We start from the raw sequence: 72089 nt of genomic DNA, 5'->3' as shown, positions 1-72089 counted from the left end.
ATAAGCTGCATGGTTGAAAACCTATGAAAAAAGTAGCAGTTTATAGTCCAGAAAATACGGTACTTAAAATCCCAGTTCAAGGGCTAAACCCTGGGTAATAAGATTAAACGGGCTAATGATAAAAGCACAAACTGATTACTCGGTGCATTAAATCAATAGGTTCCATGAAGATGTCCATGATCTCTGCTTTTTGCTCCGTAAGCTTCTCTTTCCTGCGTCATTGCTCCGAGTCTCCTAACTTTCCTCTGCTATGAAGTCGGCTACAGCTCTGAGCAAGTTTTACTGTCTGCGCCGTGAAATGATACAGGTCTGGGTTTCTAGGTTTTCTACTTCCAAGACGTTCATAGTGTGATGGGATTATGGCTGTATACAAGTATTTGTAGATGAACCTGTGCACACTCCGGCTGTTAAATCATCAGGAATATTTTCCAGTCTGGTTCTGATGTTCCTTCAGTTTATTCTGAAATTTGTGGGTTGTTTCTGGTATTCAAGTCTTGGGGATAGATTCAGCTGGATTTTCAAAGTTTCAGTTCAAAACTTGTCAAATATCACCCCCCAGGCTTCGTGGGTGTTTCGTGGTTCTTTCCTTCTTCTGTTGCTGGCTTTGGTTTTAGTTTTGGAAAAGTTTCATCCCCCGTCTCCAAATCCTCATGGTCATAAGATTTATTTTTTCTATGAATTGATTCACTATAATGTGATTAAAACACCTGTGACAGTTTGTTGCATCCTCAGCCTCCAGGTATTTCCTGGTTTTGAGGAGAAGTCTGGGATTGGACCCCATAAATCTGCAATTCTTCAGATTTCTTTCCATGTAAATATTTTTTGTGAACTCCGTCCTAAAAAATTGTGATCCTTTCTTAAAACTTCAGTGTTTTCCCATCCAAGACCAAGTCTTCATGGGTCTTTTCTTAGAGTCTGTAGTTGCTCTTACTTCTAAGTGCAAACTGTTTCTCCTCTTAGTTAAATTAAGTTTTTCCTTCCTCACGTTTTTTCAAATTCTCAACTCAAGTTTCTCGTTTTGTCTTTCGTCAATGACGATTTTTGGTAATTCTTTCCCTGCGTTTTTCTGCGAGTCTTGAAGTTTGTAGAACGATATCCATTTTCTCCTTTGACCTTCCAGCTGCCACGTACAGTCGTTGACTGAGGAGTTCCTCCTTTCAGATGACTTCACTTTCTTCCACTAATTTTCCAAGAAATTAAGAGATGTTTCTCTCAAGTGCAGAAAATATGTTTCTGTTTTTGGAGCCGTTTGAGTAACATTGAAATGCCGATTGATTGATCGATCAGGTGAGTGTCGAGATGATTAATTGTTCAGCTCTGAATTCAAAAGAAAAATTAACCAGTTCTGGACGTACGGAAGTTTGAGGACTTTAGATGATGTACCATAAAGAATGCTATTGCAGTAGTCGAGTCTGGAAGTGATTAAACCATGGATATGAGAGATGAACTGTTAGACGGGTTTTCTTGTGCATCTTTCAGGAGGTCAGAGGTCAGGAGTATACCCAGTACTCGAGTTGTAAAAAAAAAAAAAAAAAAATCAGGGGGGCGATGGTGGATTTTATCATATGGGGGACAGATAATTTGTGCTGATTACAAATAATATAATATATTACAAATAATAGCACTGACCAAAACACCTGCAGAAATACTGCAGGAATGACATAGCAGCAGTTAAATGCAGCCTTCTGTAAGCTTTAAATATCCACTGGGCTTACATCAAATACATCAAAACACAACAATAAAAAACACTTTTCTGAACTTATCAATATGACTCTGTCCTTCACAGGATAAGTAAAATGGATCACTGCAAAAACTCAAAATCTTAACAAGAATATTTGTCTTATTTCTAGTTAAAATGTCTCATTTTAGTAAAAAAATCTCATTACACTTAAAACAAGACTCATCACTGGAAAAAACAACAGTTTTCACCTGTTTCAAGTAGATTTTCACTTGAAATAAGTAGAAAAATCTGCCAGTGGAACAAGATTTTTTTGCTTGTAATGAGAAGATAAATCTTGTCCCACTGGCAGATTTTCTACTTATTTCAAGTGAAAATTTACTTGAAACAGGTGAAAATTGTCAAATAAGTTATTTTTCTGGTGATGACTCTAAATGTTGAAATAGCAGTAAAACCACATTCATTGATGAAATGACATAAGGGATGGAAAGGGGGGGATGGCAGTTTTACAGGGAGGATGATTTTGACTGTTTTTATTTCAGGGGGGGGATGCCATCCCCCCTCAACTCCAGTACTGAGTAAACCAGAGGGCAGAGTGTGATGTTTTGTTCTAGATTTTATACTTTTTCCCCCTCATTTGTCTTCATAGTCGTCTTACAGATGATGATCCTGTGATGCCAGTGGAGAAAGCTGAGCTCAGGGTCCAACAAACAGTCCTGGTTAAAAAAGAGAAGAGTACGACCAGTTCAGTGCTGAATACAATAACATGAGAACATACTTTAGCAAACTCCAAAAGGAGGAGATAAGAGTTAAAAAAGGTCACAAACAATGATGCACACATTTTCTTCTTGCTCACTTTAGTCTCCGTCTGTTGGTTGAAGACAAAAATTAAAAGATAAAGTGCTGAAGGAAACAAAGTCTCATGCAAGAGCATCGTTTATTTTTGGTACTTATGAAACTGAGATGAAGGCTGAGTAACAGAGCGAGAGCTTGCAGGTTCAATTAAGGTCACGGATATGTCAAAAAGTAGAAGCAACACTGGATGCATTGCATTAAGTATTAGTATGGCATCAGATTTAGATTTTGTCAAAGGGTTGGAGCCAAATTTAAAAAGAAAACTCCTGCACACCTTGTTTTTCACCGTACTCTTGTTTATTAGGCCAACGTTTCGGTCATAGACCTTTTTCAAGGCATCTAAACATGAACACTCATGAACACTCAAAACACTTGATTCCTTGAAAAAGGTCTATGACCGAAACGTTGGCCTAATAAACACGAGTATGGTGAAAAGAAGGTGGGCAGGAGTTTTTTTTAATTTGGCTGCAGCTTTCCAACTCTGACGCACCTTTCTGCAAATCCGGTGTGCAAAAAGTTTTCCACTTCAGTCAATTAAAGGGTTAAAATCCTGCAAGTTATTCAGTATTTGGTAGTTCTGAGCAGACCTGAAGTGGTTAAAGGGATTTATGTTGGAAAAAGACAAACAAGATATTGATCTGTTATGATTTATAGCAGTTTTTTGTGAATATTTCTGGTTTGAAGTCCCCAAGAGATCACAAAAAGTGTGAAATAGAGTGTAAAATAGACCTTTTTAAGAGTAAATGACATAAGCAGTACTGGAGTTGAGGGGGGATAAGGGGGGGTGAGGGGAGATGGCATCCCCCCTGGAATAAAAACAGTCAAAATCATCCCCCCTGTAAAACTGCCATCCCCCCTTTCCATCCTTTATGTCATTTCATGACATTAATGTGGTTTTACTGCTATTTCAACATTTAGTCATTACCAGAAAAATGTGACAATTTTCACCTGTTTCAGGTAAATTTTCACTTGGAAAATCTGCCAGTGGGACAAGATTTATCTTCTTATTATAGCAAAAAAAATCTTGTTCCACTGGCAGATTTTTCTACTTATTTTAAGTGAAAATCTACTTGAAACAGGTGAAAATTGTTGTTTTTTCCAGGGATGAGTCTTGTTTTAAGTGTAATGAGATTTTTTTTTTACTAAAATGAGACATTTTAACTAGAAATAAGACAAATATTCTTGTTAAGATTGTGAGTTTTTGCAGTGATCCATTTTACTTATCCTGTGAAGGACAGAGTCATATTGATAAGTTCAGAAAACTGTTTTTATTGTTGTGTTTTGATGTATTTGATGTAAGCCCAGTGGATATTTAAAGCTTACAGAAGGCTGCATTTAACTGCTGCTATGTCATTCCTGCAGTATTTCTGCAGGTGTTTTGGTCACTGCTATTATTTGTAATATATTATATTATTTGTAATTAGCACAAATTATCTGTCCCCATATGATCAAATCCACCATCCCCCCCTGATTTATTTTTTTACAACTCAAGTACTGGACATAAGATTGTTTTTTTTTTTTTTTTAAGAAAAAAAAGACAGGAATTCATGGCATAAGCTGTAACAACCATGAAGATCTCCAGACCAAGGAAAAGAAAAAATATCAAAATGTTCAAAAATGGCCTGAGGGGGGTAATAAATGAGCGTAGTAAAGGCATTATGTGGCGCTACCTCTTCTGACCACATGGGGGCAGCAAATCACAGCTCAGTTCGTAGGTTGGTATCTGGCTGAAGACGTAACAAAATGCATCTCTCAAAGTGATGTTAGAACGTAGACCAGGGTTATTCAACTAGATCAGTGTTTCCCAACCCTGGTCCTCGAGACCCACTGTCCTGCATGTTTTAGATGTTCCCCTGCTTCAGCACACCGTGATACAAGTACCTGTGTCATCAACAGAATTGTGCAGACCTTGATGACAAGTAGGGTCGCCACCCGTCCCGTAAAATACGGAATTGTCCTTTATTTGAGAAAAAAATGTTGCGTCCCGTATCTAACTAATACGGGACACGATTTGTACCGTATTTTCCTTAACTTTTACACCATATTCTAGTTGAATTATTGAAATAAATTAACTTTTACACCATATTCTAGTTGAATTATTGAAATAAATTAACTTTTACACCATATTCTAGTTGAATTATTGAAATAAGTTAACTTTTACACCATATTCTAGTTGAATTATTGAAATAAATTAACTTTTACACCATATTCTAGTTGAATTATTGAAATAAATTAACTTTTACACCATATTCTAGTTGAATTATTGAAATAAGTTAACTTTTACACCATATTCTAGTTGAATTATTGAAATAAATTAACTTTTACACCATATTCTAGTTGAATTATTGAAATAAATTAACTTTTACACCATATTCTAGTTGAATTATTGAAATAAATTAACTTTTACACCATATTCTAGTTGAATTATTGAAATAAATTAACTTTTACACCATATTCTAGTTGAATTATTGAAATAAGTTAACTTTTACACCATATTCTAGTTGAATTATTGAAATAAATTAACTTTTACACCATATTCTAGTTGAATTATTGAAATAAATTAACTTTTACACCATATTCTAGTTGAATTATTGAAATAAGTTAACTTTTACACCATATTCTAGTTGAATTATTGAAATAAATTAACTTTTACACCATATTCTAGTTGAATTATTGAAATAAATTAACTTTTACACCATATTCTAGTTGAATTATTGAAATAAGTTAACTTTTACACCATATTCTAGTTGAATTATTGAAATAAATTAACTTTTACACCATGTTCTAGTTGAATTATTGAAATAAATTAACTTTTACACCATATTCTTCACCTGTATCTATATTCTACATCTGGGCTGATATGGACATACGTAGCATAGGAGGATATTTCAGTTGCTAGTATAGTTATCTGTCTGTGCAGTCATGCAAGTTCAATGCTATTAAAGCACTTTAAACTTTAAATCAAAGCATTTTGTTTTTTCATATAAAATAAACACATTTTTATTCAGTTTAGAAGTTTTGGGGCTTTTTTTTTGGCTCCTGCGCTGCTGAAATCAGGGCGTCCCTTATTTCTATTTCTGAAAGGTGGCAACCCTAATGACAAGCTAATTAGGACCATTAATTAGAATCAGGTGTGTTGGTGCAGGGAAACATCTAAAACATGCAGGATAGGGGTGCCTCGAGGACCAGGGTTGGGAAACACTGCACTAGAGTATTCACAGGGCCGCACTGCGTGCGCACACAGATGTGTTGACCCAGGTATATACAACCTTCATCAGACCAGTGCTGGAATACGCCTCACCTGTCTGGGCCGGCCTCCCAAAGCACTTGATCCAGGAACTGGAATGTCTGCAGAGAAGGTGCTGCCGCATCATAGGGATACCAACTAACTCCTTCCCCACTCTGGGGGTGAGGAGAGAGGAGGCACCTTAAGGGAATTCCATCGGCTACTGAGAGAAGGGACCAGCCCAATGATCCAGAGCCTGTCTGCAAGTACAAGTCGCTACACACTACGCAATGGGAGAACACCAGAGGTGGAAAAAGTACAAAAATATTGTAATTAAGTAAAAGTACAAATTTTCTGCTTGAAAATTACTTAAGTAAAAAGTACCCATTAAGAAAATTACTTAAGTAAAAGTATAAAAGTACCTCAAATTAAATATAATAAAGTACGAAAAGTACATGGTGTAAAATGTACTTAAGTACAAAAGTAAAAAGTAAAAAGTACAAAGTACAAAATTCAAAGTACAAAATTATTTTCAAAAGGATTGCAAAGAAATGAAGAATCCAAGAATTTGCTTACAACTCTAAATAATGGTGATATTATTACATTTTCATTTAATGTAAGACTTTAATTTGTAGCGAGTAACGACGTGTCCAATTTTATATAAAGCGGATTAAAAGTACGATTTTTTTCCTTGAAAATGTAACGAAGTAAAAGTAAAAGTACAGAAAAATGAAAGTATCAATAAAAGTACAAATTCTCAAAAATCTTACTTAAGTACAATAACGAAGTACTTGTACTTTGTTACTTTACACCACTGGAGAACACTAACACAACCTGTGAGTCACACAAAAAGGCACCAGATGTCGTTCCTCTCGAGAGCGTACAAGCTTTATCAGAAGTAAAATGAACTTTTTTAGCATTGTCTTACAGTTGATATTTATTTTTTTATTTTTTTTTTCCTCAATAGAGCGGTCCTCTTGTGTTAAAATGTAAGAAACATCATTATTCATATTGTTATGCAATGATGTATCTCAAATAAACTTGAAACTTGAAACAAAGCACGCACGCGGAAAATTTGGGGGTTTTCAAAATGTATTTTGCACTCAAAGACGAAGATTTATGTATATATAATACATTTGTGCACAGGGATGAGCAGGAGAATATATCTGTCTAGTTTACATAATAATTATGTATTAATTGTCTCCAGATTTAGTCATTGTGAATGTTAAATATAATATTCAGATAAAGAAATATTATTTTAAATGCAAGTTCATTTTGAAACCATGCATTGTGCAAACTTAATGAAGTTGATATTGACCTACTTTTAATAAAACACGCCATAATGACAAAGCACCACTTTCCACCAAGATTTCCTTATTTGAATATTATATTAAGCATTGAGCACAAGCATTTCAGTCCATAGTAGCCAGTTTGATGTTATAAATAAGCAACCAAAATATTAACCATAAGCTCCTTTATTAATGACACATCTGTGCATTATATCAGCAAAACAAAACAATTGCATGAAATTATAGGAGGTTTAGAAGTTCATCTGAAATGCAAAATCCTCATTTAGAGATTCAAATGAAAAAAATGTCAGGCCAATCCTAGAAGCCTAATGATGTAAACAAGTCCTCTATAAACGGAGGTTAATAACAAAAACTCCTGGCGGGCTGCAAGTTGAATATCCCTGATGTAGACTGTCCCCACTCATCAGCTCAGTATCGTCAGTGTCTCTTGACAACACAGCAGATTTAAATGTAAGAGTGGTATTGATACATTAGTTGACTTTAATAATACAACAAAAAATTATAATATATTGTTCAGACATTTATAGAGAAACCTTTGGCCTTAACTAGGACTCAAACCTGGTCACAGATGTTCCTGCAAGGCCAGACTCCTCTCTGTCTACAGACTGAGGATGGAGAGCAGTACTCGAGTTGTAAAAAAAAATCAGGGGGGATGGTGGATTTTATCATATGGGGACAGATAATTTGTGCTGATTACAAATAATATAATATATTACAAATAATAGCAGTGACCAAAACACCTGCAGAAATACTGCAGGAATGACATAGCAGCAGTTAAATGCAGCCTTCTGTAAGCTTTAAATATCCACTGGGCTTACATCAAATACATCAAAACACAACAATAAAAAACACTTTTCTGAACTTATCAATATGACTCTGTCCTTCACAGGATAAGTAAAATGGATCACTGCAAAAACTCAAAATCTTAACAAGAATATTTGTCTTATTTCTAGTTAAAATGTCTCATTTTAGTAAAAAAATCTCATTACACTTAAAACAAGACTCATCACTGGAAAAAACAACAATTTTCACCTGTTTCAAGTAGAAAATCTGCCAGTGGAACAAGATTTTTTTTGCTTGTAATGAGAAGATAAATCTTGTCCCACTGGCAGATTTTTCTACTTATTTCAAGTGAAAATTTACTTGAAACAGGTGAAAATTGTCAAATAAGTTATTTTTCTAGTGATGACTAAATGTTGAAATAGCAGTAAAACCACATTCATTGATGAAATGACATAAGGGATGGAAAGGGGGGATGGCAGTTTTACAGGGGGGATTATTTGGACCATTTTTATTTCAGGGGGGATGCCATCCCCCCTCATCCCCCCTCAACTCCAGTACTGATGGAGAGTGTCAGACACTGAAAACCTCCTGCAAAAGGTCTTTGACCTTCAAGCTGAGTAATCCTTTACACTGGGTCCAAAGATGACAAAAGATAGGTTGATTTTAAGAGAGAGAGAAATAGACTAATCCATCCAAGCCAATCCATGTAGGCTCTGTGTTTTTGACACATAATGTAGCCAAATCTTGGTGAAATTGAATCCATCTCTTGCACGTCCTCAGAAAAATACTTGCAGCGTGCGAAGCTGGAATGAATCACGAGGTAACGTGGGCATGAATGTGGAGGATTATAAAACAAGTAGATACTGAAAAAAAAAATGGCCAAAATGTTACATAGTGTTTTTCATCGTAACATGTAGTAACTATGTATTAAACCGATGTTTTTTTAAACAATGTATTCAAATACATTACTTTTCTCACAAACTTTGATATCGTACCCAAACAAAACATATTACATACAGGATTGTCTCAGAAAATTAGAATATTGTGATAAAGTTCTTTATTTTCTGTAATGCAATCAAAAAGCCTTTTATTATTTTAATATTGCTGATTATGGCTTACAGTTTAAGATTAAGATTCCCAGAATATTCTAATTTTTTGAGATAGGATATTTGAGTTTTGTTAAGCTGTAAGCCATGATCAGCAATATTAAAATAATAAAAGGCTTGCAATATTTCAGTTGATTTGTAATGAATCCAGAATGTATGATATTTTAGTTTTTGTAATTGCATTACAGAAAATCACAATATTCAAATTTTCTGAGACAGTCCTGTATATGAAACTGAACATGGACACTTATTGGCCTTTTTTTAGAGGGTTGCAACTACTTTTAAACAGTTCAGTCCTTTCTTCTCACACTCAAAGTCCTTCCGATTGATGAGAGAGAAATATCACTTTAGTCTTAACAGATGCCCTACAAAGTTCATTTTACCACCTTCACATTTGGAAATAAGTTGTGATGGCTTTTTCTTTTATTAATCACGTTGGTTTGATGAATTAAAATGTACAGAAATACCAGAGTTCCTGCTCTTACGAACTAGAAGCTGCAGGGAAACATTAATTGTAGTTTCGTTGCAGTTGCAATCCATGGCCACTAGAGGGCAGTCGTATCAACAGAAGATCGACATGTGGCGCATTTCTCTTAAATTGTTATAAATAATAATAAAAATAAAAAAAACACGTCACATTAGATTTGCTCTGGGGTGAAACTGATGTAAAAGGTTACTTTTTTTATTAACAAAGAACAGAATGTTATTCACCAGAAGACATTTATAACTTCCTCTTTTATATCTGAACCCGCAACAAAGTTTAAATAGCGCAAAAAAAAGACATAAAAATACGGAAATACTGGTTGCAGAAAAGTACAAAACAAATCAACTAAAATTTTTCCAAAAGTTAAAACATTTGTAGCACAACATTAAACTTATGAAAGACAACTGTGATTTAATTTAAGTGTTTCATTAATAAACGTAGCTGTTCACATGCAGGTAACAAGGTGTTTAAAGGTATTGTGACATCATTTTTAACATGCTTTTAACACTATTAAAAGTCTTGGCCAACATCCCTCAAATGTGTCTAAAAGAGTGTAACAAGAAAATATTCACTCTAGTACTCTATTCCTGGCTTTTTATTACAGTGTTTTTTTGCGCCGTGAAAAATGCTTCCTTTCCCCCCTTTCCTGTCAATCATTGCTCCGCTCCTCCTCCAAACCTCCTCCTCCTCCAGCCATACGCTCACAGCGGCGTCGGAGAGAGCCGGGAGCGACAGGCGAAGCATGCACGGAAAAGCAGCACGGCGAACCACAGCAAACAATCATAAAAATAAAGGCATGCAAGCAGCACTGTCCCCTTATCTTAAGTCCAGTCAGTGGCCGCGGGTGTTCTTAGCAGTTTTCCTCCGGTGATTAGAACAAAAGAGGCTCTGATCAGCTCCGTGTTAAGCCTGATTTATGGTTCCGCGTTAAATCGACGCAGAGCCTACGCCGTAGGGTTCAGCGTACGGTGCGCGTCGCCGCGTACCCCTACGCCGTAGGGTCTGCGTCGGTGTAACGCGGAACCATAAATCAGCCTTTATGGTGCGCTGGAGAGGAGAGGAGACAGGGAGCTGGGTGGAGGGGGCGGTGATTTAGCGGGCCGTTACGTAACGGCCCGCCACCAAACCACATGCGCCGTTTTTGCACAGTTATGCGGAAAATCCCAGAAAGCACACAATACACTGAATGTTAAAAGTTCGTTGTTTTTTGGGTGTAATTGATGTCAAGACACCCAACAAAACACAAAAAATCAAGAAAAATTTGTTTTTCATGTCACAATCCCTTTAACATTTAAACTTTTTCTATATTGAAAAATTAATTAAACAGCCGTAAGAGCAAATAAACCCTGAAAGAAAAGAAAACAACTTATCATACACATATTTATTGGTAGATATGGTAAATGAAAGTGTAATAATAATACCATTAATGTGATTCTACTGCGTATAAGACATTTAATGGTTTCATATTTAGTGATTGAACATTTTTAATTAAATACTTTCCCATTAGCACAATATTGGAAAACACAATTAGTGGTCATGACACATTCAATTAGCTACCCTTAAAAGTTTTTAGTCTTGCTTTTAGCAGAGAAAAGAGTCTGATGATGAGGCAAAGGATAAAAGCTGGTTTATTTTACTTGAGACTTACATGAGACAAAACTGCAGTTTATGTGGAGTCATTTCTGTTCAAGTTAGAACTGGTTTTGAACTGTTTTTTTTTTCCACTTTAGAATGAATAAATATTTTCCTAACATTTAACACACAAATATAACCGACATACCCATGAAAAAGCATTAAATAATGAATACGATGAAAGGCAGTAAAATGCTCTTGCTCTTGTTTAATATATTGGTGCAACCATAAAATACTATTTACAGCTTTTTTAAATGATGCCTGTTATTAATTCTTTTTTTTATAAATAAAATACAATTAACTTCAATACTACTATTTCGTTTAAAAGATAAATGTCTTTAGTAGAAAAACAGTTAAAATATTCATTGAAAGTGTTCTGCCGGTGTACTGTCATGTTTACTTATTTATTTGTTTTTTATGTGTGTCGTACTATTTTATTTATACCATGGTTGCCTGTAAGGCGAGCCACTGATTTTGTTTGTTGTCGGCGGGTGTCTTTCATGTACAAACCACAAACCTGCTTGTATTTTACATCAAATTCTTCTTATAAACAAGAACAGCAACAAAGCTGATGGATAAATGAGGTTCATTAATACATACAATGACTTCAAAGTAAGTAGTCTACATAGCAACAGTTTTAAACCATCAAGTATACATCAAAAAAATTATAGAGCTGATTTTCCTTAAAAAATAACCAGAAAGTGGAGCTTTTTTGGTCTTTTTTCTTTTTTCTTGGGCTTTTAATTTGTTCAAAACTGTCAAGGAGCCACAATTTAAAACAACCAAGACAGAACTGATGACATCTTGATCAAAAAGTTATTTTATGTCTTTAATTTCTTTCTATACGACATGCTTCATTTCTCTGAATATGCATCTGTCCAGTGGCGTCTGGAGCCAAAGTCAAAGTAAACTTCAGAGAACAATGATGAGGATCACGGCTGATCGCCGTAGGGTTTGAAACTTCATCAAAGAAACGGTTTAAAATCAGTTTTTCAGCTTTCCTTATCATCTCTACATGGCTTTCTTTCTTTCTTTCTTTCACGTTTTTATTGACGGGAATCACATGTCCGTGGCACGTGCAACGTAACCAGACTGGATTTATCTTCTCCTGAAATAAGAAAAGTGTCAAAACGTGTCGTTGCACAACATTTGCTCAGCTCTGCCAACTCTTCTGATCCGACCAAAGGATAAAATATTTCATAAAACATCAAACGAGACACAAGATCTGCAATTTCTGACATGTTACAGGCAGTACTCGAGTTGAGGGGGGATGAGGGAGGATGGCATCCCCCCCTGAAATAAAAACGGTCCAAATCATCCCCCCTGTAAAACTGCCATCCTGCCTTTCCATCTCTTATGTCATTTCATCAATGAATGTGGTTTTACTGCTATTTTAACATTTAGAGTCATCACCAGAAAAATAACACCAGAAAAATAACTTATTTGACCATTTTTCACGTTTCAAGTAAATTTTCACTTGAAATAAGTAGGAAAATCTGCCAGTGGGACAAGATTTATCTTGTTATTACAAGCAAAAAAATCTTGTTCCACTGGCAGATTTTTCTGCTTATTTCAAGTGGAAATCTACTTGAAACAGGTGAAAATTGTTGTTTTTTCCAGTGATGAGTCTTGTTTTAAGTGTAATGAGATTTCTTTACTAAAATGAGACATTTTAACTAGAAATAAGACAAATATTCTTGTTAAGATTTTGAGTTTTTGCAGTGATCCATTTTACTTATCCTGTGAAGGACAGAGTCATATTGATAAGTTCAGAAAAGTGTTTTTTATTGTTGTGTTTTGATGTATTTGATGTAAGCCCAGTGGATATTTAAAGCTTACAGAAGGCTGCATTTAACTGCTGCTATGTCATTCCTGCAGTATTTCTGCAGGTGTTTTGGTCAGTGCTATTATTTGTAATATATTATATTATTTGTAATCAGCACAAATTATCTGTCCCCATATGATAAAATCCACCATCCCCCCTGATTGTTTTTTTTTTACAACTCGAGTACTGCTTACAGGGATCCTGTTAAGTGAAGTATGAACAACATGCTTAAATAAAGGTGTAGCTGGTTGACGTTTGGACAGTTAGGAGTCGCTGACCAGAGATGAACGTTTAAGTGATGCATCCTGCTGTCCCTCCGTCTGCTCTCATCCTCCTCTTCTCCGGTGAGTAAGACCAGATGAGTCCACCGCGCTCCATTCTGGCATCTTTTCATCTCTCTCTTATTTATTTTTTTTTTTGGCTCTCTTCCTCCAGGCTTTGTCATCACCTCCTCCTCTGCCTCAAATAGGCCGGAGGAAGAGGAGGATGGTCTCCATCCATCTCCATCCGTCTCCTGCAGCTCTGCTCTCTGGGAAGAGGTCAGACGAGCTGGAGCAGGACGTCCTGGACGGTGTCCACGCCGTGGCTGGACCTCCTCAGAGCTCCGTCAGCGTCCAGCTGCGCCGCCAGGAGGAACAACTTCCTGTCCTCCGTCAGGGCGTCCAGGGACAAGGCTTCATGCAGCTCTGACACGCTCACGGCGTTCGGCTTGTCCTGCCAGGAGAAGAAGACAGTTTAACGGACAAGAACTTACAGGACTGTCTCAGAAAATTAGAATATTGTGATAAAGTTCTTTATTTTCTGTAATGCAATTAAAAAAACTAAAATGTCATACATTCTGGATTCATTACAAATCAACTGAAATATTGCAAGCCTTTTATTATTTTAGTATTGCCGATTATGGTTTACAGTTTAAGATTCCCAGAATATTCAAATTTTTTGAGATAGGATATTTGAGTTTTCTTAAACTGTAAGCCATGATCAGCAATATTAAAATAATAAAAGGCTCGCAATATTTCAGTTGATTTGTAATGAATCCAGAATGTATGACATTTTTGCATTACAGAAAATAAAGGACTTTATCACAATATTCTAATTTTCTGAGACAGTCCTGTAGTCTTTCAGAGCAAATATTTCACAACTTCAACTTATATTCTACTTTATTATTTTTATATGTTAATATTGGAAAAGAGTTTCAGGAGATGGCTATTTTATACTTCATCTGTCCCTGAGGTTGGATTAAACATTTCCTCTATATCTACATGAAGTAAGATGTTTATTTTTCATTTACATTCAAAATACAAAAAATGAAGATTTAGTTATGTGTAAGATTTCAAAAGTATCCACTTCTCTTTTCTAAAAAGTGATTATAGGGATTCAAAATGGTAGTGTGCAATCAAATACAGACGCCAAAAATATAAAACTTCACAGGAAAAATGCTGTTATTTTATTCAATATCACAAAGTTTGGAAGTAAAATCCAGACTATCTAAACTATTTTGCTAAAAATGAGTATTAGGGCCAAATTAAGACAAAAAAAAAGGAAATTACGAGAATGAAGTCATAATAATATGAGAATAAAGTCGTAAAATTACGAGAATAAAGCACATCGTAAAAAATATTACGATTTTATTCTCATAATATTACGACTTTATTCTCAAAATGTTATGACTTTATTCTCGTAATTTTACGACTTTATTCTCATTATATTATGACTATATATTATGTGTCGTAATTTTTTTTGTCTTTGTTTGGCCCTAATACGCCATTGTTTATATATATATATATATATATATATATATATATATATATATATATATATATACATACATACACACACACACACACACACACACACACACACACACACACACACACACACACACACACACACACACACACACACACACACACACACACACACACACACACACACACACACATATATATATATACATACATATACGGAACGACGGAGTATTAGGTGAATTAAGTCATAATAATATGAGAATAAAGTCGTGAAATTACGAGAATAAAGCACATCGTAAAAAATATTACGATTTTATTCTCATAATATTAAGACTTTATTCTCATAAATTACGACTTTATTCTCATAATATTACGACTTTATATTATGACTCGTAATTTTTTTTTGTCTTTGTTTGGTCCTAATACTCCATCGTTTTATATACATATATATATATATATATATATATATATATATATAAAGAAAGGTATATGTGTGATTTCCATCGAATCAAATGCAATAAAAACCATCAGAGCTCATCTTAATGGAGAGAGAAAATAACACAGCCGTCCTGCACAAACTGTTCAACCTAAGAACAGATGTCCGCCTCGCTTCTTTAAACCACGTCTTTTCCATCGTGTGGGCTGCGTCATGTCCTTCATACTGGAACGGATTGCAGAGGAAGAGAATAATGTGTTGGTGGGAAAACGCTTGTATCACCGTTCAAACACAACTCCTTCTCCCAAACATGAAATTGCTTTGTTTAATTATGTTCGGACTGAAGTCTTAACACTTGCTCATTCAGCCATGTCTTAACTGCCCATATCTGCAGCTTCCTAAAAGCATTAAACTTTTTTATGCATCATTTCAAAGCTTGGCAGGACCACCTTTCACAATAAAAGCATATTTAACTTTAATTCAACTTTTGGAAGTATGGTAGATATACTGTAAAAAAAGACATTGGCCGGGTTTCCCAGATCAGTTAAGTAGTTCTTAACAGCGAAAGACTTCTTTCAAACCTTCTTAAGGAGCCTGTGAAAGAAAATCGCGTTTCCCAGAGTCGCTCTTAGCTTAAGTATCTCTTTCATTAAGAAGGAAATGAAAGATGCTGCTGACCCAGTCTTTACAACCATCTTAGTGAACAAAGACTCACAGATCCAGCCGCGTCAGGCAAATCAATATCACACCAAGCAATGAGATATTAAAACAATGCACCCCGCACAAATTTTGATCTATTTTATACTTTAGATTTATATTGTTTAGCATTTATTGGTGACAGCAAAGGGGGGGAAAAAAAGAAAAATAAGGAATAACAAGTGTGTTCCTGTATATGCTTTATGCATTACGCACAAATAAAACGATCATCATGAATATCATTTATTTGATGATTTGGCTGCTATACAGCATGTTCTCGCTGCAAATCAACCGCGTCACCGTGCGCGAAGCAGAACTGTTTTTATGAACGCATTGGTGCGTCAGCACTTCAATCCCCTGGACGTGTGTCGGACCGCGCTGTCCAGGCAGCCGGGACACCGATCCTCCTGCGCCGCGCCCGAGCGCATCTATGTGATGACAGGGAAGCAGCAGCTGATCAACGGGATCCTTTGATGAATCGTTCATTACAGTCTCAAATATAATCAATGGTGTCGGTTTATAGAATCTTTTTGCCCAGAAGAAAAAAGAGCGAAGACAACGACCCATAACTATTTTCTTCTCTTGAAAAAACCCACCTGCGGGATGCAGCAGCATCAGAAGAGCAGGAATACGTGCGTGGCGGGGATGATCTCTGCAATCTGAAGCCCTCTATAATTGTAAAAAGAATTTCACTTATCACGGGTTCTTTTTGGAACATAACCCCTGCGAAAAACCAGGGATTGCTGTAATTCCACGTTGCGATTTGCGAAACTCGCCTTCTCTTGGCTCATGTTTTTGAACGCACACACACGCCCACCCCGTTTACTCCCGGTTTCTGCGTGTGGGGAAAAAAAGCCTCACTGTAGCCAGAAATAACGGAGTAACGCACCGTTTGGATGAAAAAGGGTCATTGAATTATATTTATCATCTTAATTTTTCATTATAACGCACAGGCAGCAGGGAATTAGTGCGTTAGGTAGCAGTGCTGCGTGTGAAAATGCGCTGATAGTGATCGGTGATCGATTTGCCTTTGGCCATTGGCCGGGTTTCCCAGATCCAACCTCTCTTAAGGATTTAAGAGAGGTTCAAAGAAGGTTTGAACTAAGAGAGAACCCTAAGATATGGGTGTTTCCCAGATGACTTCTTAACACCGTTCTTTAGTTTCGCTCTTTCAGACGCTCTTTGGAGCAGCTGTCCGGTTCTGAAACCAAATCAATCGATGCCAGGCAAATCGATCACGATCACTATCAGCGCATTTTCACACGCAGCACTGCTACCTAACGCACTAATTCCCTGCTGCCTGTGCGTTATAATGAAAAATTAAGATGATAAATATAATTCAATGACCCTTTTTCATCCAAACGGTGCGTTACTCCGTTATTTCTGGCTACAGTGAGGCTTTTTTTCCCCACACGCAGAGACCGGGAGGAAACGTGGTGGGCGTGTGTGTGCGTTCAAAAACATGAGCCAAGAGAAGGCGAGTTTCGCAAATCGCAACGTGGAATTACAGCAATCCCTGGTTTTTCGCAGGGGTTATGTTCCAAAAAGAACCCGTGATAAGTGAAATTCTTTTTACAATTATAGAGGGCTTCAGATTGCAGAGATCATCCCCGCCACGCACGTATTCCTGCTCTTCTGATGCTGCTGCATCCCGCAGGTGGGTTTTTTCAAGAGAAGAAAATAGTTATGGGTCGTTGTCTTCGCTCTTTTTTCTTCTGGGCAAAAAGATTCTTTAATATAAACCGACACCATTGATTATATTTGAGACTGTAATGAACGATTCATCAAAGGATCCCGTTCATCAGCTGCTGCTTCCCTGTCATCACATAGATGTGCTCGGGCGCGGCGCAGGAGGATCGGTGTCCCGGCTGCCTGGACAGCGCGGTCCGACAGCACGTCCAGGGGACTGAAGTGCTGACGCACGAATGCGTTCATAAAAACAGTTCTGCTTCGCGCACGGTGACGCGGTTGATTTGCAGCGAGAACATGCTGTATAGCAGCCAAATCATCAAATAAATGATATTCATGATGATCGTTTTATTTGTGCGTAATGCATAAAGCATATACAGGAACACACTTGTTATTCCTTATTTTTCTTTTTTTTCCCCCTTTGCTGTCACCAATAAATGCTAAACAATATAAATCTAAAGTATAAAATAGATCAAAATTTGTGCGGGGTGCATTGTTTTAATATCTCATTGCTTGGTGTGATATTGATTTGCCTGACGCGGCTGGATCTGTGAGTCTTTGTTCACTAAGATCGTTGTAAAGACTGGGTCAGCAGCATCTTTCATTTCCTTCTTAATGAAAGAGATACTTAAGCTAAGAGCGACTCTGGGAAACGCGATTTTCTTTCACAGGCTCCTTAAGAAGGTTTGAAAGAAGTCTTTCGCTGTTAAGAACTACTTAACTGATCTGGGAAACCCGGCCATTGTGCGTATGATTTCTGGCTTGCACCTGCTCCGCAGTGTTGCAGATCATTTGTGTAATTTGATTGGATTTGAAATGTTATTGTTCATCTCATGAGCAACCCACAGCCGTTGGAGGATGAAAAACTGCTCTGTTCCAACATTAGATGTGATAAATATTAATTGTATTCCTCCCTCCAGCAGTTATGCGTAACCCAACATGAGCGGCGCAGCAGCACGATGGCAACGAACACACGGTGGATACAGTTGATGGTACCTCCCAATTAAAACAATAACTACCCAACATGATCACTGAAATAAGTTGAAAGTGACAGAAGTTAATAATAGTAATAATACTAATACTAAATAATAATTAAGGCCCTGTCCCAATCCCCCCACTACCCCTACTTTTCAGCACTACCCCTAAATTTTGCGCGTTACCGTGAGGGTAGTGGTGTCCCAATTCCTCTTTCCACCTAGGGGGAGTGGAGAAAAGTAGTGTAAAGGATATGAATCTGTCCCTACGAACCGAGGGATTTCTGATGCTCACTAGCTGATCTAGGGCCAGAAAAATTTCCCAGAATGCTTTTCGTCGTCATTTGCGGACTGAATAAAAAAAAACAAAAAAACATGGCGGACATTTCTTATTTTTTAGTGAATAAAATCAATATTTTGAGTTAGTTTCTGCATAAAAATGCGTTTTGATTACATTTCTAGCAAGAAATATATATTTTACTTTCATAATATTCACTCAGTGAAGGTACATAATCACTCGTTTGCCCGTTGTGGCGAAGTCTTTTTCAGACCTCGCCAGAATAAAGGCTTATTTATGGTTCCGCGTTACACCAACGCAGAGCCTACGGCGTAGGTTACGCAGCGACGCGCGCCGTACGCCGTACCCTACGCCGTAGGCTCTGCGTCGATTTAACGCAGAACCATAAATCAGCTCCGGAGCCGGCAGGCATCATCATCCCGAAATTTTCGGAGCAAATTTCTTAACAGGCGTAGCTACAACTGTTAGATTTCATCTATTAAACCAACATTTATTTTCCTAAATGATTTATTTCAGCCAGCGGTAAATCTCCACAGAGCTGCAGGTTTCTCCCCGGGACGACGGCGCAGGTTGACCTGGCGATCACGTCTGTACGTGATCTGCTGCTGCTGCTCCCCGGCGGGTTTTCTCATCGCCAAAAACATCACATCTTAACAGGCGTTATTTGGATAAACTGAGCCCAGGTTGGGGATCTTAACGATTACTTTTACGCCTGAAAAAATATTAAAACTTAATAAAGTGGGATATTAACAGCGCTACAGCGGAAATTAAAACAGCTTTTGGCTCTCAGCTTCCTGATTTTAGGGGTGGTGCTGAAAGTAGGAGTAGTGGGAGTATTGGGACAGGGCCCTAAAATCTGTGGCTTCTTTTTTAGGGGAAGTGGTAGTGAGGGAGGGCTAGTGGTAGAAAGTAGGGGGTGTATTGGGATTGGCCCTTAATGATTCTGTTGAACCACAATTCAAAATAATGACTGTCAATAGTCCAATAGTGGATGTTGCATGGAGTTGCTTGGTCGGTGCTGCAGCAGGAACGCCAGTCCGGCCTTTTTAAAGTGCGCAGAAGGTGCTTTTATGTGGTTTTGCAGACGTGGACAGCGATCCATGGGAAAGAGGTCATCTTGAAGGCAGCCTGCGTCTGAAGTCCTGATGTATTGATACTAATGACCTTTGGCGAGCGCTGATTCTGCCTCACAGATGGCAACGCGCCGAGCAAGCTTAACGCAAGACTTCCCTCATGCACACTCAAGTTTTCAGTTTCAGTACTGTAGTACTTAACTGTTTCCCAAAACACTTTTCCTGTGTTGTTATATAAGCTTTTGACAGTTATTTTGATCTGAGGGATCAGGGATCGAGGGTACGTAGCATTCTCTCCTTTTAGGAACTGAAATTCTTTCAGATTCCTTGAACCATTTAACGAGATTATCCTCCGTTGGAGGACAAATATGCAACTCCCTGCCAATGTTTCGTCGAGGATCATTGCTTTGAAACGTTTCAATGATTTTCTAACATATTAGTTGGTTAACAGGAGATCTTTTGTCCATTTCTGCTCCCCAGAAACTTTAATTTGTACCAAATCCTCATCCTCATGTGCTGCACATTTAGGTTTTTGATGCATTTTTCTTTTATATAATTTCATTCATTTTATTCTTTATTTCATTCAGAAAATAAAACAAACAATTCAATACAAAGACAAAGTCAAATGTTCATAAATTGTGAATGAAAAGGGAGCAGAAAGAAGAAGAATCTTATCTAATCTGCCCCTTTTTCCAAGAAATAAATTCCCAAATAACATAAATAAAAAAAAACAACAACTAAGTAAATAAAAAACTAAAATAAAATTACCGCCGTCTATGGGTATGTCAATCAAACTTAACTAACATATTTCATTATATTTCCTTAAGATACTGGCTTTAATTGTTCTTTTGAATGTAATGTTTGATTTGGATGTTTGGTTTCTTTATTCAGATTGTTCCATAAACTGATTCCTTTCACAGAAACACAACGTTCCATCAATTTAGTCCTGAATCTTGTTTTTTAAATATCTCTGTTCCTTTTAAGTTATACTTTTCTCTTTTTTCAAATCTTTTCTGAATGTTGATTGGTAAAGTTTTTTTATGAGCTTTAAACATAATTTGCAGAATACTATAGTCTACTAATTCATGAAATTTCAACAATTTTAACTGAAGGAATAATGGATTTGTTGGATCTCTATATCGTTTTCTAATAATTATTATTATGGCTCTTTTTATTCCTCCAGGTAGTTTTACATGACGTACAATCTATTGATTGGTCAGAAAAAACTCAATTTCCTGCACAAATGAATGGAAATGGAGGAAACAACGGAAAGTGCAGCTGATGGTGTACTTTGCCTAAGCCAGGGGTTGGCAACCCAAAATGTTGAAAGAGCCGCATTGGACCCAAAACTGGAGCCGCAAAAAGTGAAAAGTCTTGTATAAGCCTTAGAATGAAGGCAACACATGCTGCATGTTTCTATATTACCGGTAGTTATAACTGGGGGAAGATTTTTTTTCCTCATTATGCACTTCGAGAATAAAGTAGAAATGTCAAGATTAATGTTGAAGTACCTTCTTGAGAAAAAAGTCGAAATGTCGAGAAAAAAGTCGAAATGTCGAGAAAAAAGCCAAAATGTCAAGATTAAAAAAGGAAAAAGGAAGAAAAAGAGAAAAAAAGAAGATAAAAAAAAAGGAAAAGGAAAAAAAAGAGAAAAAAAGAAGGAAAAAAAGAAAAAAGGAAGAAAAAAAGGAAAAAAATAAAGAGAAAAGAGAGGAAAAAAAGGAAAAAAGAAAGAGAGAAAAAAAAAGAAAGAAAAGAAAGTGAAACATTTTTGAAAAAGCTCCAGGTAGCCACTAGTGCGGCTCTAGAGCCGCGGGTTGCCGACCCCCGGCCTAAGCGGACGAGCGTGTTACCTGCTTGTTTCCCAGGACGACCACGGGCAGCCGTGGCTCCAGCTTCAGGAGGCGGTGCAGCTCGGCCTTGGCCATCGGCAGGCGCGTCCGGTCCGAAGAGTCCACCACGTACACCAGGACGTGCGTCCTCCTCAGGTAGTCCAGCCAGTAGCGCCGCAGATCCTCACCGCCACCGACTGCAGAGGCAAAAAAGTGAAGGTTTTCACGGACGCGTCATCTAGTAATGGGCGATATTTTACTGTTCACGATTTACCGTCAAAGAAATTCCCCACGGTAAGAATTTATCATCTCGCGGTAAAAACGATACATTCCCGTTGATGACGTTTTTGTGTAAAGCTGATTTATGGTTCTGAAAAATGTGCAAATTAAAATGTGCAAATTCTGCACATTTTATTTATATTAGAAGAGGTCATCACTGATTGGATTTTATTTTCAGTGAACTTTTATTTATTTGTCCTGTTTCTTTATTTATCAGGTTGTATTTTTTTCTACTTTGTGATTTTATAAGCTAGGAAAACTTGAAGGACAATGGTACTTTTGCTGTTTGCACTGTTATCCCACTGTTTAAGCCATACAGTTTGAATAAATGTTGAATCTGTTCTTACATTTCAAACTTGTTTCATTTGAGTCATTCCAGTTTTGCAGTACAGGTGTACTAATTTAATTGGTTTTTATTAATTCAATGTAATTGGTGTAGTTTAGTAGCATTTAGTATCTTTTAGAGCAGTGTTTTGGCTCCAAAGACTGAATGTGGTGATAGATTTATAGTTACAAAGATGGAGTTGAATTGGTATTTTTTTTTATCGTCATTTTTATCGTTATCGGGATAAATGCCAGAAATTATCGTGATAAATGTTTTAGTCCATACCGCCCATCCCTAGCGTCATCCTAGTTTAAAATGAAGCTGCTTGGAATAAACAAGATGATCAGATGATGTAAACCGTTGCTAAAGCAGCAGCAGACTCTGGGGTTTCAGTCTCTGCAGAGAAAACTGGTTCTGAATCAACGCAGCAGTTGTTCAGTGGGGGATTTTCATAATTACATGGGGCTTTTAACTAGAAAGGACCAAGATTTAGCTTAGCTGAAATGCTCCAAGCACTCAGTTTACTGAAAACATCACACTTGTTCATGTAAGAGTGGCCGAAGCAGCTTTCGTAGAAAAGGAAGATGCTATTTTGATTCTCACAAACCGCTGCTGAGGAACAGTCTTTCCTCAATAGCACATCAGACACTGACAGAAGAAAGCTGCCACAGTGAAATACGCTCCTTTTAAACAAATCGGCCTCGGGTTCATTTAATATTTGTGCCATATCCGATGAGAACGAGCGTAGAGAGAGAGATAAAAAGAACCAGGATGGTGCTTTGCATCCTTAATGTCCACATTCCCTCCTTGGCAAATTGGTCTGATTAACTTTCTTCCGCCTCGCTGCCTCCAGACACATGTCCATGATTAAAATATAGCAATGCAGCTCATTGGATTTTTATCATCAAACGTCTGTAAATCTGTGTTTTCCTCATCAATGAGCATCAACATAAAAGCGCTGGCCTGACTTTGTTCTGCTTCACTTTTATTCAAAGGCATTTTTCTTTCTTTTTTGTGTGCAAAAGGAGGATATTTATCACTTTGAGCCTTCAGGAATGTCTCAAAACCTGCAGCCACTCATTCATCACCTTTTAAACATGGGTGGGTGATAGGCCTGTGTTGAAAAAATCGATTTCCCAATTCTAAATCGATTTTCATATTAATTCCTAAAAATCGATTCATATGTCTAAAGATCGATTTAAAAAAAAAAAAAAAATCTTTTTTTTCTTCTTTTATTTATTTATGTATTTTTTTTTCATCATTACATTACAACTTTTGGTTATTTTTTTGTTTATCCCCAAAAAAGGAATGTTTTGTTGGACACGAGAATAACTGGTGCCATGTTTTTGCCTTTAAATATGTTTAAAGGTATGAAAACATTAAAGTTTTCAGTTATAATTGCATAAATTGTCTATATTTCATTACTTTATATACTGTCTTGGGGTTACATTTGCAAAAAATGCTAAAAACCAAATGCTCAAAAATTTAAAACCAAAATAGACCGAAAATGGAACAAATAAAAACGGAATGTGGAAAAAAATAAAACCGATTTCATCCGTCTCTGTTTGCTGCCCTGGATCTGTCCTTACAGCATCATTAGCTGCCTAGCTGCTGTTTAATCTCAATATAATACTAGTATTAATATGTTGCAGAACTACAGTCATATAATTCATGCAACAGCTCAAAAAACTGTTTTAATAACACTAACCCAAATCAATATCGGAATCGAATCGGATCGAATCAAATCTTGATAATCGATTCTGAATCTTAAGAATCGGAATTGAATCAATTCTTGACATTTGAATCGATCCCCAGCCCTAGTGGGTGAGAGTTGAGAGTTGATTGCAAGAATTCCTCCTCTAGGAAAGTCTTCAGCAGCTTCATCACTGCTTGTCTAAGAATGGAGCAGGTATTTAAAAATCCGTCGCCGGCTTCAGCAGAGGGGGAGTGTCGCAGTGTCCGAGGGCGTCGAGGGCGTCGAGGCTACAGCTGCACAGTCCAGCGATCACTGCTCACTCGCCAGCAAGTCTGACTTCAGGTCTTCACCATCTTGGCAAGAATTCATTAGAGAAGGTTGCTAGGAAACTGGGCAGCGAGGTGGTCTAAGCCGGCGAGATGTGGCGGCGGTAGAAACCTGCTGCTCACCTGATGCTGTCGTCTGCAGCTCGGCCTCCGGGAGCTCAGCGGGACGCCCGTCCTGACACTCAACGGGACTCCTTATTAAAGTTACCGCCCCACGTGTAACTGCAAAGCAGCGACGGAGGCGTGCGGGGGTGAAGGACGGGGGCCAGTACTGGAGTTGAGGGGGGATGAGGGGGGACGGCATCCCCTCCTGAAATAAAAACGGTCCAAATCATCCCCCTGTAAAACTGCCATCCCCCCTTTCCATCCCTTATGTCATTTCATCAATGAATGTGGTTTTACTGCTATTTCAACATTTAGAGTCATCACCAGAAAAATAACACCAGAAAAATAACTTATTTGACAATTTTCACCTGTTTCAAGTAAATTTTCACTTGAAATAAGTAGAAAAATCTGCTACTGGAACAAGATTTATCTTCTTATTACAAGCAAACTTTAAAACTTTAAAAACCCCATATTGTACATTTCTGTTTATACATTTTATTTTATCTGTCCTAAGTCATCCTACGTTACTTTTTGTATAGACTCATATCCGGCACTTTAAAACCTCATATTCTACATTTTTTTCTATCTCTTATTTTATCTCTTATATATTTGTTTGTTTTTATATTTTTATTTTTTATTGTATTGCACCAATCACCACAACAAATTCCTTGTGTGTGTTAACAAACTTGGCAATAAACCCTTTTCTGATTCTGAAAAAAATCTACTTGAAACAGGTGAAAATTGTTGTTTTTTCCAGTGATGAGTCTTGTTTTAAGTGTAATGAGATTTTTTTTTACTAAAATTAGACATTTTAACTAGAAATAAGACAAATATTCTTGTTAAGATTTTGAGTTTTTGCAGTGATCCATTTTACTTATCCTGTGAAGGACAGAGTCATATTGATAAGTGTTTTTTATTGTTGTGTTTTGATGTATTTGATGTAAGCCCAGTGGATATTTAAAGCTTACAGAAGGCTGCATTTAACTGCTGCTATGTCATTCCTGCAGTATTTCTGCAGGTGTTTTGGTCAGTGCTATTATTTGTAATATATTATATTATTTGTAATCAGCACAAATTATCTGTCCCCATATGATAAAATCCACCATCCCCCCTGATTTTGTTTTACAACTGGAGTACTGACGGGGGCGTGTGCACATCCTGGGCTCCACAGCAGCTCTGCAAACCTTGTAATCGCACAACAATTTGTTTTTCTTTTCTTTTATTTTATTTAGGCTAAACTTCGAAAGAAAGTCGAGAAATAGACATGTTCAACAAAACAAAAAACAAAAGCCTGTGAGTTGCAGAGGTGTCAAGTAACGAAGTACAAATACTTCGTTACCTTACTTAAGTAGAAATTTTGGTTATCTATACTTCACTGGAGTAATTATTTTTCAGACGACTTTTTACTTTTACTCCTTACATTTTCACGCAATTATCTGTACTTTTTACTCCTTACATTTTAAAAACAGCCTCGTTACTCTATTTCATTTTGGCCTTTAAAAAAAACACTATCCAGTTAAATTGCTCCATCCGGATAGAGTGAATTTGGTTGTGGTTGTTTCAGATGTTCTTGTCCAGTTTTGTTCTTACATCCGTTCCCTCAGATTCCTGCAACTAAACTTGGATGTACATTCCAATAAAGGTTAGGATAAATGATAACATGCCTCTGAAGTTTGACTTTTTGCACCATTACAATACTTATAGGCAACTAGTCATCATATCTTCTGCTCTCTGAAACACATGTTAATGCTCAATAGTACACATATATGCTTCTTTAATATATTTACATTATTCTAAGATGCATTAATTTTCAATGGCTTTTGTCCTTAATGGCTTTTTTCCCCCTTACATTACTTTTACTTTTATACTTTAAGTAGTTTTGAAACCAGTACTTTTATACTTTTACTTGAGTAAAAAACTTGAGTTGATACTTCAACTTCTACAGGAGTATTTTTAAACTCTAGTATCTATACTTCTACCTGAGTAATAAATGTGAATACTTTTGACACCTCTGGTGAGTTGCGTGACCTCGTTTCTCCACGTGTCACACTTCAGGTCAGGTGCTTTTGCAGGTTAAACATTTGCTGGTGAATAAATGGGTCGTTTCCCGTCATCCTGATTATGCAGCCGTTTGCATTCGCACTGATACTGTATTTATCTCTGCGCCGTCTGCCGCTCCGACTCCAGGCGCTGCAGCCAAAGTTCAACGAAAGTGAACTTTGAGGCGTAAGGTCCAAGGCGTTTCTCACATCTAGGTTTCCACTCATGACGCTGTGTCTCAGCAGTTCTCTGTTTCTCTGTTGAAAACCTGTCAAAGGTGGTTCTGTTATCTCAAATATTCCCTGTTGTTGACAGGTCTGAATCCAGTTTATTGACTGCTCTTATTGATTCGTTAGTTTGTTTGAGCTTTACTCACTAAGAATATTGAATTTAAGCATTGATCTGCACGATAAATAAAAGAAAAAAACACAACCGCAGGAGCAAAGCTACATCGAAAATAAAACTAATGAAGCTGCTGGTGGGAAACATTAACCTCCATCATCCAGATTATTTCTTGAAAATGTGTTGATCCAAATATAAATATTTATAGTAATATCAGATTTATGTTTTAAAATGATGTATTATTTAATCTCTTAATGCCTGATGTATCACATATATTTCATACAAATAATACAGGACTGTCTCAGAAAATTTGAATATTGTGATTTTCTGTAATGGAATTACAAAAACAAAAATGTCATACATTCTGGATTCATTACAAATCAATTGAAATATTGCAAGCCTTTTATTATTTTAATATTGCTGATCATGGCTTACAGCTTAAGAAAACTCAAATATCCTATCTCAAAAAATTAGAATATTCTGAGAATCTTAATCTTAATCCAGAATGTATTCCTTTTTTTTTTTTTTTTGCATTACAGAAAATAAAGAACTTTATCACAATATTCTAATTTTCTGAGACAGTCCTGTAAAGGATTACATCATGAATGAATCGACTCCTTTTTTCTTTTTTTAAACCTAATCAGATCGCTACGCTTGTCTCAGAGATTACAGGTTTGTATCTGGTCTCCCTTTCCAGAGTAAACACCTGCCAACAAGCCTCCTCTGACATTTACCACTCAGGAATGAAGTATCCCGGGTGGGTGGCGACGCCTGCTTCTCTCACGGAGATGAGCGATGAACAAATTAGGGGTTCAGATCATGAATAAATCAGTCTCCGGATGACTCATCCCTCTGAATCAGTTCAAAGGAACTCGCTCTGAAGCAGCTCAGCGTCTCAGCGTCTCGCTCTCGGTGATTGAATAACGAGAGAAGTCATCGTGTTATTTTTAGTCCACGGCTTTCGGTCGAGAGATAATTTGGAACATTTCAGAGTCAGTTTAAGACTATACTGCAGTCGAACTGAACCCATCCGAGGTTTATAAGGAGAATATAGTGAGAGGCGCAGATGACTTTTTCATCGTCTCTGTGGTTTGCAGTGACAGATGTTTGGCAGCGTTGGGGGAGTTAAGGAAAGAAAACAGCTGAAGTTCTGCTGTTTACATAAACAGAATAATTCCTCTTGATGGATGAGAGCAAAGGGGAGAGGCTTGTTGTAAACCAGACGAGCCGTATCAGCACAACCGCTATATAGCAGCCATCAAGCACGGTGGCGGAGGCTTGGTGATACGGGCTGGTTTTTGCAGCTGCAGGGCCGGGTCTCTCATTGTGGCGACCGTGAATTCCTCTGAGATCCCAAGTATTTTATTATTATTATGAGCACTAAAAGCAATTAAAATGCAAAAAAAAAAAAAATGCAAGAAATCAATGTGCAATATGCATTAGCACTTTATACATCTGAGCATTGGAGCACTTTAAAGAAATAATGGGACAATGTGTAATCTGCATTGACACTTTAAATCTCTTGCACTTAAGCACTTAGCACTTTAAACATGACGGTCACTTACTGGTATCAATTGTAACATGTTTTTATTTCTTATTCATTTTTTCTAGCTTAGTCGTGTTTTTAAATGTTGTCTTTTGTCGCTATATCTTGTCTTCCTTGTTTGCTGGTGTCCGATTTTATGTTTGGCATTGATTTGCCACAGGGACGAATGGTGGAAATTAGCCTATGGCTATAACCATACATGTTTACACTCGTGTTCATTAACATGTACAGTCCCTGTAATCAAATAAATAAATTGAATTGAATTTTAAAGTTAAATGTGAAGCCATCTGTCGGGCGGCTAAAATATGGCTCAAAGTGGTTCGTGCAACAAGGACGAAAATCCCCAAAACATCAGCAAATCTTCAACTTAAAATGAAAAAAAGTAGGGGAGAAAAAGAAGCTCAGATCTGAACCTGAATGCAACGGCCAGTTAAGACCTTGGGAGAGCTACTTATAAACAAACGTCTGCAAACTTGCATGCACTGAAGCTACATTGAATCAAGTAAACTGACTCAAAAACAACTGCTACATACAGAGGTGTCGTGTAATTCTGAGGCATTTAGACCAAAAACATGTCCCTGACATTTTAGCAATTTCTCAAAAGGTTAACTTTTTTAAAAAAGTGCATATTATGTCTTCTTTTTTTTAAAAGAAGAAGATTTTGTGGCCTATTATTAATACTTTAAGACAGGAAATGAGGGTGGGGGGGACGGCAAGGGGTGCAGACCGGCGTCACAAGGGCCGAAGACTCTGAAAACGGGATAACCGCTCAACCAGGTGAATCATCTTTCACCCCATAATATATCTCCTTCAACGCTTTGTATGGGCCGGCCTTACATGTGAAAGAAGATGTACTTTCTTTTTCCCTTGAATGGACGGTTTATTCCAGTTTTGACATGGTGGGATCGGGACGTATGGAGCTAGAACAGTCTCATAATTCGCAAATGCACACACCGTTTCACAAATGCACAGGACGAGTTTCACAAATGTACAGAACAATTCACACGTGCGTAGGACAAGATATACAAATGTATTTTCGATGCACACACAAATATAACCTGATTTACAAAAGTTTAACAAACGTTGGTTTATGAGTAAGTCATGTTTTATCCACTGCTCTGCGTCCCCCACGTGGGGTGCGCTCTTATGTTTGGCTGAAACAAAGGAAGACATCTGATTGGTTGCAGATCCTTCTGTGTTAAATAAAACGTATTTGTGGATCGAGTCACGTCAGGGGAGTCTCAAAAGTCACACGCAAATCCAGCCCAGCTCACAGACAACAAAACGTTTGTAAATCAGGTTATATTTGTGTGTGCATCAAAAATACAGTTGTATATCTTGTCCTATGCACGTGTGAATTTTTCTGTGCATTTGTGAAACTTGTGCTGTGCATTTGTGAAACGGTGTGTGCATTTGTGAAACGGTGTGTGCATTTGTGAAACGGTGTGTGCATTTGTGAAACGGTGTGTGCATTTGTGAAACGGTGTGTGCATTTGTGAAACGGTGTGTGCATTTGTGAATCGGTGTGTGCATTTGTGAATTTTGTCCTGTGCATTTGTGAAACGGTGTGTGCATTTGCGAATTATGAGACTGTTCTAGCTCCATAGGGATGCGAGGGTCAGGGCGGACTGGCAGTTGCACGGAGCGCTACTGAAAGCCTGGCTGAGCCTCCTGATTCCCCCAAACTCCTGTTACTTCAGTCCTGAACCTGCTTCAGGTCACGTACCATCAGGTCGTCACACGAAGCAACCGTTTAGTCCATGTTCGTGCTCTTGCAGAATCGGCAAAAGAAAGTACGACAATACTACTGACCTTGAGACTTTTCCTGGAAAGCTGCAGCCTTCTCGCCTTCATGTGAATTTTTGCAGTACGCCGTTGTTAAAGGATCGCAGGGGAGGGGGGATGTGTTAAAAGTGGGCAACTTTGAACACTTTGACTTGGTCCTACTGAGGATAAAAACCCTGACGACTTGTACAAAGTGAGATGTGGCAACTGATCTCAAAGGCCTCTCGAAACAGTTTTGAAGAGCTTGATTACTTAATCTAGCTCTTCAAAACGGTTTCAAGATCCTTTGAGATGTCATGCGTGTTTGATGAAACAAAGGCCCCTACTGTCGTGAGTCGAGTGCTTAAAAAACCCTTTTCATTTCTCTGCTGGAATCCACACAGAGCCGGCGGTGTTTGATTACGGCAGATAAAAAGGGATCTTACTCTCCAGAAAGTCGAGCTGACAGGCCGGGGCGTTGAGGCTCATGAAGTTGAAGCCGCGGGTGGGCCGGCATCGGCCTCTCTTAGTGGCCGGCTGCCCCGGGGCCAGGCCCTGCAACATGCTGCTCTTCCCGGCTCCGTCCAGACCCAGAACCAGGACCTGGCGCTTCCCGCGCTCCACTTCCTCCTGCGGGCAGAGCACCGAGAGTGCAGAGGTGTTCACAACATTCAGATTAAAAACACGTAATGTATTCAGTCCTGCGTGAGGGTAATTACACAATATCAACAGAAGTGGGAGGGGGTTGTTGAAGGAGCGGATTTGTGTTTGGTGTACAAATATTTAATAGTTGAAATGCTCTGACGCATTTTGGGTTTCTCACGCCGCAGCTGAACACACAGATGTAACACACCCACATGGACACGTCTTCAGGCCCTGCAGTCAGTACTGGAGTTGAGGGGGGATGAGGGGGGATGGCGTCCCCCCTGAAATAAAAACGGTCCAAATCACCCCCCCTGTAAAACTGCCATCCCCCCTTTCCATCCCTTATGTCATTTCATCAATGAATTTGATTTTACTGCTATTTCAATATTTAGAGTCATCACCAGAAAAATAACACCAGAAAAATAGCTTACCGTATTTTCCACACCGTTTGTTACGTTGTGCATCCATTAGACCAAGGGTCGGCAACCCGCGGCTCCGGAACAAAGTATTTAATTGAAGTGTATTTTATTTGTGTTAGTTCTTTAATATTTTAGTTCTAAATTGGAAGATTATTGTGATCTTGACATATAAGAATAAATATATTGTATTGTTTTTCGTCGCTCAAAATAAAACGTCATACTCGCGAAAGCCGGTATTCCCGCCAAAACGCCATCCATTCGTCACGACTTTCAACCCCAGCAAGGCCAGGTATGGAGAAATGTAAGAAAAGATCCATATATAAGGCGCACCGGATTATAAGGCGCAATGTCAACTTTTGAAAAAATTGAAGGCTTTTAGGTTCACCTTATAGTGCGGAAAATACGGTATTTGACAATTTTCACCTGTTTCAAGTAAATTTTCACTTGAAATAAGTAGAAAAATCTGCCAGTGGGACAAGATTTATCTTCTTATTAAAAGCAAAAAAATCTTGTTTCACTGGCAGATTTTTCTACTTATTTCAAGTGAAAATCTACTTGAAACAGGTGAAAATTGATGTTTTAAGTGTAATGAGATTTTTTTACTAAAATGAGACATTTTAACTAGAAATAAGACAAATATTCTTGTTAAGATTTTGAGTTTTTGCAGTGATCCATTTTACTTATCCTGTGAAGGACAGAGTCATATTGATAAGTTCAGAAAAGTGTTTTTTATTGTTGTGTTTTGATGTATTTGATGTAAGCCCAGTGGATATTTAAAGCTTACAGAAGGCTGCATTTAACTGCTGCTATGTCATTCCTGCAGTATTTCTGCAGATGTTTTGGTCACTGTTATTATTTGTAATATATTATATTATTTGTAATCAGCACAAATTATCTGTCCCCATATGATAAAATCCACCCTGATTTCTTTTTACAACTCGAGTACTGCCTACAGTATTACTGAAAAGTTCAGCAGTGTACTGAACACTACGCTCACTTAACAGGCATTAGGATGTAGCCAAGAGCCACAAACTGCATTAGTTAAGCACGTACAACAAGACACCCAGTTAAAAACGGCTCTACTGAAACAGACAGTTAAATATCGTGTGGATTATAGTGGGATCAGATTATCTTTCTCCTCATTTGGCAGGAGAATTTGGGATTAGTTGGTATTTTTAAGATTCCCAACGAGACTCCTGCAGCTTGTTTGTGTTGAGTTTGCAGAAAAGCATGCCAGAGTTATAGGGATCCAGTTATTACTTGGAAAAGAAACCCAAAAAAACATTCATCAGTATTCTGTCTCCTGTCTGAAGCCCTCCCAGGTGACTGAGCTCCTGCCCTTTTCCCTCCATCCGTCCTGTCCAAAAGCTCACACCCTGGATGTCCATTACACTTTTTTGCAAAACAAAAGACGTAATTCTGAAATTGCGAGAAGGTTCCACTGAGGGAGCGCCGGTTGAACGGTGTTTTGTGAATAATTCTCATGAAACGTTGTCCCGCGAACTTGTCCTGGGAGACTTATCTTCAAAACAAAGATCTTGATTTCAAAGAAGATGGACGGAAACTTTGGTTTTAGTCTTTACTTTTGGACAGATTCAATTATCCCGACTGCTGCTGCGAGAATAGTCAACAGAAGATGAAGGCAGAGGACGATCACTCGATCAGTCATGTGGTCTGGTCATATGACCGACTACGTCACATCCAGAGATGTCATGGGATTAGACTTCATCAAGCTTTAAAATGTGGAGCTACTGTAGATTCACAAATGCTGCTTGCAACTTCATTGTGCAAAAAAGTGGCCTCATGATAACCTTGTCCACCATCCCTGGACTCTGAGGCATCTGGATCTCAAACTGTGGGCGGTTTATTATTCCAGATCTTAAAGCAGCACAATGTAACTTTCAGCTTTTGTTGAGTTTGGCGGCTCCTTTGGACCAAAGCGGTAGTGCTTTACCAGAAAGAACACAGCGGTCGTTTGCAGGATGGATAGTGAAGAGGTAAGGTATCTATTTTTGGCTAAACAATATAATATGACGATGTTGAAAATCACTAAGCTCAACTTAGTTTTATTACTGTCCTATTTCAGCGAGATAATGCGCCCCAAATTACAAACTCATACGCTAGTCCAACATACTTACTGACAAAATAAAAAAATACTTTATAACCTATGATTACTGAATGTTTTGCAGATCAGCCCTGCCCAATTTTACAGTTCTCTGGAAAAATACTAGAAATGTTCTATACATTTTCTTTGCATTGCATTCTTTCCTCTAGTGCTGTAATTCTATTCACTTGTATTATTATTTTATAAAGCTTCCTCATTGCGAATTAGACAATTTTATGATCACTATTATTATTCTATGTGTCTGTTGTTGATATTGTCAGTAATTTTAGAATTACCAAAACCACGCCAGTGAGTGAACGCCGGGCCAATGTTTATTCTTGTCCGGGCATTTAGCTTGTTACTCTCCCGCTTTCTTTTTTCGCCTCCTCCGATAAAAAACGTTTATTTTCTTGGTTTTTTTCGCTGCTTCGACCATGATACCAGCTTCTCCACGCCCCGCCCAGCTTCCGTCTCGACTACGAATGGGGAAGGATGGGGAAGTGACGTATGCTGTAAAGCAGTCAAAGCCGTAAAAATGTGTAGTTTTTTAGTGTGGCAGGGTTCCTACCATGCTCCTCAAAGTTACATAGTGCCAGTGAAGGCGATACATTTTTTTGCTACCATTCCACCTTTTTTTATCATTATTTTGGGGTTGTAATAATACAAATATGCATTAGTTGCAGCTGTGAATCCATCAGGCAGGATCCTGGCTCTTTTTGCAGAGTGCAGTCACGTTATCATGCAGAACTCTGCAGAGCAGATCATCACTATGCATCAGTCTCGTATTAGACATTCATTAATATGTTAGCAAACCTCCGAGGTTTGAAGTGAAACTTTGACAAAAGACATCAGAGACAGAGCTGGCAGTCCTGCAATTTCTTACTGCCTCTTCTTACTTGCCGAGGTGCCGACTCCCTGAAAAGGTTGGCTGCCAGATTCAAACCTCGGCGGGACGCTGCAATCCCAGCGAGCCCCCACGGACATCACACTTAGTTGTTTTAAAAGTCATACAAGGTTAGTCTTTATCAATGCCACGCACTGGTGTGCTGCTGTGTGTCTCGCTGGAATCCAATTACCAATTCATAGCAGATGATAGATGATCAAAAGATCTTTTTTAACTGCTTATTTAATAAAATACACCACCCCTCCTCTGCATGTGCTACCAAACAAGACCAGATGAAACATCCAGACATCCCTGGTGCTTCACGGCTGCCTGGTGCAGCTTCATACAAACACTTGTGTGCTTTGACAGTTCAAAAGCTTGTTTCTGCGTGTTTCTGGTTCTTCGTTCCCGGTGGGAAACGGACCTCAAACTCTGACGATGCAGAACCCCCGTCGTTGCAGCTAGGGATGGGAATTGATGAGATTTTTACGATTCCAATTCCATTTTCGATTCTGCTTAACGATTCTGTTCTTTATCGATTCCCTTATCGATTCTCTTTTGGAAAAAAAGGACAACAATGAGGCAAATGGCGTTACTATGACAGGTAGTGTTTGTTAGTTAATTAGTTACCAGCAATATTATTAGCCAAGGACATGCTAACGTTGCTGCTGCTGCTGCTGCTGCTGCTGCTGGGCTGAGAATGACTGACATTAGTCCAGAGTGGATCGAAAATGCGACATTCATTGATTGTTATTGCTGCTGTGTAGGGCTGGGCGATATATTGAGATTTTAATATATATCGATATGTTTTCAAACGCGATATGTTACGAGACAATATCGTTTATATCGATTTAAAATTTTATAATAGCTTATTTTGTGACAAATTGACTTGAATGTTTTATTTGAGATTTGCACAAATGTTTTGTTATTTGCACAACTGTCAACCTCAGTGGAAAAGTCTGCCTGTTACTGTCTACATTGTATTAATTGCACAGTGTATTTTAATTTAATTGTTATGCAGGAAAGGGATATTTGTTTTATTTTATTCAAGAAGCATTTTATTCTATATATGCAGGCAGTTTATTTTTATTTCATTTGTTTTATACATTTTGATATTGTGCAGACCTCTGTTAATAAATGAACCTGTGTGACATTTGGCACGAGGCTTTGTATTAAAACTGACTGTTTTTTTAAGGGTTTGTCTCAGAAAAAAATTAAGCTAACAGAGATGCTAACAGAGATGCTAACAGAGATGCTATGCTATAATGCTTTGGGGGAAACCCCAATTATGGCACAGAAAAAATATTGATATATATCGAGTATCGCCATTTAGCTAGAAAATATCGAGATATGACTTTTGGTCCATATCGCCCAGCCCTACTGCTGTGTACAGAAATGTTTTTGCATGTTGGTAATATTTCCTCTCTGACGAAATATTCACTTAGCAAGTATTTCAAGTTGCCCTGTTGTCTCTTTTTTTACTGAAATGTAACCAGACTATGGAGGGTTTGTATTGCTTGGGCACCATGTTTACTATTGACTGCTGGCTTACGCAACGTGTGTTATGACATCGTTCGTTCCCACTGGAATCGAAAAGGGAATCGTTTGCAAAATTTGCAAATGATTCCAAGGAATTGAAACACTGGGAACCGGTTCTCGATTCCCATCCTTAGTTGCTGCAGAAGCCGCAGAGCAAAGCGGCTGCTCCCATCTGCAAGCAGTTAGTACCAAGCTGTCTGTTCTGGCACACTTACCTCACCCCAGGATTACACAGGAGACGCTATCAAAGCACTGATTGTTCTTTTCAAATCAGTCCCTTTATCTCCTGCTCCTTTTGTCACTTCACATTTACATTTTGTACAGCTGATTCAGACTCTTCCCACGAGGAGCTCGCAGTGTTTTCTTTCCCGCTTTCTCCGCTGCAGTCGAGCAGGATTTAACATCTAGCTCAAGGACACTCTGTCATAAAGTTGTTTTCCTTTTGTTCCTTCGTCTTTTAGGTTCTTGAAAAATGTAGATATTTTTTTAATCTAATTATATTTTTCTCTCTGTCAGCTCTTAGATAACAATTGTACGAGAGAGTATTAGGGCCAAGCAAGAGAAAAAAAATTTGAGAGTGGAAGATTTTTTTTTATCGTGCACTTCGAGAAAAAAGACGAAATGTCGAGATTATTGAAATACAATTTCGAGAAAAAAGTCGAAATTTCTTGAATAAAGTCGAATTTCCCCTTTTTTCTCAACATTTCGACTTTTTTTTTTCGACATTTCGACTTTTTTCCTCAACACTTCGACTTTATTCACGAAATTTCGACTTTTATCTCAAACTTTCGACTTTATTCTTAAAATTTCGACTTTTTTCCTCAACATTTCGACTTTATTCACAAAATTTTGACTTTTTTCTCAACATTTTGACTTTTTTCCTCAATATTTCGACTTTTTTCTCGAAATTCTACTTCAACATTAATCTCGACATTTCAACTTTTTTCTCGACATTTCAACTTTTTTCTCGAAGTGCATAATGAAAAAAAAATCTTCCTCCTCTAAAATATTATTTTTATTTTTCTCCTGCCTGGCCCTAATACTCTTCCATACAATTGCTAATCATACACACACAGTATGTTTATAATCATTATCTCATTTTACAGATATGTTTTGTTGTGTGGTAACTTGTACTAACAGACCACAAACCAGATGAGGGTTTAAAAACAGCAGCTTTGCAATTGCAGGCGTTTTTTTGTTGCGGCTGCGTCCCAGTTCTTCTAGACGAGATCCCCTCCAGGCTGGCCTGGATTGACTAACTTTGCCTGGATATTCTCTGGGAAACGGCTGTAACGAACCCTCTGGGGCTGCAGGGCTGCAGGCGTTAGGACGAGTGTGGGTTTGTTGAGGGTCCAGCTCCTGCAGCTCTCAGCTTCTCAGGTCCTCATTTAAATCTGACACTAGCTGTTTCACATGTCATGTGGGTGGATTTAGGGACAGATTTGATCAGAATTAATTAAGATAACGTTAGTCAAAACAAGAACAACCTGTTTTAGAGACAGTTTTTATCCTTTTATCATTTTTTATCCTCAATCTACTCAAAAACAAACTGTAACTGATATGAGGGATTGTGTGCATGTGTAGGTTATTTTTAATTTTTTTTTTTTTTTTTTATTATTATTTTATGTTGTGTGTAAATTAGGGCTGGGCGATTTTGGACAAAAATAAAAACCCGATTTTCGATTTTGATTTTTTTGGTAAAACTACAAAAGACAATGGAATAAATTGTTTCAAATATTTTATCTTTATTTTTAAAGAAAAATAGCAAACAAATTTCCCTATTGGGAATGAAGTGCAACTGAAAGATACTGTAAATCCTCCTTGAGTTTAGTAAAGTGACAACATTTACAATTTTCTTGACCAAACAAAGATGACTAGACGGGCTCTGTCTGTAATGCAGCCAGCTGCAAAAAAGGAAAATCGATTTTCCGATTTTCCTTTTTTTAACATCGTCTTGATTAATAAATCCGATTTAGATTTAAAATCGATTAATCGCACAGCCTAATATACTATAGTATTTATCTGTTCGTTTTTTAGCACTGAGTGATGGCACTTATAATTTCGTTCATTGTATCTGTAGATGTTCTCGTTCTCGTTGTTGTTTTTCTTCCGACGAAATGAGGGCCTTTTTGCCCCCCTAAACATGCCCCAAAAGTCTCCAAATTTTGCACGCAAGCCAGGCCTGGTGATGAATTTGATATTTATTGGTTTGCATTAATGGGCGTGGCCTAATGGCTCAACAGCGCCCCCTAGAAAACTTCGTGCCTCAAGCCCCACAATACGGTTTGACGTACATACACGAAAATCGGTACACACCTGCATCAGTCTCTTGGCGCCATGGCCCAAACCGAACAGGAAGTCGGCCATTTTGAATTAATCGTGTAATTTCGGCGCAATTTATGCCATTTCGTCGGCCGTTAATACGGCTCGAATCGTAACATGCACCCATGTGTGTTATACATCAAAATGTGCGTCTCGATCCTGCGACGATGGGCATTACTTTTCTCAGTCAAAAGCGTTACCGCGGCGACGCTAGACGCCAAAAAGCGCGCCACCCTTCATCTGATTGGTCCATATGTGATAGTCCCTACTTTCTGCCATAACTTTTGAATGGTTTGATATAGAGAGTCGTGGGTGGTTTCATCCACTAAATGTCCAGGCCTGAAGAATCTACATTAAGTCATATAAGCGCTTCCACTGCAGCCTGAATGTGCACAAGGGTGCGAGGGCCCGTTCATCGCTGCTTGCAGCTTTAATTCTAAAAGTTAGTGTCATAGTTCAGCAAGGAGACGAGGAGGGAACCTTTTACCACTTTTCCACCAAACCAGTTCCAGGGCTGGTTCTTGGCCAGTGTTGGTCAGAGTGAGGACTTGAGCAGCAGCGTTACTGACGTTTGCAGTGACGTAATGACGTGGCCCCCGTTAGCACCCGAGCTATGAAAAAACAAACCAGTTCTCAGCTGGTTCGCAAATCGAACGAGTTGTGAACCAGAACCAGCACCGTCCCAGAACCAGCCCTGGAACCGGCTTGGTGGAAAAGGGGTATTTGAGGGTCCTGGTGGTGCTCAATTTAAACTCTGCCTGTCCTTGTTTTGGCTCCAGTGGTAAGAGTATTAGGGCCAGGCAAGAGAAAAAAAATTTGAGAGTGGAAGATTTTTTTTTTATTGTGCACTTCGAGAAAAAAGACGAAATTACGAGAACAAAGTCGAAATGTCGAGATTGTTGAAATTCAATTTCGAGAAAAGTCAAAAATTTGTGAATAAAGTCGAAATTTCAACTTTTTTTCCTCAACATTTCGACTTTTTTCTCAACATTTCGACTTTTTTCTCAACATTTCGACTTTATTCACGAAATTTTGACTTTTTTCTCGACATTTCAAATTTTTTCTCGAAATTGTACTTCAACATCAATCTCGACATTTCGACTTTTTTCTCGACATTTCAACTTTTTTCTCGAAGTGCATAATGAAAAAAAATCTTCCTCTAAAATATTATTTTTATTTTTCTCCTGCCTGGCCCTAATACTCTTCCGTACCAGTGGTGCTCATTTGAAATGTGATTTTGGTTAGCAGCATCAGAAGTGAGGATGGATTGACAGATTTGATCAAAATGTATATTAGCATCATACCTTACCATGAGCTAAATCAGGCTAAAATAGTAACTTGGGATTAACTGAGCTAAAGTGTGTTTTTCTAGCAGCTTCCAGACTTTCTTATTCCAATCATTTGCCCATTTTTGGATTTGGGGATAACAGAATCAGCTCCTACAAACAGGAAACGGCCCAAACACCTGAAAAAAAGGCTTCACAGATGTCACAGACAGGTCGTCCAGGTCTATTTATACAGTCTTAGGTCTTGTTGCTTGATCAAAGCTTAAATGAGCATCCATATTTATGGTTCAGTCTCTTTATTATTCAGGTTTTTTCCCCAACTCCAATTATGAAAGTGAAGTTTTCTTCAAACTACAGCGTGCTCCGGCTCTGCAGATGCTCTTTGCAGCACCAACTGTTTATCAACATGGAAGCAGTGCAGTGTGATGTCAAGGACTTCCCCTGGGATTTACTTTCATTTATTTATCTTATTCCAACTTCTTCCTTGCTTGGTTTGTTTTGAATATATTTGGGAGTTACTGCTTCAGCTCTGAGATGGACTTGAACAAAGAGCAGCAGAGGCTGTAAAGTGTAAAACCTGTAATTAAGCATCTATCAGAGGGTGAAACGAGATGATCCCTAACTTAATCTGAAGTTAAAAACACCTGCGTAAACATGGGCTGTTTGCAGGGGCCCCGTGAGTTGTCTTTTGCACGGCTCTGCAGAATTCGCAGGTTGTACGTGTAAGTGGGGAGCACATGCGGTACAATCTGAAAAGCACTTGAATAAGTCACCAGAGGACAATTAAAGGTTACAAAATTGGAGCTACTTGACCTTTTTGAAAGGTCCTAATGATCCTGTTCATTGAACGAAAAAAGTAAAAAAAAAAATCCTTGAGTACATTCCCAGAGACTGCTGTTGCATCATTTCAAATTAAAGCTCAATCTGTCATTATTTTGTCTCTACAGGACTGTCTCAGAAAATTTGAATATTGTGATTTTCTGTAATGCAATTACAAAAAAAAAAAAAGTCATACATTCTGGATTCATTACAAATCAACTGAAATATTGCAAGCCTTTTATTATTTTAATATTGCTGATCATAGTTTACAGCGATACACGATATTTTACCGTTCATGATATACCGTCAAAAAAATTTCCCACGGTAAGAATTTTTCATCTAAAAACGATAAATTCCCGTTGATGACGTTTTTGTGTAAAGCTGATTTATGGTTCTGCGTTAAATCGACGCGAAAGAAAGAAAGAAAGAAAGAAAGAAAGAAAGAAAGAAAGAAAGAAAGAAAGAAAGATTCCCGTTGATACGTTTTTGTGTAACAAACATGGCCGATCTGAGTCGTTACAGTTTTGCAGTACAGGTGTAACTCATTTAATTGGTTTTTATTAATTCAATTTAATTGGTGTAGTTTAGTAGTATTTAGTATCTTTTAGAGCAGTGTTTTGGCTCCAAAGACTGAATGTGGTGATAGATTTATAGTTACAAAGGTGGAGTTGAATTGGTATTTTTTCTATCGTCATTTTTATCGTTATCAGGATAAATGTCATAAATTATCGTGATACATTTTTTAGTCCATACCGTCCATCCCTACTCTGCGCCAGGAACTATTTTTGGCATCTACCTGTTATCGCCATAGACTACAACACAGATTCCACTCGGATAAAATATGACTCTTGGTTTTGGACACCAGCTGAATTTTAACAGCTACAAACTGTCTGGACATCATACTGTATGTCCAGACAGTAGTGGAGACAGCCCGTTATCACCTAAAGAACATATTGACGATTAAAGGACTGATGAAACGTGTCCACCCTCCTTCAGTAGACTGGACTACTGTAAAGCTGCTGCCGGAGTCCTCACTAAGACCAGCAGAGTGGACCAGATAACTCCAGTTCTTAGATCTTTACTCTGGCTTCCTGTCTGTAACAGAATAGATTTTAAAATCCAGCTGTTGGTTAATAAATCTCTGAATGGTATTGGGCCAAAATACATCTCTGATCTCCATTATGAACCAACCAGAAACCTCACGTCATCAAGGCCAGTTAGAACCAAACACGGTGATGCAGCATTCAGCGTTTATGCTGTGGAATAAACTCCCAGGATGCATCAGCGTTGCTGAAACTCCTTAAATCGAGGTTGAAGTCCTTTTTATTTCCTGCTGCATTTCAGAGATCTCCCACAGTACACTGTAACTTGTATTTGTTTTATTCTTTCTTAACTTACGCCTGTCCCTCTTTAGATATTTATTCGGCTTTTAAACTGGAACTTTTTAATGCACGTTTTAAGGTGTTTGTGTAAAGCCTTTTGAATTGTCTAAATATAAAGTTTGATATACAAATAAACTTGCATTGCCTTTTCATGGTCTGAAGGGTTCATCACTCTGGTAAACATGTCTCCAGAATCACTCTTTACTCACTCAATAGTGCAAACATGGTTACGAGAAAAGATGATGACAATCTTTGCATCACGAGTGACACCACGAACAGTACAAACATACAACAATGTTTACTTTATAGCCCCTAAAAGAAAACCTGCCCTACACAGTGACCACAGCTCTATATATCGAGGAGCAGGTGATTTAAGGCATTGCAGTAGCTGCTGTTTGTGTCAAGTTGCAAATGACAGAAAAGGCTATTTGAGATCATATTTTAGCAACTGAACAGTTCAAACTGAGATCCAGCTGTGAAAATCAGATTTGAAATGCATTGAAAACCACTTCCATATGCGGTTTGAATCAGATTCAGGGAACAAGAATGAATGTGAATGTGGTTTATAGCTGTTCAGTCAAAGAGTCTATCTGCACATGCAAAAAAAAAAAATAGGATTTAAGCATAGACTAAACTTATTACCCTAAATTTTGCGCGTTCCCGTGAGGGTAGTGGTGTCCCAATTCCTCTTTAGGGGGAGTGGGGAAAACAACGGCGAGTGGATATGAATCTAGCCCTTCATAGGGGGGGATTTCAGATGCACCCTAGCTGACCGAGGGCCAGAAAAATTTCCCAGAATGCTTTACGTCATCATTTTTCAGACTGAATAAAAAAAAAAACATGGTGGACATTTCTTATTTTTTAGTGAATAAAATCAATATTTTGAGTTAGTTTCTGCATAAAAATACGTTTTGATTACATTTCTAGCGAGAAATATATATTTTACTTTCATAATATTCACTCAGTGAATGTACATAATCACTCGCTTGCCCGTTGTTGCAAAGTCTTTTTCAAACCTCGCCAGAATAAAGGCTGATTTATGGTTCCGCGTTACACCAACGCAGAGCCTACGGCATAGGTTACGCGGCGACGCGCGCCGTACGCCGTACCCTACGCTGTACCCTACGCCGTAGGCTCTGCGTCGATTTAAAGCGGAACCATAAATCAGCTCCCGAGCCGGCAGCCGGCTGTTCTCATCCCGAAAACATCAGATCAAATTTCTTAACAGGCGTTATTTGGATAAACTGAGCCCAGGTTGGGGATCTTAACGGTTACTTTTACGCCTGAAAAAATATTAAAACTTAATAAAGTGGCATATTAACAGCGCTACAGTGGAAATTAAAACAGCTTTTAACTCTGGGCTTCCTGATATGGTGTGACGTATGTGCAAACGTAACTACGCAGTCGCTTACGTACCCGAACGTAAACCACGCAGTGACGTAGCAAGTGGTTTCCCAATCCCTAGGGAACATTACAAGGGCCCTACGCCTGTGGCTTTATTTTTAGGGCTAGTGGTAGAAAGTAGGGGGTGTATTGGGATTGGCCCTAAGGTTCCACCAGCTGATTGGCTGGTGACCAGAATCATCTGATATTGAGCTGGACTGTCTCTGATGGGTGTTAGGACAATCAGATGATGCTCTGGGACAAAAACTGGAATCAGACAGAATCTGCAGGTTAGAGCTACAAGAAAATATTAATCTCTGCTTAATACCAGTAAATGACGATTGACTATAAAGTGTAAATAAAAAGGCAGAATCCTGAAAGTGTAGTCTGTGTTTCAGCCGCTCATCCAGCAGCTGGATCTGGTCTTGTGATAGTGTCGCTGTGTAAATGAGCATGAGCCCCCCCCGTCTGCTCTAACCTCCCTCAGGTCGCCAGACGTGATTGCAATTGTGGCTCCTGCGACAAAAACCAATTACACCTGCAGAGAGCCGCCGGCAGACAGCGCCGCTCTCCGAAGACCAGCCGAGCCGGATAGGCACGCTCCTCGCGTTACCGCAAATCAGATCTGAGACTGGTAAACAGATTTCATTAAGAGATCCCAGCTGCAGACACACTGAAGACCCGTGAAGACGGGCTGGTCACCTGATTAACTCATTTCTGCTTGTTTTCTCCGGTTTAATGAAAAGGGCCGCAAGTTGAGCGCAATTTCAACAGACCCCAAGACGTCTGGATCCATGCTCGACACAGACGGCACCGAAATAGAGATGTTCCATGCATCGCAGCATGTCATGTGTGAACAAAACAAAGCATATCGGCACAAAGACGTCTTACCACGCGTTAGACACGGTAGTTGAGGGCTGATGGTTTGGGCTGTTCTGCTGCCACAGCACTGACTCAACCATCAACTCCTCTGTATATGAGAACCGTTCCAGTATGGGGAATACTCTCAAATACCACTGAAGTAAAAGGTATTTACATCTGCTCACTGTCTGGTGTGATCTTTATGAACAGAATCCTGATTCTCTTCTCTCCTCTAAAGACCAGGGGCCTCATTTATAAAGCTTGCTTGCGTACAAAACAGGGCCTGAAAGATGCGCAAGCCACCTTCTACGCAAAGGTTGGGATTTAAAAAGAAAAAACTAACCAAAAAATGTGCGTATCCCTACGCCAACCCTAACCCTCCCGTAGGAACATACTTAAAATATGGGGAACTGGCGACGCAGGCGGTGAGGTGGTGAAATGAAGCCAGATTCATGTCATACTCTTAATGTCATCACATATCAGACTTATAATATAATGGCGCTGATCGTGTCCCTCTGTGTTTGAAGCTCAGCGTCAGTCAGGACTCTGGTGCTGCTGCTGCTGCAGCCGCGGTGCAGGGCGCCGTGCCAGGAACCTCCTCGTCACCCACCGCTTCCAACCGTAGAGTGACTGAGGGCAGAACAAATGAGTGCTGGGCCACTCTACGGAGCCCCTAAAGGGACTCAGATTTTCTTTTTATATATAATAAGTTTTACGCGCGTGTGAAACCTTTGCGCGCACGCGTAAGCCTGAATTATGGTTCCACGTTAAAACGACGCAGAGCCTACGGCGTAGGGTACGCAGCGACGCGCACCTACGCCGTAGGCTCTACGTTGGTGTAACGCGGAACCATAAATCAGCCTTAAAGGTTTCACGCACGCACGTAAAACTCATTATATATATATATAAAAAAAATCCGTGTCCCTTTAGGGGCTCCGTACCTCTTGGCCTCCACCTTCAGATCACACCACTTCTTTTTTTTTCTGCAACAGATCTGTCCGTGGCACTCACAGCGTTTAGCGCAGCAACGACGTGCTGCCACTCACTCGCTTTATTTTATACTATCTATATATACTTTTTCCACTTTTACTGTGACCACCAAATAATCTCGTTTTCCTGGCCTCCACCTCATCCACAACATCTCGATCTCAGTCTCCGTGAAATTTAGTGGCACGGCGGCTCGACACGTCTCATTCATCCGAAGAAACAAGAAACAAGCTGCAGGAAGCCGCTGCGCATGCTCAGCAGGCTCATTTATATGCAAATACAGTCATGGAGTAGTTTGCATTGCCCATTTAAGGTATGAAGTGGGCGTTTAGAGGGCGGGATAACGATGCAAATTCACCTGCGCAACCTTCCAGCTGGACTGTGATTTATAAAGCGAACATTGCGTGCAAGTGTGCGTGCACACGGTTTTATAAATCAGGATTTTTTTTTGCGCCCGCCATTTTCGGCTTTTGGGTGTACGTGCACTTTTAGTATGGATCCTACACATTCTTTTATAAATGAGGCCCCAGCACAGGAAGTCACAAAACACAGCCGTGCAATTTCCTGTTTTGAGTCTGCAGGTGGAGAAGTGGAGACATGTAAGTTGTTGGACAGGACATCTATTGAGCATCAGCGGTAAGGTGGCCGTGTGGCATCATTTTAGATCCCAGCAGGAAAACTGTGGCAGGCTCATTATGCAAGGCTGCACCTTCCAGAGGTGGAACAGATGTTGCTAAAAAATAACACGAGCCATCTTACTAGGCATTTCAGCAGCCATCGCGTGAAAACCCATGCTTTTATTAGGTGTAAGGGAAAGAGGACAGACGAATCGCAGCAGCAAGATCTGGAGCTTCCTTCTCAGATATAAAATAAATTTCACGAAGGCTATAAACCAGAGCAGTGATGAGGAAAAACTGCAGGATCCATCGTCCTGGAAAATGTTGGATTCCACTGCATAACTGAAAAATCAGGAGCAGGAAATACAAAACCAACGCAGCGGTGGGACCTTAAGAGACTAATGTCAACAAACTTCAATGAACTAAAGGTTTTGCAGCTCAAAGTTCTTCTACAAGCGTTTAAATCATCAGGCACTACGTAGTACTTTCTATAAGTACTAAGCTGCTGCTGGAGGATCTAGGTACCTAATCACATGACCTAACATGGAATAGATCATTCTTTTTGTAAAGTGCTGATAAGTTAAATGCAGAACTTCATGCTCTACGGTGATAACGGGACGTTATGTATTGACATGCATCTAATCATTACCAAAGGGCTCGTGTCAAATGACTCACTCCTGCCGTTCCAAGTCAGAGGTTGAGCTCACACTAGCTCTGACCGGCGTGTGTGACGCTGAAGCAGTGAGACCTCCACCAGCTTTGTTGTGTTGCTTTGCTTTCCACTAGTGATGCACCGAATGTTTGGTAACCGAAATTGTTCGGCCAAAAATAGCAAAAAAACCACCCTCGGTGTTTGGTGGAATATGTGGGGTAAAAAACAAACAATTACCTGTAATAACGGCGTGTTTAGATGACGCAAAAGAAGTGGATAAAAAAAATAAAGAAAATCAATCCCTTTCCCATATTAATACTTGTATGGGAAAGGGATTGATTTTCTTTTTCTTTATTTTGTTTTATCCAATTCTTTATCACTTTTTTTCCCAAGGCACTTTAATGCATTTTTTTTGTTTTAAGACCTATGTTACAATTTTTCAGCAGTCAGTTATAGGCCTAATGTAAACTCAAAGATGGCCAAAAAAATGATTTTGCTAATTTATTTACTTTAAGGTATTGTGCCTTGTTGGTATAATGTCTGCTGGAATATTTAAAAAAATGCTGGGAAATTAAAAAATGTTCGGTTGTTCATGTTCAAAAAATATTTCTACCTTTTAATTTTGTAAAAGATTTTTTTTCTTTCAAAAGCATGCCTAGCGCACATTTATTTGATTTATGCAATGGTGAAAAAAATGGCAAAATAAATGGAAAAACTGCGAAGAACCATTGTATGCATGTATGTTATTTGGTATTCGGCCAAGTGTTTATTATTATTTTCGGTTTCGGACACAATTTTTCATTTCGGTGCATCACTACTTTCCACAGGAAACATTGTCAGCAGTTTTGTAGTTTAATGAAACTATTAAAAGCAGCTGAAATAAGCGTATTGTTCCCTGTAAAGGGCCCGTGAGACATTCAGTGTATATCGGCGCGACACAAATAAAGTGAACTGACTCAAGACTACGGAGGTGAGGGTTTGTGTTATGGTGTTGGAGTTGAGAAACGTCACTCGAGTTACTGATGGGGAAGTCCAACTTCCTTCCTATTATGCCCCTTTTCTGAAGCTGAAACTGTTTCCCGGAGTCTTAATGAAATGTCTGACATCTTTTACACAGCTCAGATCAGAGGGACTCCTCTTTGACAGCAGCATGAAGTGCAATGAGGCCAAAACAAATATAAGGGAAGCTGGGTGTGGTTCTGGCCTCACCTGGGTCTGTGATGTCACAGAACCCTGCAAGCTCACCTGAAGAACTTAGTTCAGACTCAGGCTGCCTGAAATTAAAGTTGTGTTACGTCGGATATTGTTTTTTTTCTCCATCTCACCTTTGAGATTGTTTTCTCTCAGGTATTTACAAATGTATAAACACAGTTCTTTCAAAGTTATACTGTTTTCCACCATTTTATGCCCTAGAAAGCTGTCTAAACAAAAATATGAATATCTCTGTTATTATTTATGAAGGCTATTTAAATTTTTATACGACTTAAACCAAAACTAAATTGTTTATCATGGACTTTAAATGAACTGTTACCTGGAATTTTATCTTGACAGGTTTGTTTTTTAAGTCAACACAACTCTTCATCTGTCTATCAATGTTTTTACACATCTTCATCTTATCCAATATCTTCATTAGGGTTCATCTTTACTTGAAACATCATCATTTTTGTCATCAACTCAATTAATGCTCTTTTCCTCACACACATTTACATCCAACCCTTCTTTATCACCATTTTCTCACTTTTTTTCTAGGACAATCCTCAAATCTCCCCCACACCTCTACAGGACTGTCTCAGAAAATTAGAATATTGTGATAAAGTTCTTTATTTTCTGTAATGCAAATAAAAAAAACAAAAATGTCATACATTCTGGATTCATTACAAATCAACTGAAATATTGCAAGCATTGTATTATTTTAATATTGCTGATTATGGCTTACAGTTTAAGATTAAGATTCCCAGAATATTCTAATTTTTTGAGATAGGATATTTTAGTTTTCTTAAACTGTAAACCATGATCAGCAATATTAAAATAATAAAAGGCTTGCAATATTTCAGTTGATTTGTAATGAATCCAGAATGTATGACATTTTTGTTTTTGTACAGAAAATGTACAGAAAATCACAATATTCTTATTTTCTGAGACAGTCCTGTAAATCACGTCACCATCATCATGCACAGACATACAAGTAGCAGAGACAAGTCTCTTTTTGGCTTCAAAAGAAAGGCAAGACTTAATTCTAAAGAAATAGCCCAATTTCAGCTTAATTTTTTCAGTCAAAAAGCTCAACTAACTAGCTCAATCTCAGTACCCTGGAAAGTAGAGGGAGATGGAAGATTCAGAAATATTGCAAGCCTTTTATTATTTTAATATTGCTGATTATGGTTTACAGTTTAAGATTAAGATTCCCAGAATATTCTATTTTTTTGAGATAGGATATTTGAGTTTTCTTAAACTGTAAGCCATGATCAGCAATATTAAAATAATAAAAGGCTTGCAATATTTCAGTTGATTTGTAATGAATCCAGAATGTATGACATTTTTGTTTTTGTACAGAAAATTTACAGAAAATCACAATATTCTAATTTTCTGAGACAGTCCTGTACAGTGACTTCCTCAAACCAGCACATCAAAAAATCACATTCCTGCAGTTTCCTTCACTCAAGGCTGATTTATGATTCATAAATCAGGCTTCAAGTCCTATAATAAACACTCCTGAGCAGACTCCAAGTTTGCACAGCTGAGCCTCGTCCCACCTCTTTGATGGTGCAGTACTCCGTGTGCGGGGACCAGACCCTCCGCCGGTACAGGTAGCTGAGGGCGATGAAGAGCGCGGAGCCCAGGGCGGCCACGGCGGCGGTCAGAGCGACGGAGATGTGCCGGAGCAGAACCATGGAGGAGAACCATGGACCAGCCGCAGAGAGCCGGCTCTGCGGGAGCGCGCTGCGAGTGCCCGAGCCCCGGCCGTCGGCTGGTTTTGTAGACGGGGGTGTGGCGTTTATGTGCAGCTCGGAAAACGGAGTCTCTCTTTGAAAGCACCTTTTTTTTTTTTTTTGCTACTAGAGGAAATATAATATAAGAAAAAAGAACATTTGTACGGAGCCCCTCTGGTGACATTTGAAAAAAATAAAATAATGCGTGGCCACGCATTAATAACTCGTGGCCACGAGTTAATATCTTGTGACCACGAGTTAATATCTCGTGGCCACAAGTTAATATCTCGTGGCCAAGAGATAATCAATGCGTGGCCACAAGATAATTAATGCGTGGTCACGAGTTATTAATGCGTGGCCACGAGTTATTAATGCGTGGCCACGAGGTAATTAATGCGTGCCACGCATTAATAACTCGTGGCCACAAGTTAATATCTCGTGGCCACGAGATAATCAATGCGTGGCCACGAGTTATTAATGCGTGGCCACGAGTTATTAATGCGTGGCCACGAGTTATTAATGCGTGGCCACGAGTTATTAATGCGTGGTCACGAGTTATTAATGCGTGGCCACGAGTTAATATCTCGTGGCCACGAGATAATTAATGCGTGGCCACGAGTTATTAATGCGTGGCCACGAGTTAATATTGCGTGGCCACGCATTATTTTATTTTTTTCAAATGTCACATGTTATTACTACACTCGCCATGACAATACTCTTGCTCTTTGATATAAATAGACTATAATTACCGTTATTAATGATGAATAACCATCCCACCAAGGAAGTTGCATCTACGAAGTCCAGACTGTAGGTTATAATGCCATCCACGAGTAAAATAATGCATGGGCACGAGATACATAACTCGTGGCCACGCATTGATTATCTCATGGCCACGCATTAATAACTCGTGGCCACGAGTTATTAATGCGTGGCCACGCATTATTTTATTTTTTTCAAATGTCACCAGAGGGGCTCCGTACATGAACAAGAGACATATAAACAAAAATAAGATAGATAAGTAAAGTTAATACAAAGGAACAGTAAGGCATTTTAAAGCAAATAGCATCGACATTTCAGAAAGAGACTTAAAATAAAAGATACTTTGATATATCGGTTAATAATTTTTTTGCAGTTATTTGACTTAATATTTTTTAAAGAAACAAAAAAACTTTTTAAATCATTTATAAAAAATTGGAAAGAGGGCTTCATTTTTCTCCACTTACAACAATGTATGTGATATTTAGCCAGTAAGAGAATGACATTAACCAAGAAGGACACTGATTTGTCAATTGTATCTATATAAAAAATAACGTTAACGATTTCTAAATTTGGAATGTCATTCATTTTTAAAGATAGCCAATTTCTAATTTCACGCCAAAACATTTGTGAGACAAGACACAATAAAAACATGTGATCAAGTGATTCTTCAGATTCATTGCAAAAAACACGGGGGTCAACTTCAAATTTAGATGTCTCACTCTTTGAAAGAACCTGAACAGCGTTGCCGTTGATTGAACAGGTAAACTGGTTGAATAAGGAAAAAAAGGAACAACTGCCGACCCAGTGATACAATTGTGAATGAATGAATGAATGAATGAATGAATGAATGAATGAATGAATGAATGAATTAAGTTTATTCAGTCATGACAACACAAAAACAACACAACACCAAAAAACATTGTGCACAGCATTAACATTTCACACAAAACCAATAATCATGTGTTGAACAATTAGTTAATGGGCCAGACCAGATATCAGCACCACTCAAAACTTGCTTATAATTTTTGAAAATATCTATGTCTGTAGATGATATTTTGGTATGATAATCCTTCCTGAGTGGCAGCTGGATCATCCTGTATTTGCATGATAAAGACAAAGTCAGTTTGTGACATTAACCTAGTGGCCGTTATAGTTTCATAGGAGCCTAATGATGCTCTTCTAGTTTAAGGCTCACAATGACCTGTAACAATGATATACCGGTAGTAGGGGTATGTTATACATTTCCTGAATCCTTATGTTCCTGTGAGTATTCCAATTTTTGTATTTTGTGTCTCTGTTGTTCCTAGATGACACAGGGATAAAAGATAGTATATCTTTTAGGCGGAAATTGTGTAAAAATGTGTGTTGTTTATAGTTTAAAGAGCTGCAGTGACCTCTATGTTGGTCAGAAAGATTCACATCTTAGCTTGAATGAATGCTTAAAATGATACAAAAAGACAATACAGTGAAACATTGACAGATTTCCTGTACATGAGTCTAAACCAGGATATGCACCAGCATCTAAAATGTAATTTTCTGAAGGGGGTGGGTGACTTCATGAGCTGATAACTATGATCCAGCTGCCACTCAGGAAGGTTATCATACCAGAATATCATCTATAGACATGGATCTTTTCAAAAATCCTAATTAAGTTTGGTCACCTTGAGTGGTACTGACCAGTGAAATTTTGGGTTCTGGCCCATGGACTAAATGACTGAAAAGGCATAGGCTGAAGCAAACTGCTTATAAAAGCCTATCCTATATTACCAACTTTCTTTTTTTGGTTTCCGACTTCCAGAAAACCAAAAAGAGAACAGAAAAGCAAAGAAACAACAAAAGGCAAAGAAACAACTGAAAAGCAAAGAAACATTAACAGATATTCAATCGCACTTATAAGCTTCAAAAATATCTTTACAAACCATTTTCTTAAAAACCAAAAGAGAATGACATGTTTTTAAATTTATGTTGGCATCATTCCAGAATTTAACTCCAATAATGGAGACACATCTCCTTTTCATACCTTTTTTAGCTTTTTGTACAGTAAAATTGCAGACCTCTAAGATTATACGGAGTCTCCTGAATTGAAAAAAAAACCTCTGTATTGAGTCGGGGAGCATTTTTGATTTTGCTCTAGTTGTAGTAACTAAAATCTATAAACAAAGCCTTCAGATTCAGATTCAGATTCAGACGATTTTATTAATCCCTTTGGGACATCTCCATCTCACTCACACAGCACTGTCATGTACAAATCAAACACCCCCAAAAGCCAAACATATATATAAAGATAAAAAGATTAAAAAATAAATAAAGATAAAAATAAAAATAAAAGTGTCGTGCCATAAAAAATAATTATATTTCCCAAATATAGCATTAAAATGCCTTTTGGTTTAAATAGAAGCGGACAATTGAAGCTAAATGAAAGCTACTCTAACAACCTTCGTAATATTCTAGTCATAGACTGTAAAAATCACTGGTTAGACTATTACCTGAGACTTTTATCTGACATCTCCCAGTTTTACATTTTAATATGGGAGTTTTAATGTATATCGACTCACATTTGGAGCCAGCCCCAAGCGGCCCGGGGAGGAACTGCAGCGTCTGTTTCCTCCAGGCCTCAACAACATTACATGGTTGGTGTAGGAGCCATATATTGATATTTCATTTGTTTGATCTGGTTGCCACGGTGATGAAGGAAGTTTGGGTCACGTGGGTGGTCACCGTAGTTTATGTAAGGAATCAAATCACCTGCACTGAGGTGGAGAGAGGAGCGTTGGGTAGCCGTAATTTTTGTTGACCGCATCTTAGTGATCACCCCGATTACACTTTGCAGTGTACACATTTAAAACCAATTAAGCATGTAATCGGGAGGCCGTTGTGGCTGAAGTTTTGTCATTAAACGCATAAAACTTATCTCGGACTCAGCGTGCTTCCCTGTCAGCAGCAGCGCGTCATACAAATACACAGGACCCAACAAAAACTCTCAAGCGGCTCTTAAAAGTCAAGGAAAGCCGCAATATTTGTCAACAAAAAAGGCATCAAATTTGAAAGCGATCGCTTGCAGCGCAAAGGAATCAGCTGACTGAGTCAGACAGCGGTGACAATCAATCACAGTAAGACAAACGCCACATCATCTGTCATGGAGGCCAGGTAAGATTACCTGTGGATGTGTGTGTGGAGAAGGAAGCTGGATTGCATCACGTCGAAGTGTCTCCTTAAGGAACAGTTGAATGAATGCTGGTCGGATATGCGCTGTCTGGGCGTTACGTTCGCTCCGTGCGCTGAATGAACTCTGCACTTTGTTGCAATATGCGAAGCTTTGATGTTTCAAAGGAAGAACGCTGATGCTGCCTTGTTGAAATAATCTATGATATGCTGTGTATTGTGGATGGATTTAAACTATATGGTTCAAAGAAAACTGAATGAAAAGTGATCAAAATGAGTCAAACAAATGATGCTGCCTCCTCGTGCTCTGATATGGCGTCTGTTAGACAACGAGAGAGGAGACTCACTGAAAAGGGTTTGATGCATAAAATTGAAATGCTGCAAAAAGAACGCAAACGTGATGTTGATAAAATAAAAGGTTTAATACCACAGATGAAAGAGTTAATGAAACAAGAGAAAAATGTGTCGGAAGTGAAACAATGTATGGAGACCTTAAACACACTGTGTGAAAATGCTACAAATACACACAGTAGACTGTTGCCTTTACTTCCTGAAGATGAACTCATCAAACAAAAAGAATGGTTTTCAACTATCATGGATTACAGCAATACATTTCAAAAGAGCACTCAAAGCTGGATTGTTGAAATTGAACAAAACCCCTGTCAGGAGCACCAGGATTCATCAGAAATTAATGAAGAAATGCAAATTGAGGATGACATTAAACCAAGTGACAGTGTTTCAAATGTGGGAAGCCATAAAACACTTAAATCAGAGAGCTCTTCAACTTCTTCCATACGTCTAAAGGCAGAAGCTGAGCTAGCAGCCTTAAACATGAGGCAAAGACTATTAAAAGAAAAGCATGCTTTGGAAGAAGAGGAACAACTCCTGCGCAAAAGGAGAGAAGAACTCAAACTCAACACTGAAATTGCAGAAAAAATGGCAACGCTGGAAATTCTCAAGATACGAAGCACAACAAGTGGAAAAGTGGCATCAAAGGTTTCTGATGGGATGAAATCATATTTTGAAAAGACACAATCTAAGCAGTTATTTAATGTTAACGCAGATGAATTCATTCCAAAACAAATCAAAACAAATACAAACACGAACCTAAATATAACTTCACATGAACAAGACCAAGTGCAACACCTTGTGAACCCCTCATTCAACACACAGGATTCACATGAACAACCAGGATTAAATGCAATGGATCTGGAACCCAGAAATGACATTATTGGCGTAATGATGAAGCAGAACGAAATAACAACGTTGCTAGTACAACAGCAAAGCCTCTCAGCTCTACCTAAAAGAGAAATCCCAATCTATGATGGTGATCCATTGGAATATCACTCGTTCATTAAAGCTTTTGAGAATGGAGTTGAGAGAAACACAACTAACAGCAGTGATCGTTTATATTTTTTGGAACAACACACAAAAGGTCATGCTAAAGAACTTGTGAGAAGCTGTCAACACATAAACTCAGAACGGGGATACATAAAAGCAAAAGCTTTATTAAAGGAGCAGTTCGGTAATGAACAAAAGGTGGCCTCTGCTTACATGGATAAAGCCCTCTCGTGGCCTCCAATCAGAGCAGAGGACGTGAAGGCTCTGCAGGACTACAGCCTCTTCCTGAGAGGCTGCTGTAACTCCATGGAGGATGTGCAGTATCTTTCAGATATGGATATGCCTTCCAACATGTTGTGTGTGATTAAAAAGCTTCCTTACAAACTGAGAGACAGATGGAGGAACCATGCCTATGAGCTGCAGGAACAACACAAGCGGAGAGCTAAGCTCACAGACATTGCTAACTTCATTGAAAAGCAAGTGAAAATTCTGACTGATCCGGTGTTTGGCAACATACAAGACTCTGAATCAATAACCATAAATCGAGGATCAAACAAACCCAAGCTGCAACTTCGTCCTGGAAACAAGGAGAGTAGCTTTGCTACCACTGTAGGACCTGTGGAGAACAATTATCAGTCTGCAACGAAAGAAAGAGAAATTAAACAAACGGGAAGGAAAGTATGCATCTGCTGTGGAGGAGGACACACATTAGATGTATGTGTACAGATGGGAAGAATGCCACATCAACGGAAGATAGGCTTCTTAAAGGAAAATGGCATCTGTTTTGGCTGCTTGTGCACAGGGCACATCAGTAAAGATTGCAGGAAAAGGATTTCCTGCTCAAAGTGCAGCTTTAAACATCCCACCATACTTCACAAGGAACCCGTCAATGATTCCGAGCAGACAGAGAGGAGCCCAGAGCACGTTGACGGTACACTCGTGTCAAGTGGTCTTACAGGGGCTGGAGACCAGGACTGCAAACTGCCCATTGTGCCGGTCCAGGTCAAATCCAACAAAGGAACCAAAACTGTCATCACTTACGCTTTCCTGGACCAGGGGAGTACTGCTGTCTTCTGCACTGATAGCTTAATGCACAAGCTCCACCTCACAGGGAGGAAGGGACGCATTCTCCTTCGAACCATGGGCCAGGAGAAAGTCGTAAGCAGTAACATAGTGTCAGGACTGGAGGTCGCAGCCCTGGAGGGGGACAGTTTTTTCGAGCTACCAAGAGCTTACACACAAGAGTCCATGCCTGTAAACAGAGAAAATATTCCAACTGAAAGGGATATTGAGCAATGGCCACATCTGAAACATATTCACTTACCTCAGATTGATGCAGGAATAGAGCTACTGATTGGAACCAATGTTCCTAAAGCGCTGGAACCACTGGAAGTGGTGTGTAGTGTGGATGATGGACCATATGCCATCCGAACCTTGCTGGGCTGGACTGTTAATGGTCCACTTACAGGAAACAGTGGAGAGACTGTTAGCTGGGACCATCCACAAGTAACTGTCAACAGAGTTTCGGTTGTGAACCTGGATGACCTCTGGCAGCAACAGTTTAAGAATGACTTCCCTGAAAGTAACATTGAAGAGCAACCGGGGATGTCAAAGGAAGACGAAAGGTTCCTGGAGTTTGTCACCAACTCAGCAAAACAGGTGGAGGGGCATTATCAGATTGCTTTACCTTTAAGGAACATTGATATCAGCATGCCAAATAACAAGAGAGTGGTTGAGCAACGTTTGTGTCATTTGAAAAGAAGGTTTCAGAAGGACTCAACGTTCCACACTGAATATAACACCTTTATAAACAACCTTCTGGCTAGAGGCTATGCTGAGAAGGTGCCAGAAGAGGAGCTGGACCGTGGTGATGGAAAAGTATGGTACATACCACACCACAGAGTTTACCATCCCACCAAAAGAAAGATCAGAGTTGTGTTTTACTGTGGAGGAAGATATCAAGGAACATCTCTGAATGCCGAACTTCTACAGGGCCCTGATCTTACTAGCTCTCTGATTGGAGTGGTGACCAGGTTTAGGAAGGAACCGGTTGTGATCATGGCCGACATTGAAGCTATGTTCCACCAGGTCCAGGTCCCTCCTCATGACAGAGACCTCTTAAGGTTCCTCTGGTGGCCTAAGGGGGATATTCAGCAACTACCTGCTGAGTATCGCATGAAGGTGCATCTGTTTGGAGCAACATCATCTCCCAGTTGTGCTAACTTCACTCTCAGAAAGTGTGCAGAGGACCACGGGCATTGCTACAGTGGATTTTCCCTGACAAAGTGGTTGAGTAACAGATCTGGAGTGCTCGAAGTCATCCCAGAGAGTCACAGAGCAAAAGACCATGAAGGAATATCTACCTCAGCTACAGGAGCGTCGAAGATGGACAGGAGTGAAGAGGAATCTGGTTGTGGGAGACCTTGTCATCATCATGGACAGCACGGCACCTCGTGGCCTGTGGGACGAGTGATACAGACCTTCCCAGACCGAAGAGGATTCGTCCACCAGGTGCGGATTAAAACCCGGAGTAGCTGCCTGGATCGACCAATCACAAAGGTTTGCCTGCTGCAGGAGGCTGAGGCCATCTGAGGATGTACCGGCTTCAGTTGTGACTTTTTTTTGGATTTTTTTTCTTCTTTCCTTTGGACTGTTTGACTTTGACCATTGAGACTGTGGACTTTGAGTCATATGATTCAAGAAGAAAGAAGATTTGTGTGTGGATTATGGGTTGGACATTTTGAGCTTTACGTTAAAATTATTGTCTAATTATGTCAGTAATTATTGAGATTAGTTCAATAATTAGGGGCTGGTGTGTAGGAGCCATATATTGATATTTCATTTGTTTGATCTGGTTGCCACGGTGATGAAGGAAGTTTGGGTCACGTGGGTGGTCACCGTAGTTTATGTAAGGAATCAAATCACCTGCACTGAGGTGGAGAGAGGAGCGTTGGGTAGCCGTAATTTTTGTTGACCGCATCTTAGTGATCACCCCGATTACACTTTGCAGTGTACACATTTAAAACCAATTAAGCATGTAATCGGGAGGCCGTTGTGGCTGAAGTTTTGTCATTAAACGCATAAAACTTATCTCGGACTCAGCGTGCTTCCCTGTCAGCAGCAGCGCGTCATACAAATACACAGGACCCAACAAAAACTCTCAAGCGGCTCTTAAAAGTCAAGGAAAGCCGCAATAGTTGGTGTAGCCTCCTTAAAACTCATTTGAAATGATCATTAATGGAACAATCATTCTTCTCTTTTTGAAGAAAGTAGCACTCCAGTCCACATATGTACCTCAGCTTTCACTTTAACTGTTGTGAAATAAGAGTAATCTCAGAAAAATGCAAGATATTTATGAAGTTGAATTAAGCTGGATTTTGAGGATAATATTTAGTTACGTAACATGGTTTTGTGGTAGAAAAGTCCCACAACTCTCCCTGAAAATCCAACAGAACGATCAAACAGAACTCCTTTCATTCACTCTATGCTTTTTTGTTAACTTTTAAAATCTACTTTTTGTGTCCTATCTTTCATGAAACTGGACATTTCAAACGCAGAGGCAGTTCAGAGTTTACAAAGGCAAATGAATGTTTCAAACAGAAAAAATAGATGGTAAAAGTGGGAAAAAATGAAGACAAAAGAAACTTTGATCAGTTTTAGAAATACTTTTTTCACACTGTGTACGACATAGTAGCTACATGCATTTTCATCCTCTTACTTGAGGTTCCACTAGCTCACTGACCACTAATGATCTCAATCCCTACTTGGCCTAATCACAGCCCCCGACGTGACATCTGAAACAAATACACGAATTATGGCCTCAAATCATTATTTTGAGAATTCTGGGAATAAAACAAATAGACCACAAAATACTAATTTGAGGCCACGATGTGTGGGCTTATGTGTGGGATGTGTGGGTTTATATTCTACAAGGAAATGAGACGTGTATTGTGTTTCAATATTATTGATTGATCTGTGGGCACCAAAGGGGACATATTATAATGAAAATACTTTTGTGTGGGCTTCAGAGCTGAAGTGGCAACCAACTGCAAAATTCTGAGAAACCAAATAGGTCTTAAAAATATCATTCATTGACTCTTTTTGAGTTTTGATATTTGTTGAGATCATAAAAGCTGATTTTGTTACAGCCGTGATGTGGCTGCTGAAACTTTGGTCTGAATCAATAAAAACTCCAAGGTTTCTAACCTGTTTTAATCTTTTAATTGATTCCTCTAGTTCAGGGGTCGGCAACCCAAAATGTTTTAGATCCATATTGGACCAAAAACACAAAAAAACAAATATGTCTGGAGCCGCAAAAAATTAAAAGTCTTGTATAAGCCTTAGAATGAAGGCAGCACATGCTGCATGTTTCTATTAGTTATAACTGGGGGAAGATTTTTTTTTCATTATGCACTTCGAGAAAAAATCGAAATTTCGAGAAAAAAGTTGAAATGTTGAGAAAAAAGTTGAAATGTTGAGAAAAAAGTCAAAATGTCGAGAAAAAAAGTCAAAATGTCGAGAAAAAAATCTAAATATTGAGAAAAAAGTCGAAATTTTGAGAAAAAAGTCAAAATATCGAGATTAAAAAGGAAAGGAAAAAGTAAGAAAAAAGAGAAAAAAAAAGGAAAAGGGAAAAAAGAAGAAAAAAATTGAAAAAAAAATAAGAAAAAAAAGGAAAAAAGAGAAAAAAAAGAAGAAAAAAGGGGAAAAAAAGGGAAAAAAGGTCAAACATTTTTTAAAAAGCTCCAGGAGCCACTAGGGCGGCGCTAAAGAGCCGCATGCGGCTCTGGAGCCGCGGGTTGCCGACCCCTGCTCTAGCAGGCTGGCTATTAACAAATTATTTCCTTTATGATGCTGAATGCAATCAGCTGTTTGTCTTTTACCGTCATTGAACGAAAACTTCTCAAACCTGCACTAAAAGGGACTTCACCAGACACATTAAAAGAAAAAATCAGTTTTCATCCTGCAACTCTTGGCGTGTCCTTGACAGAGATTGATTTAACCTGCATTTAGAAAGCTGGAGGAGCTGCAGGCCTGACACCAGTCTAATGATGTTCTGTACAGACCATGACAACACTGTCTGACCACAATTCAGGCTTCCATAAAGTGCAATCAGAGGAGCAAAACGCCTGAGAGATGACTGCAGAAGTGCGTTTATTCAAAAATAAGCTGACCCGGGAGTGCTGTGTTAAATTTATGTCAGGACGGCTTGTAAAAGGCTCTAATCTGATTCATGTTTTGAATTGTCATCCTTTTCAAGGGCAAACAGTTCCAATCTATCAAATTTGGGCTCAGGTGAAGCACTTACTAGATTTGATAAGACTTGAGGGCATCAAAAGCAGATATTACCAGAGCTGGGTAGAGTAGCCAAAAATTGTACTCAAGTAAAAGTACTGTTACTTCAGAATAATATGACTCAAGTAGAAGTAAAAAGTAGTCATCCAAATAATTACTTGAGTAAAAGTAAAAAAGTACTTGGTGAAAAAACTACTCAAGTACTGTTGTGAGTAACTGTTGAGTAATGTCTGTTTTTTTTTTTAACACAACCATTCAAACAGACAAAAGTACAAAATAATCATCTTCAGGCAAATTAAATCAATAAAATAATAAAATAAATTACAATTAATAAAAAATAGCTTAAATTAAAATAATCTTAAAGTAAATTCAAGTACTTAATACATAATAAAATAATAACAGAATAAAAAAATAGATTAATCACAAGTAGCACAACATTTCAAGCCTTTGTACTTTTCTTTTTTAACCAGGCAGAACTAGAACAAGCCCATGAACTCATAGAAACTCTGTGTGTGTTTGAGTCTGTGTAAATGTCACAAAACATGCAAAAACAAACATTTTTCCCAAAGAATCACCCAGTGATGTCATGAGATTGACGCGTACGCGGATAAAAGAGATACAAGAAAAGTAACAGCTCAACGTAGCCTAATGTAGCGGAGGAAGAGGAACAGTTTCTTCTTCACAAATCTACTCAAGTAAAAGTAAAAAGTATAGTGATTCAAAACTACTCCTAAAAGTACAACATTTCCCAAAATTTACTCAAGTAAATGTAACGGAGTAAATGTAACTCGTTACTACCCACCTCTGGGTATTACACATGAGCAAAAAAAGTCCTAATATGAGTGGATGTTCGAGCGATAAAGCTGCATATACAGTCAGTTCTGGTCAACACAATCTCTTGGTTACCCGGTTTGATTAGTGAAGTTTTCCATAGAGAGCCTATGTTTTGGACTCATCTGCACTCATTTGTACCTTCACTTATGTCACTGGAGAGTGTCGTGTGTGCAAGGTATGACCCCCAAATCATAAAATGGGCCCTGGTTGGGGTTGTGGTGTTATATGGGCCTGAGGTGGCCAGACCATAATCTAGCTTTGGGGGGGTTCAAATGTTAATTGTTATAAGGATCCTTCTGATTTAGGGAATGTCTCTTAGATTTTTGGCCTGACTCAGGGGGAATTTGGCTTAATATACTTAGCCAAATATCCACAATAATATGATCCAAATCGTTTGTCTTTGGTCTTCAGGACATGACTGGCCCCATGTCAGAGCTGGATTATTGGATCTGGTCCACAAAGCATTTAATGTCACTTTAACAGAATCCGAGGTAACATACAGTTGGTCTGGATAGGCCCAAGTGTGTCTGCTGTTTGGGCTTCCTTCCCCAAGAGGAGCCTGAAGTGAGAGCGCCATCTACAGTCAGGTTTAAGACACGTCATAAAGGTTCATTATTTAAAACCTGAAAGAGAAACGGTTTAAGGCCCAGTCCCAATCCCCCCCCTAGTCCTACTTTTCAGCACTACCCCTACATTTTGCGCGTTCCCGTGAGGGTAGTGGTGTCCCCATTCCTCTTTTCATCCAGGGGTAGTGAAGAAAACGAGGGTAGTGGATATGAATCTGGCCCTACGGATCGAGGGATTTCGGATGCGCCCTAGCTGAACTAGGGCCAGAAAAATTTCCCAGAATGCTTTTCATCGTCATTTGCAGATTGAATTAAAAAAAAAAAAAATCTTATTTTTTAGTGAATAAAATCAATATTTTGAGTTAGTTTCTGCATAAAAATGCGTTTTGATTACATTTCTAGCGAGAAATATATATTTTACTTTCATAATATTCACTCAGTGAATGTACATAATCACTCGCTTGCTCGTTGTTGCGAAGATCACGCCAGAATAAAGGCTGATTTATGTTTCCGCGTTACACCAACGCAGAGCCTACGGCGTAGGTTACGCGTCGACGCGCGCCGTACCCTACGCCGTAGGCTCTGCGTCGATTTAACACGGAACCATAAATCAGCTCCCGAGTTGGCAGCCGGCTGTACTCATCTCAAAATTTTCGGAGCAAATTTCTTAACAGGCGTAGCTACAACTGTTAGATTTCATCTATTAAACCAACATTTATCTTTCTAAATGATTTATTTCAGCCAGCGGTAATTCTCCACAGAGCTGCAGGTTTCTCCCCGGGACGACGGCGCAGGTTGACCCGGTCGTGAGCTGCTGCTGCTCCGAGCCGGCGGCTCTTCTCCGAAAACATCAGATCAAATTTCTGAACAGGCGTTATTTGGATAAACTGAGCCCAGGTTGGGGATCTTAACAGTTACTTTTACGCCTTAAAAAATATTAAAACATAATAAAGTGGCATATTAACAGCGCTACAGCAGAAATTAAAACAGCTTTTATCTCTGGGCTTCCTGATATGGTGTGACGTTTGTGCAAACGTAACTACGCAGTCACTTACGTACCCGAACATAAACCACGCAGTGACGTAGCACGCAAAATTTAGGGGTAATGCTGAAAAGTAGGAGTAGTGGGAGTATTGGGACAGGGCCCTGGGAAGATTACAAGTGCCCTAAAATCTGTGGCTTCTTTTTTAGGGCTAGTGGTAGTGAGTGAGGGCTAGTGGTAGAAAGTAGGGGGTGTATTGGGATTGGGCCTAAGACAAGGCAGTCAGGAAGCTAAATTCTCTCCCCTCATTCCCCCCAGCCAGATCCCCCAGACTGACAGGGAACTCAACTGAAATCCTCCCCACCCAAGCCATGAACACTCAGGACTATGTAACACTGTGTCACTTTACCCACCGTTTACTGTTTGTTTAAATAATTGCCATTTGCACTCATACTAGAAATAGTACATGTTGTGTCGTTTTTATGTTTATATGTTTATATGTCTATATGTCTATATGTCTATATGTCTATATGTCTATATGTCTATATGTCTATATGTTTATATGTTTACATTCACCGTGGGAAGTGGGAAACTTCTCTCTCGATCTCTGTATGTCTTGACATATAGTATTGACAATAAAGCTACTTTGACTTTGACTTTGACAATCTATTACCAAACATATCACCAACACACAAGTGTCTCGTCTAGTAATGAAAAAAAAGCTAAAAAAAAACAACAAAAAATGTAAAGAAATTGGCGAATCTGTGGAAAAAAAGAATAAATAAAACGTGTTAACCTTAATTTATAAGACACAAGTGAGTAAAATTACCAAAGCTGCAAAGATTGGACATAAACAGCTTTAACCAAAGCTTCTTCTCTTCAAGTAAAGGCAGGTGGGTTGTGGATTGGTGTAAAATTAAAGAAAACTTAAAAATCTTAATGCAAAACCGCAAAAGCCTTCGGTCTTTCTACATCTTATGTGCGCTGTGAAACTATTTAGGGTGTTTGGTTGATCTCAGTGTGTAATGGCCAAAGGTGGAATTGGAAACTGTTAGATGATCTTGGAGCCCCCCAGGTGGCACTGTATGACAGAATGATCAATAAAATAACTTATGCATAGGAGTATATTAGAAAATCATTGTCACCACAAACAGCCTGCTGCTGAATGCAGAAATCTACCAAAACTTAATTACACAAGGAGGAAACTGACAACTAAACTGTGGACAGAAACAGCCTCCGCCTGAATGTTAAAATCCTTCATCATAAAAACCTAGAGCTTCAGATTGTACCAAAACTGCTTTAAAGTCCTCATGTAAATGTTTTTTTCCCCAAAGATTTTCATTATATAAGTAGAAATGTATTGAATTGATTAATTTAAAGTCTGACCTTTAATGAGATGAGACAAATGCCTTTAAAATACATGTTTACCAGTTAGTTTTATTCCTCAATCTACCAACCTACAAGACTACACAGTCTCTACATGCTAATCTACATAAACACACGAACATATGATTATCCGTGATTAAATTTATTGTTTTATTTTATAGGAAAAAAATCCCAAATTAAGAAAAACAGATAGACAGCGGCCACTAAATATTAGTTTTTACGAAACACAAGTTATAAGTATTTTTCAGCATCTTGTCTATGCACAAAAAAACAAACATAAATGCTTTCAGGATTTCCTTCAGGGTTATGTGATATGATGCAGAGTTCATTTCTGCCACTTATATTCTGGCAGATCTTAACGAAAACAGATCTCCAAAACAATTTTATCATGACATTTTCAATAAAGTAAGGTTATAAAATACATGCATTAGTGAGACTTAAAGGACTAGTCCACCATTTAAATCACCTAATATTTGAAGAGCATGTCCAGAGAACTTATGGGGTTCATTTATCATCAAAATATAAATTAACGTGAAGAAAATACTTTCAGTAGTTCTATGTTTTGACCACCAGATGGCAGTGTGAAATTAGACTTAACGGCCAGTGGACCACTGGTGATGAAGGACTCCCTTTATCTTTATAGAATAATGAAAAATAAGTAAATACAGACTTTACAAAAATATACACTAAAAGTAAGTCTGTGGAAATAAAATAATCAATGAAATGATTATAAATTCATCTTAATTTTGATAAAAAAGTAGAAAATTGCAACTTTATAGAAGTAACACAAGCATAAGGTTCTATTTTATAGCACACAAGGCAATTATATGAAAGCGAATATCTTTGTATTTAATAATAGGTGTATTTTAAAGTGACAAAACATTAGGGGTATATCTGCTAATCAACAGAAAATGAACTGCAAACATTTTATAATATTTTACATTAATTCCCAAATTTTTTTGAGGGTATGTAAAACAGCAAGAGTGCCCTCTGCATTAAAACTACATTGTTATATATTGCATTCTAGCTGAAAAATAAAAGCTGTTTAAGTAATTCAAAGTGTTTAACTTGAGTATCAGGCTCAGAGTATCAAATATTACACCAAGATTCCTGGAGACAGTTTTATATTACCTGATAAACTGCCAAAATTGAAAAAAAAAAAAAAAAAAAAAGGTCTGCAGTAATTTGGATAACCAATTGATTGGATTCATTATCAATGAATTTAAGGTTCGTGCAAAGATGGCAATGTACATAATGGTCTGAAATAAGTCAACCAAGACAGAGCATGTAAACAGAAGAGGAGCCAGCTCTGAGCCTTGGGGTACACCACAACTTCTCAGAGCCACTCAGGAGGTAAAAAGAACAATCAATTACGATAAAGCAATGATTTGTTCTTACTGAAGCCATATTTGACCACATATCTCTATAATTCATAGAGTCTCAGAGTAATCAACCACTGTGAAATAATAATAACAATAATAATAATAACCACAATCATATGCTGTAACAATGCACCTTTCAATAACCATGTCTACCTCATACTGCTGCATCTTTCACTTGTTTTAATTGTATATATGTTAATAAGAGCCATTTGTCTATTTTCTGTTTGCAACTATTTAAATCTGGGTTCAGTGAGCGAAATAACCGGAGACAATTTCCCTGTCTGGCATGTTCAGACTTGGCCAATAAAGCTGATTCTGATTCATCATAATAAAGTCTAATCACTTGGCTTTTTACATGTGCCAATTTAATCAAATCTTGTTGAAAAAATTCTAAAATATTTGATGAATAAAACCTCTGTGTATTAATTTAAACTAACTTAATGGCCCCGGTGAAGCAGTTCAAGAGGCACAAAATTTGGTTGTGTAATAGTCTGCATTGGACAAGCCTACCTGGAACTTTTATTTTGCAGACTGAGTTTTCAATGTATGGCTCCTACAACAACTTTTATTTAGCAGACTGAATTTGTCAACATGACTTTTATTTTGCAGACTGGATTTGCCAACATGCATACTATTGCGGGTATGTATTCTAAATGTATTATAAATATAAGTTAACGATTAACTGTCACCCATGGTGACAATATACATTGTTCCTGAATTTGCACGCATTGTGGTTGTGAAATGCATCTACATTTCATGGCCACAATGTGTGTAAATTTAGAAGAGGTGAACTGTAGAATAATTCTTATTATAATTTGATATATATTTGTTCATTGTTTTGGTTTAAATGTTAAGACAGGAGGAAGCCTTAAAAAAATCTGTAAAGTTGTTGATGAGAAACAGGGGTGGGATTAAATAAGTTTTCTTCTTCCCACTCCCTTTCGAGTGTTAACGAATAATTTGTATTTTGAACCTGCACATCTACTGTTAAAGGTATTTTTTTAAATTTTCTGTTGCACGCAGGTCACTTATGTTATATTGTATTGCTCGAAATAAATATGAACTGACTGACTGAACATGACTTTTATTTTGCAGACTGGAATGAATTAATGAATGAATGAATTGTTGTTTATTAATGTGTCATACACCTCTAAGGTGCCCAGCCTATAAGGGCTTACAAGACACCAATACACTACGCCAGCAAACAAACATCAGCTGCGTACAAACAAAAACACAAACACAAAATTTTAAATTTCACTTATACATTACACATCAAAGTACAGATCCTTTCTCAGTTTCCATATAATTTGTCCTTTCTCTGTTTCCAGGCTCTCTGGATTTGTCAACATGACTTTTATTTCGCAGACTGAATTTGTCAACATGACTTTTCATTCATTTGAATTTATTCTTTATTTCAATCAAAAAATAAAACAAACTACCGGTATTCAATACAAATACAAATGTTCATACATTGTGAATGAAAAGGGAGCAGAAAGAAGAAAAATCTTATCTAATCTGCCCCTTTTTCCAAGAAATAAATTCACAAATAAGCAGAGGTGTCTTCAGTATTCACATTCATTACTCAGGTAGAAGTATAGACACTAGAGTTTAAAAATACTCCTGTAGAAGTTGAAGTGTCTACTCAAGTTTTTTACTCAAGTAAAAGTATAAAAGTACTGGTTTCCAAACTACTTAAAGTATAAAAGTAAAAGTAATGTAAGGGGGAAAAAAGCCATTAAGGACAAAATCCATTGAAAATGAATGTATCTTAGTATAATGCAAATATATTAAAGAACCATATATGTGTACTATTGAGCATTAACATGTGTTTCAGAGAGCAGCAGATATGATGACTAGTTGCCTATAAGTATTGTAATGGTGCAAAAAGTCAAACTTCAGAGGCATGTTATCATTTATCCTAACCTTTATTGGAATGTACATCCAAGTTTAGTTGCAGGAATCTGAGGGAACGGATGTAAGAACAAAACTGGACAAGAACATCTGAAACAACCACAACCAAATTCACTCTATCCGGATGGAGCAATTTAACTGGATAGTTTTTATTTAAAGGCCGAAATGAAATAAAATAACAAGGCTGTTTTTAAAATGTAAGGAGTAAAAAGTTCAGATAATTGCGTGAAAATGTAAGGAGTAAAAGTAAAAAGTCGTCTGAAAAATAATTACTCCACTGAAGTATAGATAACCAAAATTTCTACTTAAGTAAGGTAACAAAGTATTTGTACTTTGTTACTTGAAACCTCTGCAAATAACACAAATTAAAAAAAAACTTTTATTTTGCAGACTAAGTTTGTCAACATGACTTTTATTTCACAGACTGGATTCGTCAACATGACGTTTATTTTGCAGACTGAGTTTCAGGGGCGTCAATTGGGTATGGTAAGGTATGGCAGCTGCCACACCTCGGCTTCAGGGGAAAATGTAAATGTTTGTTTTTAAAATACATTTATGGAATTACTCTGTGTCTATTTGTATTGATTATTCTATTATTTAATACATATAAAATAACTCCAAATGCAAATTGTGTGTGTGTGTGTGTGTGTGTGTAAATAAGATGATGAAAGTAGATAAATAAATTAAGAATATTAATTCGAGAATAAATAAGTAAACAAATAAATAATTATCATATATAGTGGTGTAGCACGATATAATATAAATATAATATCATAATATAGTAATATCCTAATACAACATAATAATTTTTATAATATTATAACATATAACAAAATGATATCACCATACTATAATCAGTGGTGGACAGTAACGGAGTAAATTTACTTGAGTACTGTACTTAAGTACATATCCAGAGGATTTGTACTTTACTTGAGTATTAGATTTCTTTGGTACTTATTACTCTTACTTGAATACATTTCCAAGACAAATATTTTTACTTTTACTCGAGTAAATTTCTAGGAAGGCTGAAAAGTACTCGTTACTTTCAGGTCTGCTCTTTTTTCTTCTTCCCTAAAATCCTATTGGACACAAGCTGTTTTTGTCAAAGGAGGAGACCTATCACAGTGCACGCTCTCCACTGGGATGTACGTAAAGCGGAAATACGTCAAGCCTCCTCAAAACGATACCGCCAAAGTAGCCTGCGTTTGTCAAGACAGAGCTGCAACAAGTCAAGACAGAGCCGCAACAATGGCTACGCCGGCGTCAGGAGAAGAAAGACAATCCGCTGAGTCGTCTGAGTCTGATAATGAGCCGGACTCGGAGCAGGGACTTTCACAAAATCCTTGGCCGTATCTTAACTCAATGTTTGAGTTCAACCGAGTAAAAAATTAGGGCACAGACAAACCACAGACAATATTAAGAAATTAAATTAAATTAAAATTAAATTAAAATTAAAAAATATAGTAATTTACTGATGTGGAAAATAAGAAATTTACTCTTACTCTTACTCTTACTTTTACTTAAAGTAAATTTAAAAGCATTTACTTTTGGATACTTAAGTACCTTTAAAAGCAAGTACTTTTCTACTCTTACTCGAGTAATATTTTGACTGAGCTACTTTTACTTGTAACGGAGTAAATTTTGACCAGTAGTATTTGTACTCTTACTCAAGTACTGGGGTCGAGTACTCTGTCCACCTCTGACTATAATATATAACAATATAATCATACTATAGTTTAACATCCCATGAGATTTCGCCGTGCCTTGTGTCCAAGACAAATTTCTCCTAAGGGAGACAATAAAGATTCATCTTATCTTATCTTATCTTATCTTATTTCATAACTTAATATAATAATACACTATGAAACAATACATCATGACAATGCCAGGAATAATTATTAGAGTTAGAATTGGTCATTTATATATTGCAGACTGAGTTTGTCAACACAACTTTTATTGTGGAAGCGGAAGTGCAGCGCGACCTTTATTGTGAAAGCGGAAGTGCAGCACTAGCTGCGGCGGCTTGACATCTGTCTGGTGAAGTGATCGGGACTTTGCCGCCGCTGCTGCTGCTGCTGCTTCTCCTCCCGACCGGAGACTTTAACACGATAACAGATAAAGTTTCGTAGCGGACTCGCGGGTTTCCCCCCCAGCTTTATTCCCCTTGTCTCCCCCTGGAGCGGTCCGGAGCGGTCCGGAGCAGCCGTCCCCCGCAGAGGAGCGTTTTCCCCGGCGGCGGCAGCAGCGGGTCCCGCTGCTCAACATGGTGGCCTGGCGGCGAGGAGGAGGAGGCGGCGAGAGCAGCTCCGTCCCGGGACTTCTCCGGGGTTTCTAGAGCCGCTGGGACAGATCCTGCAGGGAAACCACCAGAACTCCAAAGAGGGATTATTTTCGGTTTTATTTCCAGTGTTTTTGAGGGCGGGAGTGGAAGCGGCTCTCTGTCAGGTTAAAGCCCGAGAAAGAAGCGGCGGAGGCGGATCAGCAGCTCCGTCCTGCTCCGTCCTGCAGGAGGATCATCGGAGTTTACCCTCAAAGTCACCTCAAAGTTTATTTTTTCACATGCAAAAGTTGCAAAACAAGTTTCAAGACAAGTTGCATGTCCTAGATTGGAAAAGTGTGCAGTAGTTTATGTTTTTACCAGGGATGTTGCGACTTTCTGGGATGAATTGGAGCACAAGTGCAGCCTGCAGGAACTTACTTTCTATCAAATAACCAACTTGGATTGTGCTGTATTTTTACTCTTGGTGATTATTATTATGGGTTATTATTACCATGGCCTGATGCAAACTGGCCGGGTGTTTTGGAAACGAGAGCAGGTGGTTTTTTGGATGATGACAGAGAAAAGCGATGGCTTCCCTTGGTTGTGATTTTACGTAGAGGGGATTTATTTACATGGAGACTCGCCTGACATGCCGAGGAAGGAGTTGCCACTACCTGACGGCTGGGAGGAAGCCATAGACTTTGATGGCAAAGTTTACTACATTGACCACGTACACCAGTGCACCAGCTGGATCGACCCCCGGGACAGGTAGGAGGAAACACACAGGACTGGTGGTTGGATTAAATGTTTGGATTTCAAGGTCTTACCACGATATAGTCAGTACGATGGTGGATTTTATCATATGGGGACAGATAATTTGTGCTGATTACAAATAATATAATATATTACAAATAATAGCAGTGACCAAAACACCTGCAGAAATACTGCAGGAATGACATAGCAGCAGTTAAATGCAGCCTTCTGTAAGCTTTAAATATCCACTGGGCTTACATCAAATACATCAAAACACAAAAATAAAAAACACTTTTCTGAACTTATCAATATGAGTCTGTCCTTCACTGGATAAGTAAAATGGATCACTACAAAAACTCAAAATCTTAACAAGAATATTTGTCTTGTTTCTAGTTAAAATGTCTCATTTTAGTAAAAAAAATCTCATTACACTTAAAACAAGACTCATCACTGGAAAAAACAACAGTTTTCACCTGTTTCAAGTAGATTTTCACTTAAAATAAGTAAGTGAAGATTTACCTGAAACAGGTGAAATTGTCAAATAAGTTATTTTTTTTAATACCACATTCATTGATGAAATTACATAAGGGATGGAAAGGGGGGATGATTTTGACTGTTTTTATTTCAGGGGGGATGCCACCCCCCCTCAACTCCAATACTGGATATATGAACAATATAAATAAATACTTTTATCCAGTGTAAAATCTTGGTAAAAAAAAAATCCAAACAAACAAAACACCATTCTTGGAAGATGTTATTTACATGTGCTCAGTGTTCTGACTTTGAAAAATAGAAAAAAAAAGCGACTTTTTTCTTATTTTTTTTCTGTTGAGCAACATGGTCATGGACCAAAGATGAACAAAAAAAAAAACACTATTAGATATTTACTGCATCTCCACTTTGAAATCTATGATTAAATTAATAAATTAAATACCATTTTTTTTTTATTTTGATGAGAAGTTTAAGAAAACAAAACAACAAAACAAAGAATTTCATCCTTTAAAACTTGCTATCTTGATTTACATGTGCCAAAAAAGGAGTAGGAATAAGTGTAAACTTACTTAGTCCTACCCCATTCACTGATCATTTAACCTGTATCTATAAATATTCACACACTGTACTCACACTGCTAAATAACAGTATTATTATTATTATTATTATTATTATTATTATTATTATTATTATTATTATTATTATTATTACTATATACTGTAATTACACTCACACACATACTTATACATGCATACATACATACACATAGTTGAATATTTCTGTATATTTGTACACACATGCCCATATAAATATTTATATAAATATACTTATTTACACTATACTGTATCTGCTCAATATCTACATCTACTTACACACATAATCACACCACACATATATATATGTATACCCATTCATACGCATACACCCATACATACCTACATACAGTATATGTGTATATATATATATATATATATATATATATATATATATATACACACAAATTTAAACCTAATTTAAAACAAAAATAAAACAACATTTCTTATTGAGGTGCCAGCTATTTGCTTTTGTAGATGGATGTTTCTTGTTAATTTTCACCATAAATCTTCCATCAAAGCAAAATCCGAATTGTTTGCAGTCTTTCCTGTGGATAGGTTTTAAGAGTTGTTACATCATCCTTAAAAAAATACTGATCGTCTCACCATCAAACCTAATTCTGAATGATGGAATGAGAAAATGAAGGATGTTCTGGTCCAATATTAGTTTTCAGATATGAGTTGGTTGTTGTCTAAATGGTCAGATGGGGTATTGGATCGTGACATGTACACATCAACTCTGTATGTGTGGTGCTTGATAGTCGCATGTCAGCTGTGAGTGTAGTGACAGTGGCAAGGAAAAGTGCATCAAACCCTTGAAATAACTTAGCTTTTTTGCATCAATTTCCCAACAAAATGTGGTCTGGTCTTCATCTCAGACCTCATTTGAATCATCCTTTGAAAACTGATCACAAGCGTGTATTTTCTTTCCACTGGTTTTTATTTTGAAAAATAAATATAACTTCTGTGCATTTTTAGTACACACCCAGATAATGTGGTTTGAAATTGAGCTATTGCTTCAAATACGTACGTGTATATGTTGAACTTGACTGAAACCGATTCAGAAACTTGACTCAGAAATGGCAAAAGAAGCCAAAACAGAAAAAAGGAAGAAACTAAATCATACAGAAGTTCAGTTTGTCATTGTTACTGTTGCTAGGTATACCAAAGATTTTATTATTTTTTTTGTGTGTCCTAACCTTTACAAAGTTTTTTTTTTTTACAAAGTTTGGAAAGTAATTTCTGCACTGGTGCCTTCAGTCTTTTCTATATGTCAACGGTATCAGATCAGTGTTGGGTATTGGCCAGTAAGCACTCACTGGCCACTAAGTTAGGTATACAGTAGCTTGTGTATCGTATGTAACAACGAGTGTTTATAGCCTGGGTATCAGCGCCCGAAAGGAGCAAAACTAGAATTGGTTAATCTCTAAAGAAAAACATCTAATTTTAAATGAACTCCAGATCTTGTTGGATGTG

At 38.2% G+C, this 72089-nt stretch overlaps 2 protein-coding genes across 2 annotated transcripts in view; one reads left to right on the top strand and one right to left on the bottom strand.

The window, feature by feature from the left end:
- Positions 1–13439: 13439 nt before the first annotated feature.
- LOC133459313 (ADP-ribosylation factor-like protein 9) lies at positions 13440–48938 on the bottom strand. The gene is made up of 4 exons (XM_061739196.1): positions 48721–48938; positions 30515–30698; positions 21667–21842; positions 13440–13613 (listed from the first exon to the last, which is right to left on the bottom strand). Exons 1-4 carry the CDS (start codon positions 48856–48858, stop codon positions 13440–13442), a joined length of 672 nt encoding a protein of 223 aa, XP_061595180.1. The 5' UTR covers positions 48859–48938.
- A 20182-nt stretch (positions 48939–69120) lies between these two features.
- The window catches only part of LOC133459380 (protein KIBRA-like), a 57363-nt gene continuing 54394 nt past the window's right edge, over positions 69121–72089 (top strand). The window contains exon 1 of the mRNA XM_061739273.1: positions 69121–69543. Within this exon, the coding sequence (XP_061595257.1) occupies positions 69425–69543 (119 nt within the window). The 5' untranslated portion in view covers positions 69121–69424. The remainder of the gene's footprint in view (positions 69544–72089) is intronic.

This window comes from Cololabis saira, chromosome 14, assembly GCF_033807715.1.
Source record: "Cololabis saira isolate AMF1-May2022 chromosome 14, fColSai1.1, whole genome shotgun sequence".
Taxonomy (NCBI): Eukaryota; Metazoa; Chordata; class Actinopteri; order Beloniformes; family Belonidae; genus Cololabis; species Cololabis saira.
This window is presented reverse-complemented; position numbering and strand designations above follow the sequence as displayed.

Excerpts from the sequence above, each read along its gene's own strand:
- LOC133459313 (XM_061739196.1), bottom strand. The coding sequence starts at position 48,858 with ATGGTTCTGCTCCGGCACATCTCCGTCGCTCTGACCGCCGCCGTGGCC. Across the intron at positions 21,843-30,514 it reads TCAGCTCGACTTTCTGGAGA|TCGGTGGCGGTGAGGATCTG; the intron begins GTAAGATCCCTT and ends TTGCCTCTGCAG. Across the intron at positions 13,614-21,666 it reads TCGTCCTGGGAAACAAGCAG|GACAAGCCGAACGCCGTGAG; the intron begins GTAACACGCTCG and ends TTCTCCTGGCAG.